This window comes from Anoplophora glabripennis, unplaced genomic scaffold (genome assembly GCF_000390285.2).
Source record: "Anoplophora glabripennis isolate ALB-LARVAE unplaced genomic scaffold, Agla_2.0 scaffold2, whole genome shotgun sequence".
Lineage (NCBI taxonomy): Eukaryota > Metazoa > Arthropoda > Insecta > Coleoptera > Cerambycidae > Anoplophora > Anoplophora glabripennis.
The window spans coordinates 1,936,785-1,997,732 of record NW_019416325.1 but is presented as its reverse complement, the minus strand read 5'-3'; the positions used below and the strand labels follow the sequence as shown (position 1 = coordinate 1,997,732).

Below are 60,948 nucleotides of genomic sequence, written 5' to 3'. Positions count from 1 at the left end.
CCCACCCCACTATGTGACCTTGCCTTTGAATTTGTAAACATCTAATCTTCATTGCGCTATCCGTGGACAGTAGAAAGTTGATAAAAATCCATCAAAAATCGATCTAGTATGGTGTCAAGGTCGGTGGATAGTGCAGAGAATCCGGATACGGAGGTGGCCTAGATTTCTCTATAGTGTGGTTCTGTATTAGTTGTTCCTGAGCCGTGACAACACTAGAGAGGCAGACGGAAGATCTCTTATACGAGTGCCATGATTCCAAACATAGGCGTAGATTAAAGAAGCAGAAATAAGTTTGATGATGCCCAACAATACAAAACAAAAAAAATAATAGTACTCACAGCAATAAAAGTAAATTTTAATTCCAATATAAATTACTTCTATGCAGCTTATTTTGTCATTTATTATGTATTTTGGGCTTGAAGGGTCATACTTAATCATTAATAAAGGATGTCACTTATTTCACATTTTGCAACCATGTGTATTCAACATGATTTTTTTGATATTAATTAAAGCGTATTTTATTACTTGTTGGGTCGTAACTGAGGAATATATTATTTGCAGGTGCGCCACTGGTTGCGATTAATTTGTTCAACACACGCTAGTAACCAAGAATAATTGAATGGCAAACGCGAATAGCGTACGTCTTTTTGAAACGTAAGCCTACTAAATATTTTAAGAGCAATGTTAATCATCTGTCATTAATTCTCCATTGTTACAAGCCGGTTTCATTTTTGATTACCCTAAAAACTAACAAATCACTTTAACTGAGGCTTGTTTTAATAGTTTCACTTTAACTGCCAATGCGATTTTAGATCGCCGGTGAAAAAAATCATTTAATATTCAGCTGAAATCGTTCGACCGATGAAGAAATTTAAAATAATATCTTGATTAAATGTATAAACAGAACTTTTTTTCCAGTAACCTGTTCTAGTAATGCCAGGGATATTATTTATTAAATTTTATTAAAAAATAGTGCCCATCGATTTTCCAGTTTTCAGTTCACATTGTTTACCAATCTATTAAAATGGAACATGTTCTCAATTTGTCTTGAAGTCGCCCGTTAAAGTGAAACCTTTAAATAAAACCAGTTCAAAGCACAGATTGAATGCAGTGGTATTGATTGAGTTTGACTAGATAATAATGTTTGGATGTCGCTTTCGCGACGTTTCATAATTGGAGATAGGATATATTATGGGTTCTCGAGATTTGCCCGCGTGTGTTATGTCTTCTGCTTTGTGGTGATTTTGTACCCTTTTTCAGATATCGTCCATAGACCATCGGGGATTTAAGAAAATATCCGCGAATGTGTCGAAGTGAAAGAGCACCGGGAAACTATCAGGATGTCACGGAAGATGGCTATTAAAACATCAGAGTAGTTACTTCCTTAAGGAAAGTGGGGCACTGGGTAAGTTGATATTTTCCATTTTTTTCAATAGCTATCGCCACTAACGTATCTTAAGTCGCCGGTAGTTTAAAGTATATAGAGAATATTCTGAGAGTTTTTATGGAATTGCATTTTCTCTTCAATATCTAGATTATTGTAATTTTTGACATAGGTTATGAACTATATTAATTAAGCATTAACTTTGCACACATTTTGAGAGTTTCGGGCTTCTATGCTGACCACTGCTTCAGTAACGCCAGGAAAGCTTTTACGCTTACGTAATTGACTTTAAACAAATCCGTCACCAGCACCAACTTTGGTAATATAATTACTCATGCCCTAAGGGCATAGTTTCCTTTAATTCTAAACTAGTTTTTGATCTTTATACATTTTTTAACTCAATACTTGTGAGAGGCCATAGCTTTTTACAACTCACCGCAGTTCATTTCTTCGTAATTCTTCATTAATTACAGATATCGTATGTGGTGTTTAACAACTTCTGGGAACAGATATGCCAGTACAATAAAATTAAGTCCGCTTTTTTATGTGGGCCCCATTGTTAACGCCGACAAAAAATGATTAACTTTCCCTTTATATGTAGTAATTTTGAGCGTCTGTGGTCTGTGGGCTACTTTGTTAATCGTATACACATCTCCATGAGTAATTTCATGGTTTAATGTTCGGCGGCCTGTGACCAGGGGCGTAACAATGGATCACAAACAAGGAAAATGATTGTGTTCGTATGACATTTTCAATAATATGTTATTTGCTTGCGATGAGTATCAGTTAATATATGACGACACAGAAGATTTAAAAAAATATATATTCACTTTATATCTTCAAAAATTTGGATACATCATGAAATACAGTTTTTACTCATCATGCTGTAGCGGCAAAATTTAAAATTAATAATAAGCTTAATAAATTGATTTTAAATTGGTAATAACGATGTAAACGTGTAATATTTTTAAGCAATATGTATTTGGTGCTTTACCCATATGAATTTCTCACGAACGATAATGTCTGGAACAGTGAGACTTTTGTACATTATAAAGAGAAAGTTTTTAAGACCCTTCAATGCCAGAGATAGAGATACGCTTCGGTTGATGTACTTAGAACTCTGCGGCGTCTGTGAAACAGTCTTATTCTAATCACTTTATTAAATTCTACAGTAAATAGATTTGAAAGCTTAGAAAGTAACGAGGAAATTCTTTCTATTTTTATACCAAAATTACATACTGTTGAAAAGAAAACAAGTTACTTATGTAAAATTAATTAAGATATATTATTTTATCATATAAGATTAATTCAAGTAATTCAACGTTTCATAATTGCCGGTGAAAGAAATGACAGATGAAAGTAAGACATCGTTTTCTTGTGCGAAATTAAGGCCAAATTAGTTGCTACTAATTTTAGACATAAATTTTTCGTCTCGTTCTAAAAATAGACTTAATTGGAGTGGTTTTACTGATGTTTCGAATGTAAATCTATAAATTTCTTAGTAAATGTTTAAAATGTAACGATCTAGGTGACTAATGGGTTTTAACTAATGCGTGCTGGTATGTAGGAAGTTGCATGCGTATGAAAAATGATTGTTATTTGTTGTATTCTCGATATCGATAGGTAACTAGCATGCCGAATATTTTTTGTCAAACAACAGGTAAACCTTTAAACATCGGAGGGCAAAGGTATTTTCGCATAAATTTTATTTAAAAATTCTCGGTGCATGGTAATATGTGGAATGGATTTATTTTATCAAAGGAAACATTTTAAAAGCTGTTTTTGTTTAAAAATATTACCGTTTGATGTTCTGTAACAGCGCAATATTTGTTTGCATCAAAGGAATCATTCAAATTACATCTGAAATTGCTCTAACCATTATAGAAAGTATTTTATATATCTGTGTTAATTTATTTTAAATTGAGGTTAATATTACTACAATTGATCTATCTTCAACATATATAGATAAGTAATTATGTTGCTTATGCCTAAAATGTGGCTATAATTTACAAGGCGTGGCAGATTTAAAACCCATTAGTGAATTGTACATTTGAATGAATAATGTAAACGTATAAAAACGTGCTAAATAAAAATTAAGTTAAAATTTGTTTGATATTATTATTATACAGGGTGTTAATTATTTGAAGATACAGGGTGTTAAATTTTTGTAAAAAATGCTATTTCGTAAATATCTTAAATATCCTTTACCCAATTTTGTTGTAATTTGGTAGTGTTATTTATAGTGTTAATTTAACCCTAACTCGATTAGATTTATTAAGTCCAGTGGCGTCCCGAGCGGTACCTTAACGAATATTTTTATGATTATTTCCTATCTTTTCCCCATGTTTCTTGTTTTGTCCAGGGATTTGCAATTAAGTGGATTTTTTTTCTCCAAAAATTAATCGGTACGAAAAAAAATAAAGAGACAAAAAAGTTGTATTTTTAGTTGCTTAATCCGAAAAAAATTACAAAAAAGTCAGTAGCTTACATTTTTTTGTCAAAAATATTCGTTAAGGTACCGCTCGGGACGCCACTGGACTTAATAAACCTATTCAAGTTACAGTTAAATTAGCCCCTTAATACTACAAACAACACTGCCAAATTACAACAAAATTGGGTAAAGGGTATTTAAGATATTTAGGAAACAGCATTTACAAAAGCTTAACACCCTGTATCTTCAAAACGAGGAATCTGCGGACCAATGTTTATATGAACTTTTTGTCTTAAAATCGATCAAATAATCGTCTGTTGAATTTATTGTAGATACTTAATTAACACCCTGTATATTTCGGACATTCTGTATATTACCTACAAAACAGACTGAACTGGAATACGGGTGAGGCAGATAATAGACTTACCACACAGATAATAAAGTACAGCTTGATCGATGGGATATACATAATAACATTGTTCGTCATACGAAAATTTCTTTGTGAAAGTATGATCGTAAAGGATCCGTATGACTCATAACAGTAACGAATTCGCGTAGGAAAATCCACATTTCTATTTCATTGAACTTGGTGACATTCCTTCGCCATTATTGTAATTTTCTGTGTCAAAAAATAAATGGAAAGTGTTTTAAAATTATAAATTAAGAAGTAGTATCCGTCATCAGAAAAGGAAAGCTTAAATAATAGAACAGTATTTTCTCCTATGTTTTCGGTGTATTCATTTAGATTTTTCTTTAAATTCTTTATTTAATTAAGTATTTGTGGGATCTATAGGATTTTGTACTTTCAGCATAATTATAACCGAATATTGCTTCCACTTATTGAGTTTTCCGCATAAAGTTATAGTCGGTGATTGAACGAATGCAGGTAGCGTTACGAAACGGTTTAAAATACCAAATTATGCGGGTTAGAAAAGCATCACTTTCTCGACATTTTATTGAGGATACGTAAAAATCGTACACACCGACATTTAATTAGGTATTTGTAATCAAACCGAAGTTTATTGTCGATACACGTACATATATCATCATAGGTGGGTTGAGGCGAATATAAATTTTACAAGATGTCGTGACCTACTATTTTATTATTCTGTTCTGTCACTTTCTCCGCGTATTGTACTTGTAGTGGGCTAACTGAGCATATGCAGGTAAAAACATGACCCACACTTGAATATGCGATTGAACATTGTGTTAGTAGGCCTATTTTTCACTAGTATACGGATACGAGGGGCACACTGGAAAGGATTTAATTGAGAGAAATAAAATATTTTACGGCCAATTAAATTATTTATTTGGAGAATGCAATATTTCTTTAGAGTTAATAAGGCATATATTTGAATGAAAGTAGTAAATATTAATTTACAGTCAAGTTGATTTAAAATATTTTCAAAATGTTTCAAAACAAGCATAAATTTTCCGTTCCGAGATATGAACTATTTTTTTTATTATTCCTGAAACAGCGGTCATAAATAAAATTCCTCCACATAACAGTTTATAAATTTGTAGTATTATTGTTATAAATTCCATAGGACTCCATTTGGAATATATTTAACCCATTCCACCATTTATAATTTGTATAAAATTCCTCACTGGAATTAATTTAATTTTTTTTATTATTTCCTGGGATAGCGATTATAAATAAAATTGTTCCACATAGAAATTCAGCTTTATTAAAATTACGTACGTTTCGGAAATTTTCTTCCATCTTCATATTTTATTAGAAATCTTGTTTCTTACGCTGCTTTTCTTGTACTTAATTTTTTCATATTGTAGTAGTTAAGTAGTTTCTTATTCCATATTCCATCTTATAAATCCATAGGAGTCCTATGGATTTATACGTAACAATTAACAATATGGCACATAGTGTAGTGAAAGTATAATTCCGTCTTTCAATAAAGACGTCATCATTCCTCCACTACAATTTCTCTGAGGAATTCCAATGATTAAGAAAAAAGTAATTTATTTAATAAATATCCTGTTTATATAACTTTTATACAGAATTTGCTTATGGAAAGGATTCATATTTTAAAACATGAATTATTATCGCCGTTATTGCCGTTTCGGTTATTTTATTACATACTCAAAAACAACTCGTGTTGTAGCCGAGGTATGACTAAGCCGAAGGTATAACCGCGGTAAAGTGTTTTTAATAAACAAAAACATAATCGAATTTGTAGTGTGAATAAAAGGGAAAAAGAATGTTCCATTATACTTAACGACTGGTAAAACTTTCTCTTTAGGAGGAAGCCTAAGTGGGTCATAGCTTGACACTGAATACGCTGTTAAGAGCGAGCGGACCTATAACACCAATCGCGGTGCCAAAATGTGGTTCAGGCGTTTGAATCGTATTTTCCTACCGTCGCCGTCGCAATGGGAAATTATTTTCTCACTTACAAAGAACGTTTTTTAAATTTTAATTTAAAAACCTTACTGTTTATTTACTAAATTACGATTTTGTTTTGAATGAAGACTATTATATGTATTTAGGTAAATATTTTTCATTCGTGTGTGGTGCTGATACAAATTCTGTCGTTATAAATTCAAAATTTAATATATAAAACGCATCCCAATTTTATGATTTGCCAGAAACGTTTATCCTCAAATAAGTGTATAATTAAAATTACTAGTGAAGTTAAATTAATAATTTTGCTCTGCTGCAATAAATGCGTTTGGATGGCCGTCCGTATATTTTAATGCGACAATACAAAACGCTTTTAGTTTAACAGTTTAAAATTTCATGCGGAGTGTCTAGAATATATAGTTATACTTTTTAAGAACACTATATTTATTTATAATAAATCAACAGCGTTAGATTATGCAAATAAATTAATTAACATGAAAAATAATTTGGTGTTCGTTCGTAGTTTCTATTTAGCGATTTATTTGTTTTTGTATTGTCTAACAGTTTTAAGAACCCGCACAACCAGTTATTAATAGTCTTAATAAAGATGTCGTAACAAATAGGCAAGTTTCCAGTGCGTATATCTCGAATGTAGGTATCTTAAACTAGTACTAATTATAGTTTCGTGGAACATCATTGTCATACAATGCGAACGGCCACTAAAACAATGTAAAACAATAGAATAGATGTATGTATTATAGTCCTAGATAAAAAACAATACATGCTGATGATATGACTACGCATAATAAGCGTAACTTTTAGATCTTAGTATAAAGTAATTCTCGTATCTTGCAGTAAATATTTTAAGGGAATGTTACTTTTAAATAACGATTTTTTTTTCTCACACATATCTTCGGTTGAGTATCTTGATTCTAGTCAGAAGAGGCACTTTTACCCACAAATCAACAGGAAATAGTATGTTATGTTTTCATCGTAAAACTGTATTTTATTTAAACGTTCGAATTTACAACCTGATTGACCCCGATCAGGATTTTAGTTATGATTTATGCCCGATCCTATTTTCTGTAGTGTCAGTTAAGTAGTTCTCTCGTTAAACAACTATTTAAAAATAAAATAACCTGTTGTCTTTTATTTGATTTTCATTTCTGACGTGATGGGTAGAACTAATAAAATTGCCACAGTTCGTACTGTGTAAGTCTAATAGTTGTCGTAGGAGTGTATTTTAAGGTACGTGCCTTATTATATTTCATATTCGATATAGCACTTTCTCGTATCCGGGTGCAACGATATGGGCGCACGATTTCAGTTAGTGAAAGCTATGAGCAAACCTGTGACGCAAATTTTTACATATATGTGACAATACCTAATGTATCTCAATACGTAATATCTCTGCAGTTTATCATCGCAGTGTCCGTGTTTGTGTTCGTTTCTTGAATTTAAATTAACTTGATATCGAATCCGGATCTGTAAATTAATGTTGTGTAGTTTTGCGTTATAAAATTATCTCCAGGCGCTTGAAAAGGCTGTTTGGTGCCGCAGAAAAATTTTTAATTTAGTACGGTCGAATTATTAGTCATCAAGGAGTTTTTCAGATTTAGTTGAAAGTGTAGCATTTATGTGCCAAAGTCATAAACACTAATCGATCACTAAATAATTATTCTCTAGGGAAGAGTTTCGTGTCATCAGCAATAAAAAAAACATGTCTCTCCTTCACCTCAAACTCTGATTACAGAAATCGCAAAAATCATTGTTTGTTATTTAAAAAAATGTTTAAACATTCTATAAGTTGTTTTTCCTTAGAATCGTGCGTTTTTTTAAATATTTTCGAAAAAATGCCATTGAAGTTCGTCATTACTAATGCAACGCTCTGCATACATTTTGTATTATATTTACAGTGTAGATAAATTTGTTTTTATTACTTATTACATTTAAAACACCCTGTATATATATATATATGCATTAAGACACAATTCTCTATTTTTTTACAGAATTCAGGAAGACGCCGAAATGGAGGAGACAACCATCTGACAACAACACAAAAATGTCAAGAGATGAAGGAAACCTGTATTTTTCAAGTGTGAGCGCAACTTTTGTATTAATTATATTATAATGCAATAAATTTTATTACTTACGAAATACTGTAAAAATTGCTTATTTTTAATAAAATTATTTTTATCTTATTACCGAGTTTTATTTAAAAAAAATCGATTGTATTCATTTCCTACTAAAACAAAAATGACTTGTTAAATTTTCCAATAATGAAAAGTAGGGTGAATTTTATGTTAAAAAAATTTGTCGGAAAAGGAAGGAGTTCGTTCTAAAAAACTGACGAAAACTGTAGAAAAGATTCATCACTTCTGCTTAAAATTGAATTGAAAAAATGGAGCAAAAAACCCATTTTCGTGAGGGGTTCAAAAATGTCGTCAGATTTTTTTCTAAAATTTTATTGGAAACATAATTTATTTATGTTTAATTGAATTTGGTCTGGAAATTGGTCTGGAAAAGGAGGGGGAATTTTTTGCTCCAAAAAAGTACATCGACAAAAAATTTAACAAAAAATTCCCCTCATTTTGCTTAAAATTTAACTAAAATTCGTCCATCACATTTTTTGTTAAAAATCGACAAAAAATGGAGCAAAAAATCCCCTTTGTTTCGGGCCCCGAACAAAAAATCGGCAATAATTGGAGCAAAAAACCCATTTTCGTGAGGGGTTCAAAAATAACGTCTGTTTTTTTCTAAAATTTTATTGGAAACATAATTTATTTAAAGTTTAATTGAATTTGATCTGGAAATTGGTCTGGAAAAGGAGGGGGAATTTTTTGCTCCAAAAAAATACCCCTCTCGGTCCAGCCTGGACCGAGAGGGGAGTACATCGACAAAAAATTCCCCTCATTTTGCTTAAAATTTAACTAAAATTCGTCCAGCACATTTTTTGTTAAAAATCGACAAAAAATGGAGCAAAAAATCCCCTTTGTTTCGGGCCCCGAACAAAAAATCGGCAAAAAATGGAGCAAAAAACCCATTTTCGTGAGGGGTTCAAAATAACGTCAGTTTTTTTATAAAATTTTATTGGAAACATAATTTATTTAAAGTTTAATTGAATTTGATCTGGAAATTGGTCTGGAAAAGGAGGGGAAATTTTTTGCTCCAAAAAAATACCCCTCTCGGTCCCTGCTGGACCGAGAGGTAGTACATCGACAAAAAATTTAACAAACAATTACCCTCATTTTGCTTAAAATTTAACTAAAATTCGTCCATCACATATTTTGTTGAAAAACGACAAGAAATGGAGCAAAAAATCCCCTTTGTTTCGGGCCCCGAACAAAAAATCGGCAAAAAATGGAGCAAAAAATGGAGCAAAAAACCCATTTTCGTGAGGGTCAGTTTTTTTCTTAAAAATCTATTTTCGTTAGAGACAAAAATCAAAATTGTTGACTCTTGTTGTTTGCTTGTTTGACTCTTTATGGGATGCATTTTTCTGTGTCTATGTTTGATGTGAGCAAAAACAAAAATATACTCCTAGCCCCAGACAATATAATATAACGTCTAGGTACTAGGAACATACATCTTCGAATGTTGCTCTTTCGATTCAGTCCTCCATAGAACTCCACCTGAAAAAAGAAATTGAAATCTTAAGGTGATATAGGAAAATATTTTACTTTTAAAATTAACCCACTAGAAATTAATTTAAGAGGGTAGAACTGGCCTAGAATCTATAGAAATTAGGAGGGTTGAATCGTAAGCATAAAATTCAAATTTTACATTAGATTCTTTTCGGAACAGCGGTTTTCGTGTCACGAGAAAAAATTCTAAAAAACAGAACATGTATCTTCTTCCCCTTAAGCTTTAGCTAATAACTGACTTTAGAAATGAGTTTAGGAGTGTTGAATTAGTCTAGGAAAACAGTTTCAGAATATTCCGGGAAAAAAATTATTTAGGTACAAAATGTTCCTGAGCCCATCAAAATTTCCAAAAATTCTCAAAGTATGAGAGTTCCTAAAATCTAAATGAAAACATCGAAACCCACGTACTTCGACCCGCTAAAATCGCTGCCGATATATTTGTCACGAGAAAAAATTCTGAAAAAATAAAACATGTACCTCCTTCCCCTTTAGCTTTAGCTAATAACTGATTTTAAAAATGAATTTAGGAGGGTTGAATTAGTCTAGGAAAACTGTTTCAGATTATTCCGAGAAAAAAAATTACTTAGGTACAAAATTTTCCTGGGCTGGGCTTTTCCTGAGCCCATTAAAATTTCCAAAAATTCTCAAAATATGCGAGTTCCTAAAATCTAAATGAAAACATCGAACCCCACGTACTTCGACCCGCTACAATCGCTGGCGATATCGGTTTTCCTCTAAGTTCTATAGTTACGCAGAAAATGACAGAAAAATATAAAAACGATAGAATTTCTACGCCATGTCTTTAAGTGGCATATAGGACTAAATTATTACTCTTTAGGGACCCTGATCATAGTAAATCGCGTGCATAAAATTCAAATTTGACATCAGATTGCTTCTCGGAACAGCGGTTTTTGTGTCACGAGAAAAAAATTCGGAAAAAATAAAATATGTATCTCCTTCCCCTTCAGCTTTAGCTGATAACTGATTTTAGAAATGAATTTAGGAGGGTTGAATTAGTCTAGGAAAACTGTTTCAGATTATTCCGAGAAAAAAATTATTTCGGTACAAAATTTTCCTGGGCTATAGCCCATTAAAATTTCCAAAAATTCTCAAAATATGCGAGTTCCTAAAATCTAAATGAAAACATCGAAACCCACGTACTTCGACCCGCTAAAATCGCTGGCGATATCGGTTTTTCTCTAAGTTCTATAGTTACGCAGAAAATGACAGAAAAATATAAAAACAGCGGTTTTTGTCACGAGAAAAAATTCTGAAAAAATAAAACATGTACCTCTTTCCCCTTCAGCTTTAGCGGATAACTGATTTTAGAAATGAATTTAGGAGGGTTGAATTAGTCTAGGAAAACTGTTTCAGATTATTTCGAGAAAAAAAATTATTTAGGTACAAAATTTTCCTGAGCAAATTAAAATTTCCAAAAATTCTGAAAGTATGAGAGTTCCTAAAATCTAAATGAAAACATCGTAACCCACGTACTTCGACCCGCTAAAATCGCTGGCGATATCGGTTTTTCTCTAAGTTCTATAGTTACGCAGAAAATGACAGAAAAATATAAAAACGGTAGAATTTCTACGCCATGACTATAAGTTGCATATAGGACTAAACTATTACTCTTTAGGGACCCTGATCGTAGTAAATCGAGTGCATAAAATTCAAATTTGACATCAGATTACTTCTCGGAACAGCGGTTTTTGTGTCACGAGAAAAAATTCTGAAAAATAAAACATGTATCTCCTTCCCCTTCAGCTTTAGCTGATAACTGATTTTAGAAATGAATTTAGGAGGGTTGAATTAGTCTAGGAAAACTGTTTCAGATTATTCCGAGAAAAAAAATTACTTAGGTACAAAATTTTCCTGGGCTGGGCTTTTCCTGAGCCCATTAAAATTTCCAAAAATTCTCAAAATATGCGAGTTCCTAAAATCTAAATGAAAACATCGAAAAACCCACGTACTTCGACCCGCTACAATCGCTGGCGATATCGGTTTTTCTCTAAGTTCTATAGTTACGCAGAAAATGACAGAAAAATATAAAAACAGCGGTTTTTGTCACGAGAAAAAATTCTGAAAAAATAAAACATGTACCTCCTTCCCCTTTAGCTTTAGCTAATAACTGATTTTAAAAATGAATTTAGGAGGGTTGAATTAGTCTAGGAAAACTGTTTCAGATTATTCCGAGAAAAAAAATTATTTCATTACAAAATTTTCCTGGGCTATAATGGTTAAGTTTAGGACCCATGTCCAAGGTTTTTTTTGTTTATTTTAATGTATTATATCGTCTGTTAAGGCAGTCAAACTTCTAACACCCTGTATATTGTATATTGTATATTGTTACAAGATTGTAACCAAGATGTAAAACTATTTGAGTAAATCGGAGGCGCATAATTCCAAGTTCGACACAAGATTGCCTAGAAGAGACCATTTTAGTGCCAGGTGAATAAAATACATATCGTTTATATTTTACTCGAAGAAAAGCCGTAAAATTTAACTCCTCACAGTAAGAACAGAACATATGATTAAAATGATTAATTAAACAACACGAATCGGTGATTTTAGGTTACTTTCTAATTGTAAGTCCCGTGCTTTGCAAATGTTATCGAATTGTTAAATACCCATACACAATAATGAGCGTAAATAACTAGACGTACGCACAAATTAGGCCAATGATTTAATCTAACAAGAAAATATACGAATCGAATTAGAAAATGTAAACGTCACATCAGTAATGAACTCGATGAATCTTAATATAAATATATTGGACTAACATTTCGGGAAATTTTAATTACAATTACGTGAACCTTTACACTCAAACGCAGATATTATCTTTAAACTTTTTACAAAGTATACAATGGAAACCTTAACAAATTTTTTCGTCAACCTTGTTACATGCGTATTTGAACAATGTTCTAAAAATCCAACTTTCTTTTAGCACCGTGATTAATGTATCAACAATAAGCGCTGCTAAAAATAAAGCCTACATATATTTGCATAAAATTTCACAGAGGTGTGAATCTCTCAAATAATATGAGAGGTCACCTAATTCTTTTTAAAAATATGCAATTAATATGCGATTAATGCGGGTCAAATAAAGCGTTTTACTTTTACCCCAACCCATAAAATTGATAATTTTCATTAAAATATGTACGACATTACTGACGCATATTACGAATTTTGAGCCCGAGATAAAACATTACCTTTTGCTTACTCCAAATACTTCTGAGTCAGCTACCAAACATCTAAGGGAAATTAAACGCGCTTTAATGCAGAACACGTCTATGAATGGATTTTGTATGGTACATAGATTTTGCCCTACTATGTACGTTAATCGGTGTCATATAATCAAACATACAGTAAACAACATTAATACCATCGGCATTCACGTACGAGCGTGAACTGCTGATTAATTTATTGTAAACAATTTAAATTGTTCACACGCACCAACGATTTAACCATTTCCAATCTGCCTAATTTCATTACTGGTGGCCAATATCTAAACTAAAAAAAAAACATAAACATGCTCTACAGAGCGGGGGAGAGCTCTCGATTAGAAAGAGGGCGACGCACGGTCGGCCTTAGTTTCGCGTAATAATTCTTGGTTGATAGTTGACAAAAATTAACATTTTTCTTATAATAGGCAAAATGTAAGGTGCTTGAAATTGTTACACACGGACCAACAGTAGGCGTAGCTAAAACTTTTGTTTGGAGAAGCTCTATCTAAATAAAAAAAAATATATAGGAGTGCTCGCCCATGACTTTAGACCAGAGGTTACCAATTTGAATGGACATATTTCGTTCTAAAAATATACAGTTTTCTTTATTTCAAAAATTATTGTGTGTAACACAATTGAGCACCTTACGGTTGACAAAAATTAACAAAGTCTAAGGTATGGACTGAATTATATATATAGGTATATATTTTTTATCAAGATATATTTTATATCGCTACACGGTAATTTAGTGTTGCCAACATTATTTTTAACGATTCAATTCAACCCAAAGATGGTTAACTCACGCTCTATTTGGTATAATAATGAAATATATTATTTTAAGTACATTCATTCATTCTCCTTTTAATTTCAAATTAAAAAGTCTGTAATTAAATTCATATAAATGTTTATTTATGATCTATAACAGTTTTATTTCCCAGATTTGTACGCTAGCGAAGGCAAAATTTTCTTTACATTTGTTATTGTTTATAATTATACACGTATTAAAGATTAAAATTATTAATTTTCAAACAGAACTCATACTTGTGTAAACATATGTTTTTTGACTAATCAACATAATATGTATATTTCCGCAAATTCAATGCGAATGATTCTGTAGTTCGTGAAAATTAAAAAAAAACAAAGTACTCAGATAAAACCTTGAGAAATTTGAATCTGCCGACTGTTTTTTACTTTATCTTCGAATTTTGGCTCTTTCGTCTAGGAAATCTTTCATGGCGTATTCTACGATGAAAATAATCAAGTCTTGCACTATACAAATTTTTTAAAGGACGCTTCCCTACGGAGATACAGTGTTAAAAGTTTTAAATATTTATATTATTTTTCCTGTAACTTATTCCAAAATATACTCCAGTGGCGTAAATATTTGGGGAGTAGGGAACCTTTTTTGAAAAAAAATCGTACGCCACTGGTTTTTTAAATAATTTTAAATGTTTTGAGAATGAACAATCAATTTGTGGCAAAAGTATTCTTGTAAAGTATTCGCAAAATTTACTGGTCTTTAGATAATTGAGAAATCAAATAAGAAGATACTTAGGTACCTACGTTGCTATTTACCATTTTCTATTGTTTGCTAAATGTGTAACAATAAATTCAATAACTAATATTTTTGAGAGATTTCAAGACACTACAAATCACAACAAATGGGATGCAATTCATTGTAAGCGTCTTATCAAAAATTTCTATAGGGCAAAAATTGGTTATTTTTATCGGTAGAATACGCCATTAAAGTTTGGCTAAACTCATTTACACCTTGTATAATATGTATGTTTGCGTAAAAGATTATTGGATGAAAATAGAGCAAGTCCTATTTTTCATTCAAAATTGCTCCTTGTCGGCAACTTGCTATATTACGCGATCATATACAGGGTGTCCCGGATGAAAGTTGTAGGACATCAAGAAACCATTACGGTGGCGTCTTTCAAGGTTACACCAAAGTTATTTTGAAAATGTTAAATGGAACACACAATTTTTTATAATAGATAGGGCGCTAAATTTTACGTGCAGTCAGATTTTTTTTTATCATTGAAGGTCACTTAAAGGTCAAACTAATTTTTCTCTGAATAACTCGACAAAAGTGTTCCAAGTAAAATTTGTAGGATTTTGATTGATAAGTTAGAAGGTGACCTTGGATTTGACCTTCACCACAAGTAGCAAGGTCAAACCATGGTCATCTCGATATTGTTAAACAGAACACATACTATATTTTTTATACCAGCAACCGATACAGTGCCGAATTTTATGTCGGAAACCTTGATAATTTCTTTTTTCTAAAATGTCCTTGTATGTCACTTGAAGGTCACACTCAGTTTTTAAATATCATACAACAAAAAATAATGGATAAGCAAAAGAGTTTGATATAATCAACTAAAACGACTATTGGAATGAAATGTAACATTTTGTCAGGTTAATAATCAAATTTCCTGCAACAGGAAAAGTTTTCTGACTCATGTTCGAAAGTAAAATTCGGCACTCTAACGATTACTGGTATAGAAATAGGGTGTTCCATGTAATATTTTCAAACAAATCTGGGTTTGACCTTGAAACTTAATGTCAAGGTCATATCCAATGTCATACTGATTTCTTCATTTTTATGTCATTTCTGAACAGTTCGGGACACCCTGTATATTCAGGACTAATTTAAATTTAAAGAAACCATAGCTTAAACATATTTTAAAAATGAATTGAGGAGGGTGGAATTAGTCTAGGGGAATTATTTAAGATTTTGCCCGGATAAAAATGTATTTTGTGAAAAATTTTCATGTAATCGGTTTGGTACAAAAATTCATATACCTAAGCTAAGCTTTCCACAGCAAATCGCATTAATTGTTTAAAATAGAATTGATACCCTTATTTTTGAAGTTCTGTATTTCTCGAAACGCCTGCACGAATAAAGTTCCTTGTAAAAGAAAGTTCCGTAAATCAATTGTCCTAACACCTCCGTCCCCAACGAGCTATGCAAATCGAAAAATTCCAAACGCCATCGCAAACCCGATAATCGAAAGTTAATATTAGGGTGACTAGCCAGATATCGTCCATCTATTGTGCAACGGAAAACAACAATGCGTCAACCGAAAGAAAGTGAATCAAATGCGTCCAAAATCCGGATTTCGTGCACAATACCAAAGTTATAGGATCCGGCTGTTGAGTCTTCGGAAAGCTTAAAACATTGTTCCACTAGTAACTCTTCTTACAGAGTGGGGTTAACTTTCACGTCAATATAAAACCAACGGAACATTTTAAAGTGTATTACTTTTCGTTCAAGCCTGCACGCCAGCGTGTTTTACACATACAAACAGGATTATTTTCGGGTACCTCTGGATGCCGATGTGTCAGTGTTGAGTGATAGTGCATTTTAAGGATTATTTACGAATTTATCCTGTGCGTGGACATTATTTGGATTATTATCTAGTAAGTAAGGTTATTTGCAAGAGAAAAAAAATCGTTGCGAAAAGCATAGTGTTAGTGTACAAAAAAAACATCACTTACGTTTGGCGGGAACGCAACTGCCAGCTCGTGCCGTTTAAACGGGTATTAGGATGTAATTACCAAAACACAGTTGTGACCGGTTAGTTTCGTGAATTAGTGCAGTTATTAACAAAAAAAAAAAACAACGGTGTATCATTCACTTTAATAACGGAGCGCGTTTAACAAACATTAAAATCGGGAAATAAGGATACCTACCGGCTATATCATCTCTGTGTATAAGATATAATATTGAGCACACAGTAGAATTGAAAGCAAGGCAGTGTGTCAATGGGCTTTCTTGCGCAGGCGCTCGCCGCGTACGGCATAAATACTACAGGTGCTAATTGGCTGATACACACCTTACTTAGTAGTAGCCTGAAGGTACTCATCTAATTCGCTTCGTTTATTATGTAAATAGAATTATTTTTAACTCGGCGGGACAAAAATAAATGTAACGGGATCCACAAAAAATACACTAATTTATTGCATTCATAAATCGACCTTGTTTCGAATAGATTTATCATTTACTTAATAATAATAATGAATCAAAATTTTACCTATGTTCCGAACAGTATTTGTTTCGTTTAATTCTAAAATCATTATATTACATAGTTTTTAACAATTTTGCATATTTTCGCTTCACTTTTGAATCATGTAATTAACATCTTGTTACAAGTTACAAAGCAACAGAACAGGTTAAACAGAAACCATATATGTGGAACAAAAAATGAGCATGCACTAACTGTGATACTTTAGTGAATCGACATATTTTTTATTTATTCATTTATGCGTTAAATGAATGGTTATATAGTACTATAGCCAGTGACCAAAAAAAAAAATGTTTCTATTACCAGTTCATCTGTTTCATAATACCGTTTTATGTGAACTAATTTCTGCTAAAAATAATCTACACTTAATTAGCAAACAATTTATGATGATTTTTGTTGACCGAGTACATCGTACAATTATAAATAATTACATCGTTTTCGAAAGTATAGTAAAAATATTTGAATTTCTAGAACGAAAATATTAAAGAACTAAAAAATTATTATTTGTTTTGGAAACGCTTCCCGTTGATAACTGAGTACATCGTACAGTTATAAATAATTATTTGGTTTTCGAAAGTATAGTAAAAATATTTGAATTTCTAGAACAAACGAAAACATTATTATTTTTTTTTTTTTGGAAACGTCTCCCGATGATAAATAAGTACAAATGTTAGAAATAGATACTGAAATTTTATGAACTGATATTAAATATTGTTCACTTTTAGAAAGACAATGAATGACGTAAAATTATTAATTGTTCCGACTTATTAAAGATTAATTGTAATGCTTACTTTTTGTCTTCTAAATTTCAAAACGGCGCACATGTCATTGTTTCAAGAAAGTTACATTAAATTAGTCAGGGTTTGCTGGTCTGTTCAACTCTCTACCAAAAAACAATGGGAAAAGAGAAAACCCTACCGCTTCAATTAAATCAACAATAGAATTAAGATTCAGACAAAAAATCGTAACCAGGCATGCAACCAGTTCAAGACGGTCACTGAAACATGAAAAATTAACGCGTTTCAGTAAATGTTCCTGAACCAAGGTCGTCGCAGTTCAATTTATACCAGATGTACGAATACCAAAATATACAGGGCGCGTGCCCTAAGTTTCGTTACGTTATAAATAAACGTATATAAAAGTATGTAAAATATTGGAAAAAGATTGTTGCCTTTAATTTAAATATTTGTGGTATGACACTTTTTGGCACAGTTCTAAGATGTAATTTTTTTACAAAATTAAGAGAGATAAAATGTTTCATGGTTCAAAGGACCATAACATTGTTTTTTAAAGACTATGAGAGACACATACCTAATATTTAAAATTATGGCAAAATTATTTCCCCTGAATTTGGATGTACAGCAAAATTTTCAACAAAATTCAGACCTATAACAAAGTTTTTAAAGAAATTGAGATTTGTCAAAATTTTCGACAAAATTTGCATTTGAAATCAGAACTATAGCAAAACTTTCAATTATATTCATAGCTACCGCAAAATTTTCAACTGAATTCAGAACTGTGGTAAAATTTTCAACAAAGTTCAGAATTACAGTAAAATATTCAACTGAAATCGGAACTGTAGCGAAATTATCAACTGAATTTAGAACTGCAGCAAAAATTGATCGAAATTCGGAACTGGAGTGAAAATTTCGACTAAGCAAGGGTATTTGGAACTTGGCCAATTTGGACGTTTGGGTATTACCACCCCGTATACACGTATGAATAGTAATTATCGGTATCCCCAGAGCTAGGAAGCGTGTAACCAAAAACCATAAACGGACGTTCGGATAAACTTTTATTAAAGCAGACAGTAATAGTGTTAGATCACTTGTTCCACTTTCTAAGACTATAGGAATGTCGGTCGTTGATGAAAAATAGATAAGGCTTTGCTCCAGTACTTAGGCATTTACATTTCTCTTATTATCGGTCCAATTGATAACGCAAACCCAGGGGCAAAGTAGGCCTGTTGGTGAAGACATCAAAGTCATACGTATTCCCACGAAAACATCCTAGTCGACTTGTTTATTTCTTGGAGATATGAAAGCGTTTTTTTTTTTATAGCTTAATACGGTCAAACTGACTTTTTAACGATGTCGGCATAAATAATTGTCCATTATCATTAGAAATCGGGCAACAGATGTATCTGCTACAGTCAGCTGACCGCTACCGGGAAAATTACAGCGAAACGGTTTAAAGTATATTATTAAGGAGGAAAGCTGCATTCCCATTACAAAATTTTTAATTAAATTATTAGTTTCAACTTACAATTACACACTTAGCACATTAAACAACTGAAACGTTGTATACGGTGGACTTGAAAACGTATTCTATTTGGAATTAAACACATAACAATGGTCTGCTCCTAATATCCCAGCTTTAATTACAAAAAAATGGTAAAGAAAAAGTTGTGATTACAAGAATAACATGTTTCAAATTATGCCGAGCATTGCAAAAAAACCGGTTGACTGACACACCGAGTATAATTTTATATCGTAGCTTGCCAATTAAAAATCTAACCGCGCCCGGTAGTACGTATTTTCGCGCCCGCCCTGTAAATCGGTACACATTTACTAGATAGATGAATTGGAGATGCACTGACGATGCAGGACGCTGAACTGTGCTTACGGAGTGTGTTAGTGGGTCAGACTCTGTCAGGTGCAGAGAGGCGCGGTATTACTGGCTACATCTGCCTTACCTTAACTCAATGTCAAGGTGCTTTCATTATTTTCGTTACAGAAACGATACACTGGCACAACAAACATCATGACAAGGTCACTCAGGCTCAGCATTGTCGGCATTTGGGCGGTTTTGCTGTTAGGGGTAAGCCATTCACCTTCTCTCAAACCTTTTCTATATTTTGCCGCCACATCAGTTCGAATATCTTCGAGTCCACATTGGGCTGCTAATTGCGATCAAAATTGTGAACTTTTGAACAGCGGCGATTGATGAAAATTGAAGTGGCAGTACTTATGAAGCATGGGACCCACATCATTTTTAAGATGATTTTATAACGCGCTGGGACAGGTTTCATCATGAAAAAAAAAAAAAAAAATTGCGAAAGAAGATCTTAAAATAAGGGTTATCCAATCTGGGTTCTTGAAAAACGTTGCACATGTTATGTTTTTTTTTCGCAATCAACCAATAAGTACAATCAGGCGTTTTTTATTTTTCCTAAGATATAAAGTATGGATTTTGAAAAATGGTATACTCGTGACGAATTAAAATTTAAAAAGGTATATCTATCATTAAATTTAATTTTTTAAAAAATAAAAAAACGTGAAATCATTTTTGACATCTCAAGCGGGCAACCCCTCTATGTGATCCCCTAAAGTACAGAATGGGCCCCATGCCATTATCAAAATACGGCCACCTCAATTTTCACCAGTCATATTTGTATAATTTTTTAAATTAAAAATAATTTGGTGATTTACTGACTTAAACTCAAAGGTAGTATCTGTCCACGTCAGTGTTCTAATTAGATTTGTGTCTATTTATACTGCCATTCTGATTCTACAGGGTGTTTTGGATAAAGGTACCACAAATTCATGGACCGATTTTAAAATTTTTTTATGTACGATTCAAAGCGTTGAAGATAATTTTTATACATTTATTTTCAAAGAACATGCATTGAAATGTCGTTAGTTAATATTTAGTTCTTGGTCATCTGTTAGAGGTCGCTAGTGGCACTTTATGACAACTTTTTTGAGGTTACGTTTTTTACGATGTTTGGCGTATATTATAAGCGAATTCTTTCGTGATTTTCAGATTTTTACAGAAAATCAGAGCAGCTGGATAAAATTTAAACAATTATGGTGAAGTTTTAAATTCAGCCAATTAGTTGCACTGATTTATATTATATTCTAAAAATCACTATTGTCGAAATTTTTGAAAACGCATTGCTTCTAAGCTAAACGCAACTGACTCAACCAGCTTCTATTCGTAAATATACGGGGTGTCCGGAAATTAATAGGTCATTCTTCTTGGATGAAAATAAGCTGATTCATATCAAGTTACCTTAGGGCAATTTTGCTTGAATTCTTGTATGGCCTGTCCATTTTCAGACACCCTGTATATTAGAGAAGAAGATTTTTGACACAGTCAATTGCATTTTTCTCAAAAAACAATAAACCTAAAATAATATATCATGAAATCAGGCAATGTCGTAACTAGCGACCCCTATCAGATGATAAAAACACTGGCATATTAATATAAAATATATTAAAAAAAAGTTGATTTCAAAGAATTATCTCAAAAACAAAATCGTCTTATTTTTTTGTCCTGATTTATGGAGCCTTTTTCAAAAACACCCCGTACGTCGACTAAAACTAACCGTCTTTCCCCAGGAAATAAACTGCGATGCGCCCCTGTCGGACTCTGCGTCTCTGCCCCTAGAACATAGGGCTGTGTACGGTCCTCCGCTCTCGGGTCCTGGGTACGCACCCGCGGGTCTTCTCCAGGGAGGCGGTGGAGGATCCTCAGATGACCCGTGGCCCCTGGCCACCCCTGACATGCCCCAAATAAAGCACTTGCAGGTGCAGTGCGAAAAGACCCACATGCGGGTCAACATCGAATTCGATCGACCCTTCTACGGGATGATATTCTCCAAGGGATTCTACAGCGATCCGCACTGTGTACATCTGAAGCCTGGGACGGGGCACTTGAGTGCTACTTTCGAAATTTTCCTCAACAGCTGCGGCATGTCGTCGTCTGCCAATCACAACGCCGCAGCGTACGGAGCCCCCACGCCTAGCGGTAGTTACGTCGAAAACACCATCATCATCCAATACGATCCCTACGTTCAAGAAGTTTGGGATCAAGCCAGGAAGCTTCGGTGCACCTGGTACGACTTCTACGAAAAGGCTGTTACGTTCAGGCCGTTCCAGGTTGACATGCTGCACGCAGTCACTGCCAACTTCCTGGGAGACAATTTGCAATGCTGGATGCAGATACAAGTCGGTAAAGGACCTTGGGCTTCGGAGGTATCTGGAATCGTCAAGATCGGACAAACCATGACTATGGTCTTAGCCATCAAGGACGACGAGAATAAATTCGACATGTTGGTGCGTAACTGCGTGGCACATGACGGCAAGAGGGCTCCTATCCAACTGGTGGACCAGTACGGATGCGTGGTGCGACCCAAGATCATGAGCAAGTTCCAGAAGATCAAGAACTTCGGACCCTCGGCTTCGGTGGTGTCATTCGCGTACTTCCAAGCCTTCAAGTTCCCCGATTCCATGAATGTCCACTTCCAGTGCGTCATCCAAGTATGCAGGTACAACTGTCCCGAACCCAAATGTGGTGGTCACCTCGGTTTGACCAGCGAATACGGAGCCCCCCCACTAGGAAACGCTCTTGGCAGTGGGGACTTCGGCCACGGTAACTTAAACGCGGAATACGGACCACCACCTTCCAGCGAGTACGGTCTACCTCCGGCGTTCCCGGATCCTAGACATCCTTCCGGTCCTACCGGAGCTTACTCTGAGAACAACGCCGATGTGGTACCAGCTCCGCAAGCCCAAACCTCTTCGTCTTCCACGTCTAATCCCCCTAACCTCTCATCGCCAGCCCCGCAGGTTTCAGCGCAGACCAGCAACGAAATCCACTTACCCCCTCCTCCACCACCAGGGCATCACGGAATCTACAACACCGTGAAGAGGAAGAGTAGCATAGCTGATGAGTTTGAAGGGAACTTGGCTACGTTAGGTGGCCGACCTAGGTCGGTGGAGAATCTACCAGCTGAGCTACAAGGAGCAAGGAAGAGGCGTAGCCCCGAGGTCATGAACGTTGTGGTAAGCCACGTGTACAAGCGCGAAGCCCAAGAAATGACCGACGTAAACACCAGTCGAACCATCCAAGTAGTTGCCCCAGGTGACGTAAACTTCGCCCTGAACTCTGCGCAAAACAACGAAACAGTAGTGATCCAGTCGGCGTCCTCGCAGGATCCCGAGACGATCTGCATGTCGGTCCCTAGCTTCGTGGCTGGGCTAGTGATGCTCCTCTTGGTACTGATCGTGGCCAGTTTGGTAGCAGCATTCCTATTCGTCCGAGTGCGTGCTATTGACAGAAAAGGGATCGGCCAAACATTCGTCGGCGCCCGAGGTTACGACAATTCGGAATTTGTGAAAGTGGCAAACTGACAATGGAAACGCTCTTGGTGGGTGCATTCCGATGGGTTCCAAAGATGTTCAGGTTAAGCAAGTGATTTGCGCGAGTGATCTTCCGGCCCGGAGGCCGGTTCTTTCTCTCATCTTTCCGATTCGAGTTCTATTCCTAGTCCTTTTCAGTACCCCACTTCACCAGCCACTCGACTAACTCATTTCTATTGGATTCGTGCTCGCAATCGGTACTGGCTGTACCATTGCCAGCATGACTCCCTAACCTTATTTATTTAGTAAGTTATTTTTTTATTATTAATTAGTTTTTTTTATTATTTATATGTAAAGAGATTAAGTGTAACTCGCACTTCCCATGTACTACTTGAGAGTATGCTTGTTTGAAAAACATTGGTTATTTATTTTTTTGTGTTCATTCCGCTCTGGTGCAGAGCATTACAATCCACTGCGCCGTAATGTCATCGAGGATGCAACTCCTAGTCTCGTAGTTAGGGTGTATTTCATATGTAAATAAGCGTGTATGAGAATACTCATAATCAAATCACAGGACATCTGTTGACCGGCGAAACAAACAGTTCCGATCTGCCGGTATCTGTTTCTCGAATTAATTTACAGTATTACTTCGTACTTATTTATTTACCTGTAATGTAACACAGATAATACCTCTGTTAGCTTTCTGAATTCAATCATTGTAATCTAAATTAATTTTCACGAATTGGAAAATTAACAATATTTTATAATAAAAAAATTTATAAATTAATTCCTGTAAGTTTTAATGTCCCATATAAAAGGACAATTCTGAGCACGAACAATGGCAACTGGTACAAGCTACTGTCTATTGTTAACTAATGAGGGCAAACTCTTATTGTCTGTAAACCTTCACCACATTAAAAACCTTAAATGAGACGGTCTACTCTTACAATCCTTTTTCGCTCATTACCAACGTACAAAGCTGAAACTAATGACGGTTTACGTTTCTGATTATACCGCTAGTTTTCTGCATACTCTTCATAAAATTAAATTAAACTGCACAGACAACATATTTATTTACATTTCACCAAGTCTATTAATTTTTACGGACCTTTCGAACATCTTTCCGATACTTTCTTTCTTTTTTACTTTTCTATCTACAAAAAAATGATAAAAGTATTTACACGATATTCTACCTTTTCACCTCTCTTTCCAGTACCAGTATACTGGTTCTTGGTTTATTTTCACTTACCTCCCCAATAGATAAGTCAAGATTGCCATGGAATCTGTATATATTTCATTTAGTTTTTCTTTTATCTATTTCTTACAGAGATTACAACACTATTTCCTAAAACTATGGTCTTCGCCATTTTTTTGTAGATAGGAAGTCAAAAAGGTACACTTACCAACGAAATTTTAGGTATTTTGAGACGAGTTATAAAAAAAATATATTTATTTTTTTACATTAAATCCACAATCAACACAAGAATAATTATTTTCGAACATTTACGAGCCCTGTCAGTTAATTTCGCATCTCTAATTCATCCCCGTGAAACGCCACATCGGAATACAGTTTAATATAAAATCAAGGGTATAGCAATTTAAATCAGTGAGAGCCGAATACAATCCGGCGCAATATTTTCAATTACAACCCCTCTATTGTCTATTACGATCTGGCCCTGTGCATCGACACCCTCTGTGTAAACCTGAAATATCGATAGAGCGCCCTTTGGGTATCTGCCTTTAAAACTGGGAGGGGGTGGTAATTTTTTTTGTTGACTGTTCCCGATATTGAATTTGACACTGAAACACGGGTGAGCACATCGATTATAAAACCAGAAGCATATTTCCTTTCAAAAAATCGGTGAGTGAAAGCAAAAATGAACAAAATGCTCAATATTGAGTGAAAATGTACTCAATAATTTCACTCAATAGATTCACTCCGTACCTTTATTGCTTTCACTCACACCGATTTCTTTACAGTGGAATGACATTTAAATTAAAATTTAGAGAGAATATAAACCAACTTTGGGTAAAAAATTACTCAATAATAGTTAAATTTAGAGAAAGTCAACTCTTAATTAGTTTTACATACTCGGAACAGGGTAAAAAATCACATACTTGATAACAGAAACTCAGATTTGAGTAAAATTAGCTCACTTTGCAATAGTTTCACTCATATAATTTGAGTTGTACTCATACCAATCGAGTGAATATTTCACTCAATCGGGTGTGGACAGAAATTGAGTAAATTTGAGTGAAAAAGAGTGATTTTTTTTACAGTGTATCTATACGAGGTACAGTTGCGCAAACAGCGTAGTTTCGCAAAACGCCGATCGAAAGATGAGTAAAAACTAGGACTTGGACCGCTCAAAGCGAGTAAAATAGGTAAACAACAGGATACAACATAAATTCATCGGTTTAATTGCTTTGGGAAAAGAAAGTTTCTGCCACTGTGCTCGATGCCGGATAAGACCGTTGACATAAAGCGCTCGTAGATAATCTGAAGTAAAAGTATACGACGAACTGTTCTACATTCTTTTTACTTTCTCCTGTCCCTAAGTCGTTTACCTTCCAAAAACAATTCAATTGTGTTATGGTGAGTACGTACGCTCTTTTGGAAAACAATCAATTATGCTTGAAAAATGTAACGCAAACAATAAGAAACAATTTCTAATGTTTAAATAAATTTCATCATTTTCAAAGAAAAAAAAAATAAATAAAAATCCTTGACATACATTTGCTTTCTGATCTAAGAGGAAAACACTTCTAGTGGAGCCAGATCTGGAAAGTAGGATGGTCGATCTTTAAGGACACTGCGTTTATCGACGTGTGACATCGCGTATAAAAATATTCCGCAGATGTTTTAGAATAGAAGTTAATTGTATACGGGGGATTTTATTCAATAAAAATCTATTGCTGGCAGCAATTAAATCGCTTTGTGTACGGGCGGCCGGAGCGGGGCGCGGGTAAATATTCATTAAAAGGACAAAAGAGGATGATAACTCCGAAATCCGAAATGCGTCGGATATTATTTGCGGTGCTACACTCTCAGGTTCAGGGCATGTATTTGTGGGTTTACAGTACAAAAAGCAATGGGTTTGCGCCTCGTTGTCTGTGTGGAAATCGTCGCTATGGTGACAAAACCATCACTAACACCGCAGTAGCCGATCCATGTCATTAGAATATGATATTGTTGTCACCGCCGTTGTAATGAGCTCTACGCCAGGATGTGTGGCACCAGCGGCGGGCGTCAAAGGGTTGGCGGGAAGGACCACTGCGTCTTTCGGACGGCGGATTCAATTCAAAATGGAACAGTGTTCAATTTCGATTTGATAATCGGAGTTACAGTGAGTGTAAATCAAAACACAATTCACTCACAAAATATTGTGAGTATATTTAAACTAAAACTGATAAGTTTCACTACGTATAACGACAATTATAAAGATACTCCTCTATCTCCCTCAGTCCTTGCCAGTTTGCCCGACAAGTCTGAAATTGCAAAAGTTAAAACATTTATTAAATGCTGTACCTATAATGTAAGAAAAATTTGACTTATTTTCACTCAATTTCACTCAATAATGCTCACACTGGATTGAGTGAAATTTTCCTATATTAGTATGAGTACAACTAAAATTTTATAAGTGAAACTATCAGTTTTAATTCAAATATCAAAAATTTGTAAAATTATCTTCAATAACTAAAAATGTACTCAATAATTTCACTCAATGTATACACTCAGGACCTTGTTACATCATACATCATAGGATGAATCAACAAAAAATTAAATAGGTAAGTATATGGCGTCTAATTATTTTCACTGTACTCAAATCTGAGTAAAAATTAACTCAATAATAGTGAAATAGTGAAAATGAAACAACCACTCGCTGGGAAGTCACAGAAACTAGGATTTCAGTAAAATTAATCGATTCTGTTTTAAAACACTGGTAAAACTATTAAAAACTATTAATAGTATCACTCATAAAATAGCTATAGTACTCATACTGACAGAGTGAAAATTTCACTCAATCCGGTGTGGGCAGGAATTGATGAGTGTGATGTGAGTGAAATTTCACTCATTTTTTTTTGCAGTGTTTAATACATATCAAAGCGCAATATGCAACTCCAGCCACGTACTAATTTCATTCAATTTACAAATAAGAAAAACAAATTCTGTTAACTGTGAATGTAAAATGTACATGTAGAAAAATGTCTCATAAAACAAAAACGCAAAGTATACACATAATTTTTAACAGTAACTAAAAAATTGTTCTGAAATGCAGGTAAGTCCCATAAAAATTATCTCAAAACACCGCAGTACAGTCCAAAAATATAGTGAAAAAAATACTATGTAATTTAAAACAACAAAATAAAAGAACCAGTTATTTTCTTGAAGTAGTTCCGTATTACACGCCTCTGCGATGTTCTGTTGGCACAGACAATTTCTCACCTAGAAGAATATTAGAGGAGATTTACGGTTGCCTTGTGTATACGCATTGCTATACACTTAGGAGGATTTGAGGGTTTTAAACGTATATTCCAAGGATATGTTCATTTATATTTTAAACTCCTGCATTTTTATACCAGAAAACAAATGTTTGTGAAAATTGGAATTCTAATTGTAGTAGCTACGATACTGTAATTTGTTTTAATAAAAAAAAACAGAATCGTCAAATATTGTCGGGCCTAAAAAATTCGATAAAATGGCGAAGGCGCCACGAACAGTCGGCAAATTTTTATTTGACGTTTTTGGTTGCAAAATCCCTTAATAATAACATTGTAACAATGATTGAACGGTAACGCAATACACGTGGTTTATGTACAGGGTATTCGGAGATTAATTATTAACCCCTGAAGAACGATTTATTTGAACAAACTAAAAATACGTAAAAATGTTTTGTAAAAAATTACTATATTACTGTGATTCTCCATATTGAGCCAAAATAACGGTAGATTCTACATTTTACATCAAGCTGTGTAGTTGTTGTAGAAAGTGGAACCCCTATATTGTTCAAATATTTTTCATTTTACCACATTTTTTTGTTTTTATTTAAAAAAATATTGGAATAGATCCGGCCGAGTTCTTTGTTGAATCGGTGTCTTTTACGCCTTTATTATGTGCTTTAGTTTTGTCACATACTAACGCAGTAACTATTTAAATAAAATAAATATGCATAATAATTTGTGGTGTATAATTTTTTCATTGTCCAAAGATAATTCTTATGAAATTTTTAAATACCTACATTCAAAAGTATATTTTAAAAATGTTCAACGTTAACGTAAACAAATTCGACATTGCAAAAGTTAAAATATTTGCTATACCTACACTGTAAGAAAAATTGAACTTATTTTCACTCAATTTCAATCAATAATGTTTACACTCGATTGAGTAAAATTTTCCTCTATTAGTATGAGTCCAACTAAAATTTTATGAGTAAAACTATCAGTTTTAATTCAAATATCAAAAATGTGTAAAATTATCTTCAATGTTCAATATTGACCGAAAATGTACTCAATAATTTCACTCAATGGATCCACTTAGGACCTTTTTGCTTTCAATCAGACCTATTTATTTACAGTGTCCACTAGTTTCGTTCAAAATTTTTTTGAATTCGTGTTTTTTTGCTTATTGACTCTTTTATTTAACAAGTGCCTATTTCAAGAAAATTTGTTAAGATACAACTGTTGCAATAATACATTTGAATATAAGTAAAATTCTACTTAAATAACTTCATTGCATTTGTTACGTCGCAAGCAAATAATTTCACTGAATGCTGAAAATTAAATTTGTTACTACGGCATCGGATGAATAAAAAAAAATTAAATAGGTAAGTATATGGCGTCTAATTAATTTCACTGTACTCAAATATGAATAAAAATTAACTCAATAATAGTGAAATAGAACGAAATTGAAACAGCCACTCGCTGAGAAGTCACAGAAACTCGGATTTCAGTCAAATTAATCGATTCTGTCGTATACGCATTGCTATCCACTCAGGAGGATTTCAGGGTTTTAAATGTATATTCAGGATATGTTTATTTATATTTTAAACTCCTGCATTTTTATACCATGAAACAAATGTTTGTGTTTGTGAAAATTGGAATTTTAATTGTAGTAGCTACGATACTATAATTTGTTTTAATTAAAAAAAAAACAGAATCATCAAATATTGTCGGCCTAGAAAAATTCGATAAAATGGCGAAGGCGCCACGAACAGTCGTCAAATTTTTATTTCACGTTTTTGGTTGCAAAACCCTTAATAATCACATTATAATAATGAATGAACGGTAAGGCAATACACGTAATTTATGTACAGGGTGTTCGGAGATTAATTATTAACCCCTGAATGACGATTTATTCGAACGAATTAAAAATACGTAAAAATGTTTTGTAAAAAATTACTTCGCTTTCCTGATCCAGGTAAATCTTTTATACTTCCGGTTTTTTCAAACTTTTTAGATACTTTACTTATTGTAGCTCGACTAATTATTTGGTCTGGATACTTATGGTGAAATAAGTCACACACTTCCTGTTGACTACGGATTTTATTTCGGCATCTAATCATAATTTCAATTCTCTGGTTTTCGCTTAAACAGACAACCATTTTTCAAAATAATTTAACAACGAATGAATTGGAACTAAAATAATTCACGTTATACTTAAGATACTCTGGAGAATTTTAGGTGTTTATCGATGTGTTTTGTTTGAAAAAAAAAAGCTTTAAAGTAAGTAGAAAAAGATTAATAAAGAGTAGGTACATTTTTTAAAGTACAGAAGAGACTATGATTGTTTGAAATAGTCGTCAGTACGAAATAAAAGACATTTTTTTACATTTTTTTGGCAAAATTTAATGTTTAAAAAGGGGCTTACGAATAATTCAATATGTAATACCAATTACTACAGCCCTGAGAGTTGCACATAAGTGACTCAAATATAAAAATAAGTTGGTATCCATGGAAAAACATTTTAGGTTAGGATAATTATGAAAAATCAATGGCCCTTGACTTTATACCGCCTCTCCAGGAGCCCTAATTCATCTCCCGCTTTGGAAAAGTATTCAGATATTAATCTAAATTTAGGAAACATGTCACAATAGCTTTTGGGAAGCTCTAAAGACAAAATTACAATAACGGGAAAGACGGGGATTTATAAGATTAGGTGCGAGGAAGTGGGACAGAAAAGAAGATCAATATTAACTAGATTCAAAGAGGCTGTGGTTCACTTATATCGAAGAAAATATATTTGCGGCTGAATTTGATTTTCATTCATTCATACACCAGACGTTTCACGTCCAGAACTACTTCAACAGCACGTGACTGAACAAGTAACTTCCTACCGAGTAATTTTTCTTAACACTAATATTTACACAGTTCCCAATTTATTTTTTGCCGCAACCTCTAGCTGATTGGTATTCAAGTCCGTTAATTTAATCAACGTCTTAATTAAAAGTAAATATTCTTTAAATTGAATGTGTTGGATATCCACCGCAATAAGAATTAAGAAGTTGGGCTTAGCGGTGGCAGATTTCACTCGACAAAAAGGTTCTATTAAACAAAATGGCACAATAAAGGCCGAATAACGACTCGTGTCGCGCCAAAGTATGTGTGGTGCGGCGTAGCGGGCCTTTACAGGTAAATCCTCGAATGGACTAAAGGATATATAGAATTAACTTCCCCCGAAAACGGCTGAAATAAAACTACTACAAGTTATAGGTGTACCGTGTGGACCAAATTCGAAAGCTTAATAAAATTTTGCGATTTTATTTTAAGTGGTTTTTGGTTGGTTTAAATCGAGTTACCTTCTTTAAAATTCTACATGCCTTAAAAAATTTGTTATAAATCAGGTGTACGGCTTTTTTGGGTACACTCTAAAAAAATCGGTGTGAGTGAAAGCAATAAAGGTAGCGAGTGAATCCTTGAGAAATTATTGAGTACATTTTCACTCAATATTGAGCATTTTGATAATTTTACTTATTTGTGATAATATTTGTACTAAAACTGAGTACTTTCACTCAAATATAGGTACCCGTTAAATAATTTCTCTAGATAAACTCTAAGTGAAAGCTGAGTGAATCCTTTGAGTGAAATTATTGAGTATATTTTCACTCAATATTGAGCATTTTGATAATTTTACCGATTTGTGATAATATTTGAACTAACTGAGTACTTTCACTCAAAGATAGGTACCGTTAAATAATTTCTCTAGATAAACTCTAAGTGAAAGCTGAGTGAATCCTTTGAGTGAAATTATTGAGTATATTTTCACTCAATAATTTTGATAATATTGAGTGAAATTGAGTGAAAATAAGTCCAATTTCTTTTCTTTAAATATCTGTAACGCACAATATAGGTTATGGCAATCTATCCGTCCGTCCAATTCCTTTAATCGAGATCTAAACTATTGCCTCTAAAACAGATCTGTGTAGAAACCACTGTGGCAGCTTAGTAGTTTATGACTTTAAACAATGACATTTAAATTAACATTTAAAGAGAATATAAACCAAGTCTGAGTAAAAATTACTCAATAGTAGTTAAATTTAGAGAAAAAGTCAATTCTTAATTGGTTTTACATGCTCAGAATAGAGTCAAAAGTCACTCACTTAATAGTTAGCACAAACTCGGATTTGAGTAAAATTCGCTCTCTTCTGTTGCAATAGTTTCACTCATAAAATTTTACTCATACTAATAGAGTGAATATTTCACTCAACCGGGTGTGGACAAAAATTGATATATTAGGTAAAATTGAGTGAATTTTTTTTACAGTGTATCCAAAAGTTTGGTGGTAGAGATTTTTAGAATACTTAAATGGCTCTTTATAGATAGTGCAAAACGACATCTGGCTAAAACATCTTATATACAGGCTTTCCCAGAAATAAGTGCCAACACTAAGAAAAATTGAATTCATTTTCACTCAATTACACTCAATAATGTATCAATTTCCGTCCACCCGATTGAGAGAAATTTTCCTCTATTAGTATGAGTAGGTACAGCTAAAATTTTATGATTGAAGCTATGAGTTTTAGTTTAAATATTATAAAAAATTTGTAAAATTATAAAAATGTCCAATATTGACTGAAAATGTACTCAATAATTTCACTCAATGAATTCAATCAGCTTTCACTAAGACCGATTTATTTACAGTGAACATATGAAACATGCATTTCAGTCAATCAAAAGCAACAACTTTTATTTAATATTTTTCCTTGAAACTCTCTCAATTTAGAACCTTATTTTAATGGAATACCGGACAAACACGCGTTTTCAAAATTTTGCCACTTACTTATGACACACTCCGTATACAATGCCATTATATTTATGCATGCGTAATTGGATTATAATGGAGTCTTATAAAACAAGAGTACAAGTTGTACATTTTAAACTAAAGTGGTAAAAAATTACCAGATAATAGCGGCAATCCATTATCAAGACGAGGTCGAAGTTTTAGAGCTTATGGATACTCACTAGTTGTCATTTAATGGCATGCATACGTTGCATTTCAGTGGAATTGACACAATGTATCATTAATAAAGTTTACCTTCAATGCAAGTCCAATATTCGTATTTGACGTTTACAAATAAAAACGCCACTTCACAGGTAGATGATTACTGGAAGCAATCAACCAAGAGATTTAAATGAATTGGCCCCAGTCATATTTCGCTGCTGTTAATGAGACATTCCGCTATCGATTTAAAGTCAGGAAGACCTGAGATATGCGGATTTTTAGGTAGATATTCGCAGTTGCACGATATAACATTCCGTTCACACACTGTCAGAAAATTTGTACTTATTTTTACTCAATTTCACTCAATAATGTATCAATTTCTGTCCACACCCGATTGAGTGAAATTTTCACTCTATTAGTATGAGTAAAACTTAAATTTTATGAGTAAAATTGTTAGATTTAGTGAAAATATTATTAAATATTGACTGAAAAATGTACTCAACAATTTCACTCACAGGATTCACTCAGCTTTCACTCAGACCGATTTATTTACAGTGCAGTTACATCTGAACAAATCTAAACAGGACTTGTTAAAACGAAACTTATCTGGCCGTATTTTATTCCTTTTTCGAGTCTTAATATTCCGCCTTCTATTATAAATTATTATTTTTATTTTACATCTACTTTCTGCGTTGAATTTGTTTTACGGTAAGTTTGTTTTGACTTCGAAGTTTGGTAATAGAATGAAAATAAAGTACCTCTCCTTGAAACTAATAAAGTAGATTTCGGGAAACTTTGAAATTGAATACCTTAAAAATAACACGAGTTATATCTAGACGAGATTTAAAGACCTTTTCTTAAAATCCGTCTGGGATAAAGTAGTCCAACAGTGTCATCGAACTTGTCCGGGATAATTTCGTTAAAAAAAGTTAAGTTTACATCTATTTAACTGTTAAAATTGTTACTAACACAAAAATACTAAAACGTTTAACACAATTTTTGTCAAAAATGGCGAAGGCGCCAATGCCAACGCACTTCTTGTTTATAACCTAACTAGAATTGTTTCTAGTACTATTGGTTGCTTAGAGATTGGTTGACGATGTATAGTAATGTTCACAGATGCCGTATATCTACGATTGAAACATAACTTCCGCAATTTGCAGGTTTTTTTTTTAAATACTGGGGATAATTTAATAGTTTCAGAAGTATTTAAAAATATTCAAAGAAACATCCTGTGTTCTTTTAGACAAACCATTTCTGTAAATGGTTTAAGTACTTTTGACGTGAAAAATATTACGGACCTACATTTTTTTTTAGCAAGCAAGTTTATCCGTAATAAATTCCCACAAGATACGTATGCTCTAATGAAGTGTACTACTACCATTAAATTTTATGATAAGTGTATTTTAACATCAATATGTCAGTTACTGCCCTGAAAAAGTTGGATAAATGTTATCGTTTACTTTTACTCCTTCAAATGGAAATATATTATGAGTTATAAATGAAGATAGAAGTTCGCAAAAGAAATGCATTACAACGTATTTCGGAAATAATGAGAATAAATGGTCCCTGTTACGCTAAAACGCAAACCGACTCGTTTTTTTTTTAATTCGGTGGGTGAGTAGTACGAACCATTTCTTTACCCCATATTTTCCATGACATATTGTTAGTTATTGGGGGAGGTATCATGGACGGGCCCTATAGGGCACGGCAATCCCGTGGTAGTTTTTGACGTTATAAAAGTGTGTTGCAACCATCAAAAACGCACCACAAACACAAAAATTGTTAACAATAAATATACTGGGTGAGTGACATTTACTACACCAAATTTTGTCATTTGCAAGGAAAATTAAAGCCTGTATCTTGACGAAATTTGACTGTAGATGGCTGTATTTTTTAAAACAACGTGTTAAATGTAAGGCTTCCTTTGACAAACATACAGGGTGTCCCAAAAAGACCCTGGCGACCTTGGATTCGACATTGACTTAAGTTTCAAGGTCAAACCAAGGTCAACCTGATAATATTAAATGGAACACCCTTTTTATGTCGGGACACGAAATTTTTATATAGTCAGAAAAATGTCCTTGCAGTGATTTAGAGGTCAAACTAATTCTCTAAATATATAGAGAAAAATGGTTCAATTGAAATTTGTAGAATTTTGATTAACAAATCGGACGGTGACCTTGAAATTGACCCCACAAGTTGCAAGGTCAAATTTTATGTCTCAATGAATGGTGAAGCCGAATTTTGTTACCCGTATCACTTGAATCCATAATTTGTTCATCAAAGCAGACTGAAATTCAAGGAGAAATTGAAAATTTATAATACACAGGGTGTTCGATTGAAAAGAAATTGATTAGTTACAACACTAATCAATTTCTTTGAAACATTTTTGGTGTTACTGATTTTATGTAGGATGTAACCAGGGGTTCTCAAAAGGCTTTAATTTTGATTATTATTATTTTTATGCACCGTTTTGCCGCTTCAGCGATTTTGGTAGCACCCTGTATATTGCAGATGAGTAGTACGAAAAGTATGCGACACAGTAACAACGCGTTAACAAGGGAGCGTTATTACGATACAACGTTGCTAACGGGCTTAGTTTTAGCTTTAGATTTGCGGGATATATGCATTTGTTAATGCATAAACTATGTACAAGGGTGGGACATATCTAATCGAATAAAGTTCAAACTTATTAACGGGACGTATGCGATTGGTGCCGCGCCACTCAGGGTCTAATAGCGACCGAGTAGGTGTATTCCAACTTTCTCAAATTTAATTGCAATTATAATTGGATCACTACTAATACGGCTCGTAAAACTGTTACGGTGGGATCCGGGCAAAATTACGTCCCATCCCGATGACGTATAATATTTAAAAGTAATAGCAAACCGATAATCATATAGCATTGCTCTGTCTCTTTGAACCTTAAATACTTTTAATTCAGTTATATACTTTTTACTGTACTTTCGAAATAGTAACGCTTTATTGCAACATTTCTTGTTAAAAAGCAAGTAATTATAATTAATTGCAGTTTCCAATTATAAATAAAATACTTGTTTAATTTAAAATAAAAATACAATAATTTGGGAGGATTATTATCATCGTCCAGGGACAAATTTAACAAAAAACATAAAAAATATAATTTTTCCAGTAAAAAGCAAAGTAAAATATGAACCAGAAATTCAACTCGTACATTGACTACTGATAACTTATATTCTAAATGCTGTGTATGCACGACAGAATTTTTTAATACAGTTTTAAAAAAATTTATCGTGACATCAGCGCATTCGCCATATATTTAAAAATATTTGATTTGGCCAATTTTTTTTTCTATCTCGTTATCAAGTTAATTACAATATTTTTGCTATAAAAATATTCTTTTCAAAGCCGTCACTTATTAAATATGTACACACATATCCTTACAATGAACCGTCCCCATTCATTTATCACATTTTTACTAACGTTTCGAAAGACGCGCATTAATAACCATTTCTGAAAGGGAAATAAACAGATCAATTAACGTTCTCGTCTGCATTTATGGGTTTTGCGACTTCCAGTTCTGAATAGGAATGCCGTCTGGGGTCGAAATTTCCCTTAGCCAACTTTATAACCGACAGGAAAAAAAAACATAAGGGAATTTTATTGGATACATTTATTTCCCTTTGCGGAAAAGATTAGAATCATAAACATCGCGGATAGAGTGAACTCCACGTCTGGATTGGACTGGATGGGACAAACAGAACCGTTCACTCAGAAGGAAAATATTTACTGAAGGCAAGTTACTAGACAAACATAAAGGTTCTGAAAGGGTATCGAGGATGCTATAATTAGTAAATCAATCTTTCCTTCCTGTTCCTTTTTCAACTGCAGTAGCGTCGAGGTTCTTTTTGTACATTTTTGCCAGTTTCACGCGCTCAGTATAGGCTCAGTTTTTGACGTTTGACCTACCCTCTTACCGTGGCAAGCAATCCAGCAGTGAATTCTGTGACGCAAATTAATGTTTATTGCGGGTACGTTCGAATGTCTTGGCTTTAAAAATAGAACGGAACGGTTCAAGCCCCCTACATATCCTAATTACAGGTTTCTAACGAATGTTTGAGGGAATCCTCAGTCACGGCTAGTCCGGACGACGACAATAAATAAACGATATTAATAATGAATGGATTATCAATACAATAATAATAAAACAGTCGAAACCAATTGAGAATTGAGAATTCGATCCCTCTAGACGTACAATTGCATCATTAAACGGTATTTATTTCGATTAAATCATTGTCACTGAAGACGAAAACTATTTCAAGACGCTATTCAGAATTTAATTAATAAGATAAGGACTGTTACAGGATAACATTTTAAATCTACTGTTACTATGAAATCTAAAATATATTAATATTAAGAGAACAGTGTATTTAAAAATATATAGTCAGACTGTTGTGAGCGAAAACATTAATGAGTATATTTTCACTTAATGATGCGCATTTCGACAATTTCACTTATATTTTTTGCGTCAGTACAAGGTCATCTGTGTGGACAAGTTTGCAAGATCCTGGTGAAGATTGTGTTTAATGAAGTGATTTGTTTACAATAATAAATTGGACAATTAAGTCTAATAAAACCAAAAAACCAAATCTGAGGAAAATGTTCTTGATTATTCTTACATGCTCAAAATAGAGTAAAAAGTTACTCAACGGATAGTCAGCAGAAACTCACATCCGAGTAAAATTACTCACATCTGCCGCAATAGTACTCGCAAATTTCAGGTGTACTCATACTAATAGAGTGAATATCTCACTCAATCGAGTGTGAGCAGAAACTGATACATTATTCAGTGCAATTTGAGTGAAATATCACTCAATTCTTTTACAGTATTTACATGCTCAGAATAGAGTAAAGAATCACTCAATGGATAGTTAGCAGAAACTCACATCCGAGTAAAATTACTCAATAGTTTCCCTCACAAAATTTCAGATATACTCATACTAATAGAATGAAAATTTTACTCACTCGGGTATGAACAAGAACTAACACATTATTTAGTGAAATTTGAGTGAAATTTCACTCAATTATTGTGTGTACACAAGCATTCACAATAAAAAATAACACAGAGTAAATTCGTGAGTGAAATTATTTTGGTGTTGAATTTTAAGTAAACTTAAGATTTTAGCAAAACCAAAATATGTTTACTTAGTTTTAATCAATAATTGACATTAAGTAGGTATATGCCGATATTACTCAAGGAACAGTGTTTAACTATGATCTGAATTTAACAAAAAATTGTGTAGATTTTGAGTGAAAATTTACTCATTTTTTACAGTGTGGTGTATTAATATGACACACACTGTTTAGCAAGCTAACTCACAAGTTATTCTATATTAATAAGATTTATTTAGCTAATAAGTAACTAAGTGAACATTACTCAACGAATTGTGCTATTATTTCAACACAATTGAGTGTGGACAATTTTTTACAATGTGCTGCACAAATATGACCCATGCAGTTTAGCAAGCTAACTCAAAAGTTATTCCATGTTACTCCAATAAGATTTATTTAGCTAACAAGTGAGCATTACTCAACAAATTGTGTTATTATTTCAACACAATTGAGTGTTGATTTTGAGTGACAATTTACTCATTCTTTTGTAGTGTGGTGTGCCAATATAACACGCACAGTTTAACAAGCTAACTCGAAAGTTATTCAATGTTGTTTAAGATTTACTTAACTAATAAATAGTTGAGTGAATATTACTCATCTAATAGTGTTATTATTTTAACACAATTGGGTGTGGACTGCTTTTAACTAAATATTGTGTTTATTTCAAGTGAAAATTCATTCTTAATTTACTATAGCCGATCAATTGTTTTAACGGGTAACTCATATGGCTGTAATTCATTTTTTCGGTAGTTTGAGGCGTCGGGGGGGTCAGAGACTGAAAGAGCAACAATTATAGAAAACGGAGCAATGATAAATGTTTTTTTCAATGCAACGATAAAGTAAATAAATCGTGAGTGCGCGCCAAAGATCGGAGTAGATCGACTGTGTTTGGATCCTGTTTATAAGGTCCTGCAATGTAGCGTGGCGTCCGTTTCAGTTAGTGGCGGCTCAGGCCGCGTTTGAACACCATGTGGGGGAGAGTTCTGCTCCTGACGGTTATCGCGATGCTGGAAACACGCGCACACCTAAATTTTTTTATTACCGAAGACGAAGTCCTCAAACTTCTAGGTAGGACCTTGTTTGTGTTTGATGTTTGTAACCCTCTGTCGTTTGTCCAGTTGCCATGTTATGTGTTAATAAATAATAGCGTTAATGGATACGAAATGATTGCGGAAAACGGTTGGATAATATATTTTCGTTAGCTTTCAAACTTCCAACTAGATAAAGACATTAGAATACAGGAATTCCTCAAAGAATCTATAATTTATGACGTCTAAACTTTTTTGTTATTTAGAAACATACATGAAATCGATGAATATCATTTTTTTTTTGAAAATGTAAATGAATTTTTTACTACTGTTTTGAATTGTCAATTGCAAATATAAAAAAACTTACAAAGGAGTTATTGTGTAAATGAGTGAAAATTCAAAGTATATCAAATTAATCAACATTTTTGTGCTCAGTTATTGGTGCAAAATAAAGAAAACAGTACTGTGCCTTTATTTTGCACCGACTTTGTTTCGAATTTTTTTTTGTATTTTCCGTTATTTTTAAATTGTTTATGTCTACCGTACTGCATGTTTTCGTTTTTTCCTTATTTTTTTGGGTATTTTGCCACTTGTGAAAAAAATCAAAAATAAATGGAATAACTCCATATCGGTTTTGCCTGAGCAAAAATATAACACTGAAAAAAGCACACAAATAGAAAAAATACGTCACTATGTACCTTTGCACACTTTAAAAAGTTGCTAACGTTTCGAAAATTTATCCATTTTCGTCTTCTGAACATACAATGACTTTTCATGTAAAATTGTCAAAAATAATTAAATATTTAACGAAACGTTAGCAATTTTTTAAAGCGCGTGCGAAATTTTTGGTTACGCAAAAATATTTTTTATTTCATTAATTTTTTAAATTCTCCAGAGGCGGCAAAATGTCCAATAAATAAAGGAAAATGGTTACCGAAATTTGTACCGTTGTCGCGTTTAAATTAAAAACGGCCGCCCGAAAAGAATTTCTATTAACCGTGAGTGACAATGGAAATAATTGTTTTGGGTGGCGAGAGGATTGGGAATTTTTTTATACGGCAAAGTGGAGAACTAACCGAAAGTTGATGAACGAACGAATGTATCTATTTACGGGCATAAACCGTAGAAAGAGGATAGAAAACAACTCATTAAAACGGAGCAAGTGGCAATCTCCCTCAACTGGCCCTCTGGGGGTTAAATTGGTACGAATTGCTTTTAACTGGAATATCTTAGGCTTTGTAAGTTCCATCGCCACTAGCTATAATTAACAACTGCTAAAAGGATATGTTTGTCAAAGCGAGGGAATTTTTCTAATTACAGACGGATTTCGTGCAGCTCAGATGCAGATTAACTTTACCCCATAAAAACTAAAATGTAAGAAAATTCCACACTCACACACTCAATTGCGTTGAAATAATATAACTATTCGGTGAGTGTTGTTCACTCAGCTATTTGTTAACTCAATAAATCTCAATAACTGAATAACTTGTGAGCTACACACAACACAAGATCGATACATTTTGTTGGGTTTCGCCATAAGTTTATTTAAATTTAAGCCGGTAATCAATAAATAATAATTGAAATAAATGAAATTCCATAAAGTTACTTTAACTGGAATGTTAGTGACATTTAGTCAATTTATTGGTTGTTTACACCATTTTTATAAACATTAAACTAGTGAACAAATTACAGTTTTTGCTATTTTTCAAAAATAAAGTACACGGTAAAAAATAACATAATATCAACTCACAGTTATTTGTGAGTGAAATTATTTTAGTGTTGAATTTTGAGTGAACTTAAATTATAACATAGAAATGAGCTTATCAACACAATTTTTAGTTAGAACTAAAATACGTGAGAACGAGAACAGTCACTCAATTTGTTGTTAATTTTACGCATTTTAGTCCAGTAGCAGGACGCCCAAAACATGCTCAAAATTTGTTCACAAATCGGCTACAAATATGTTGAAACAATAAAATGCACAAGCGCCACATGAGGAAAAATGTTTTTAACAATAACGTCAATATTTGGTGAGTATTATTCACTCAGCTATTTGTTAACTAAATAAATCTCAAACCTATAACTGAATAACACACAACACAGTGTCGATACATTTTGTTGAGACTTTCACTAAATGTTTTTTTTTTTACTTTAAACCAATAATCAACAAATAATATTCGAAAAGAATGAAATTCTATAAAGTTACTTTAACTGGCATGTTAGTGACATTTAGTCACTATATTTTGTTGGTTGCTTACAACATTTTTATAAACTTTAGTAAACTAGTAAACAAATTAGTTTTTGCTATGTTTTCAAAAATAAAGTACAGTGTAAAAAATAGCACAATATCAACTCACAGTTATTTAAGAGTGAAATTATTTTAGTGTTGAATTTTGAGTGAACCCAAATTTTAACATAGAATGAGTTTATCAACACAATTTTTAGTTAGAACTAAAATATGTGAGAAAAAGAACATACTGTCACTCAATTTAAAGCTATTTGTTAACTAAATAAATCTCAAATCTATAACTGAATAACTTGTGAGTTACACACAACACAGTATCGATACATTTTGTCGAGACTTTCACTAAATGTTTTTTTACTTTAAACCAATAATCAACAAATAATATTTGAAAAGAATGAAATTCTATAAAGTTACTTTAACTGGCATGTTAGTGACATTTAGTCACTATATTTGGTTGGTTGCTTACAACATTTTTATAAACTTTAGTAAACTAGTAAACAAATTAGTTTTTGCTATTTTTTCAAAAATAAAGTACACTGTAAAAAATAGCACAATATCAACTCACAGTTATTTAAGAGTGAAATTATTTTAGTGTTGAATTTTGAGTGAACCCAAATTTTAACATAGAATGAGTTTATCAACACAATTTTTAGTTAGAACTAAAATATGTGAGAACAAGAACATACTGTCACTCAATTTAAATAACTGAATAACTTGTGAGTTACACGCAACACAATATGGACACATTTTGTTGAGACTTTCGTATTTCACCTCTCTTTCTAGATCCGTGAATAGAATTTAAAAACTTAAATATACACGCTGAAATCTAAGTTTTTCGGGCAGGACATTTAACGATTCTAAATTCCGCTTAGGGTAAGGGCGCGTCGCCAAGATCGCCCTGTACACAATCGGCCATTAATCATCCATGGGACAAAAAAACAATCGAGCGCGGGTCTGCCCGTGACAAGAACAATTTGCAACACACGGTTGCAGACGGTTATTTTTCCGGAATAAATACTTAATAATTTAATTAAAGGAAGTTCATTACTTGCCCGCGTTCACTAGATTAAATATTAATTTACACGTAATGAGTTCCGTTTCTGAACAAACTCGCGTTCTCGAATATTCACTATAAAGTTGTTCTCGCCAGGAATTTGATAGTCTCCGGAAATTTTTAGCGAGCTTCTTTGTACCGGCTGTTATTTCTTAGTAAGGAGATTTTACCCCTTGTATTATGAACGACGGCTACAAACTTGTAATACTCCATACGCGGTTGTTATTTCAAGAATCTACACTTTATTGATTCGGAAAAGATGGAAATATAACCGTGTAAACGGAGGAAAAATCAACAACATCCCTATTCTTTATTGCTTTCACTCACACCGATTTTTTTACAGTGCTTAGCAGTTTATGACTTTAATACAATGATATTTAAATTAAAAGTTAAAGAGATTATAATAAAAGTCTGAGTAAAAAATTACTCAATAACGGCTAAATTTTGAGGAAAAGTCTTAACTGGTTTTACATACTTAGAATTGAATCAAAATAGGTAGCAGTAACCCGGAATCGAGTAAAATTCACTCACTTCTGTTGAAATAGTTTCACAAAACTGTTGGTTCATTTACGGAAATGGTTTTTCTAAAAGATCTAGTTGTAGCCTTTGCCAAGAGCGATAATGGGACAGCAAGAATACAGGACGTTTCTTTGAATATTTTTAAGAACTTCTGAAACTATTCAATTATCCCCAGTATTTAAAAAAAAACTGTAAATTTCGAAAATCATGTTTCAATCGTAGATATACGGTATCTGTGGACATTACTATACATCGTTAATGAATCTTTAAGCAACCAATAGTATTAGAAACAATTCTAGTTAGGTTATAAACAAAAAATGCTTTGGCATTGGCGCATTCGCCATTTTTAACAAAAATTGTTATGTTAAACGTTTCAGTACTTGTGTGTTAGTAACAATTTTAACAATTAAATAGGTGTAAATTGAACTTTTTTGTTAACGAAATTAATCCGGACAAGTTCGATGACACTGTTGGACTACTTTATCCCAGACGGATTTTAGAAAAGGTCTTTAAATCGCGTCTAGATAACTCGTGTTATTTTTAAGGTATTCAATTTCAAAGTTCCCCGAAATCTCCATTATTAGTTTCAAGGAGAGGTACTTTATTTTCATTCTATTATGTCAAAACAAACTTACCGTAAAACAAATTTAACGCAGAAAGTAGATGTAAAATAAAAATAATAATTTATAATAGAAGGCGGATTCTTAAGGCTCGAAAAAGGAATAAAATACGGCCAGATGAGTTGCGTTTTACCAAGTCCTGTTTAGATTTATTCAGATGTAACTGCACTGTAAATAAATGGATGTGAGTGAAAGCTGAGTGAATCCACTGAGTGAATTGTTGAGTACATTTTCGGTCAATGTTGGACAATTTGATAATTTTACACATTTTTGATATTTGAACTAAAACTGATAGTTTCACTCATACAATTTTAGTTATACTCTATTATACTAATAGAGTGAATATTTCACTCAATCGGATGTGGACTGAAATTGATATATTATTGGGTAAAATTGAGTAAAAAATTGTTTTACAGTTTACTAGACTTGCATTCTTGCATTGGAAATCTTGTAAGGTTCTTATTATATCGCTAAGATAGCAGTACCAAGAACAGCTAATAGTAGCGGCAAATCACCTAAGAGTAAATTTATGTCCAATGGAATAATTTTTTTTTGCCCCACCATAGGTCAATACGGCCCTGGACACTTCCAACAATTTTTACAAAACAAGTACTTTAGTTGTGTTTATCTACATTTATTCTATAATTATTATTTTCAAAAATCAACCAATTAAATTTTAAATTTCGAAGTCTCAGTTTAAAATATAAATAAGATACTCATCAAAAGCATTTAGACAAAGTAATTGCTTGTGTAATTAATTACAATTATAAGTAATTACGCTGATTTATCAAAAATACAATACTCATAAACAACAAACGGCTTTTATAAATAACATATCTTTTTTGTATAGCCAAGTTTCTGGTATCGAATTTTGAATTTGTTTGAATTAGCTTAAGCGTTGTGAGCGTTATTAAGCGAATATTTAGAATATTAAAATGAAAAAATAACTGGAATATCGCCGCTCAAGTACACCATTACGATGCGATATTACTTGTGTAAACATCCAAGACTGGTGTATTCATCCCGGTTGTATACAATTTATGAGTTGGATGAAAAATGTATGAAAAGTAAACATCTTTTCGGCTGATAAAACAATAAAAAAAACCTCCCCGGAGGAATCTCTTATATTTTCCGCGATACTCGCTCCTCAAAGCGCCAACCTTACGAGTTATTTTTTATACATTCAGCCATAAACCGTTGCCGTTATACTTCATAAGTACATCTGTAACGCTCGCTGCTCTATCTAGCCGTCCGGACTTTCTCTGTTTTACGTCGACTTCATGATGAAATACCGCCGCCGCCGACTCCCGCGCTCATTGTCGATTTATTAAGGGGCATCTCTTATTTACAAGGGCTTAAAAATAAAGTGCATTCTACCTACAACTGCCTCCCGGTACTCAAAATGTTATGAGGGAACTTTCCTATAGGACACCGGCACACCGGCGGTATTTGGCCTGAACCCGGAAAAGCTTGGAAAATGTACTGATAAAAACGAAAATATACTTTGTTGCTTTTTTTTTCTTAATTATCTTTAAATCAAGTAAGACAATGAGAGAACAAGTAAATCCATCTAAACTATAAAAATGTTGAAATACAATTGTAAACTTGCAGAAGAGAAGAGATATTGATTCTACACTGTAAGAAAAATTCTACTTATTTTCACTCAATTTCACTCAATTTCTGTCCACACCTGATTGAGTGAAATTTTCCTTTATGAGTAAAACTAAAGTTTTATGAGTGAAACTATCAGTTCTAGTTGAAATAATATCAAAAAATGTGTAAAATTTTAAAAATGCCCAATATTGAGTGAAAATGTACTCAGTAATTTCACTCAGTGGATTCACTCAGTACCTATTTGCTTTTGCTCAGAGCGATTTATTTACAGCGTAGCTTGTTTAGATTTTCTAAACCCTTTTCAAAAGACATTCACTAAAAATTTAATTAAAAACCAAGTCTGAGTAAAATATGACTCAATAGTTAAATTTAAATCATTTAAAAAAAAAAATTCAACTCTAAATTGGTTTTATATACTCAGATAGAGTCAAAAGTTCCTCAATTGATAGTTAGCAGTAACTCTGATTTTAGTAATACTTACTCATTTCTGGTGCAATAGCTTCACTCAGTTGTATTCATATTAATAGAGTGAAAATTTCACTCAATCGGGTGCGGACAGAAATTGATATATTATTGAGTGAAATTGAGTGAAAATAAGTCAAATTTTTCTTACAGGATATACTTACTTAAACATCTGTAACGCACAATATACACTGTAAAAAAAATTTCACTGAAACTTCACTCAATTTTACTCAATAATGTATCAATAACTGGGAAAAATTTAGTGAAATTTAAGTGAAATTTTTTACAGTGTAAATTTTATCTGTCACAAGATATCATACAATGATATTGTAAATAGTTTTAATCATTAAAGCCAAATTAAAAATACAAAAATTTAAGTTTCAACATTTGTTAACGTTAGCAATAAAAAAAATAATAATGCAAAAAAGTTTAACATTCAAAAAAGCAAATTCTGATTAATTAGTAATTTAATTATTTACGGTATTTGTACTTAACGGAAAAAAATACTCATTTGTTAGTGCTATGCACTTTTTATTTTTTCAAAATAAAATATATCGGGAATCCTCGTTTTATTCTGTGAATTATGAATTTAAATACAAAATATGAATTATTACATATTAAATTTTACATATAATATAATACGTAGTTTTACATAAATTCATGTGAGTGTAGATATAAATAATTTACGGATTAGAAATTTTCTAAAAAATGGCGAAGTCGCCGGTTGCAAAACAAAGCCATTTTTTGATAATATTTATGCGTTAATTTTGATATTTCCTTTTAAACAACATACAGTTTATTACCTCCACCATTTTTTAAAATCTAGGTATGCAAAATAAATTATATCTAATGTCACAGACAAGAGTCCTAACAGATAATTTTGCAGAAAACAACTACTCCATGGGCTACAACCCCTGACAATTACGTAAAGTTTATGAAATTTTGTAAAACATCAGGATAATTTACAATATTTTGGAAATAACAAATTCACACGGATTTAAGTCAGGTGAACGTAAAGGCCAGTGAAAAATAATCTTTTGACAACATTGGTGCCCTCTAGCGCTAGACGAAGCAACTAAGAGGTACATTTAGTTAAATCTGTTTATTTTGATGCAATCTTGCCCCAATTCATCCGACCTTGTATCCCTTAAGATAACCTAGATCTCAGTGGTGCGGCTCGCAAAACGGACACCATTTCAGAACTGTGGCGAAAAACATTAATCGACTTACATTTGACACACACCGTACAGACGTAGAATTCTAAGTGCAGCAGTTTTACCGTCACGAATTAAAGCTATTTAGCGCAGGAACCTGCCCCAGAACCTTCTAAGCCGATACAGGCGCGAATTCCAACAATTTTATCACCGCGCTCGGCGCTGTGCATATTGTATGCGTGTATGTGGGCCCTATCAAACGTAGAACATGCCACATAATGATATCACATTTCACAACTATTACCGGCACAGAGTTTTATTACCTTATGAGGTGTAACGCCGCGGTCCGACCCCCATAAAACTTTTACACCGCTGCCGAGCAACAAAAATGAGAAATACTTTGAACAGTGTATCAAACCGGCGGGATATATAAATAAAGTAAAGTCGCCGGGGAACCGTTAAGTCCCTTTGCTAGTTTTATCGTCGGGATAGACTTTAAGCTCTCAAAAATGCGCTACCTGTTACTCCCGGAAAGTGCAACAAAATCATAATTACCAGCGTGCGAAATATCGAGTCACAGAATCGAAAACACACTTTACAATTTTTAATTCGAGTCCAAAGTATTTCAAAGACAGTCAAACTTGTTTTCCCACTTCCCAGTCTCTGTGAAGCGATAGGAAACAGTTTTTTCGTTGTTCGGCTGTCCTGTCCTGGCTGAGACCGGCCAGCTGAGACCCGCCGCCGCCGGCTAAGGTCTGTTCTCCTGGCGATCGTTCTTTTCTGGAGCATCTAACGGGCGCATTAAAAGTTTATTAACAAAAAATCAACCACTCCAAGTAATTTTAAATAAAAAAATTACTTGTATTCTCGAAGAAGCGTTCCTGTTTAATTATTGTACTAATATTGCAGAAAATAACATCAAAGAACGTTTCCACATTTAGGGCTGCTCCATCAAGTAGGCTCATTGCTAAAAGTTTCGTTGTTTATATACAATTTTTTTCTATTCATATTTATTAATTCCATTCACGGGGAGGCCAAATTTGTTCGAATGAACTTAATACCTTTACAAGAGAGTAAAAAAACAATTTTTATTTTTAATAAAAGGCGATGAAATTTGTATTATCTCCGTAAGGTACATTTGTCTCGCCGATAACATCGAATTCCTGTATCGGTAAGAATTACAAGTGTTTTAAAGCGGGAAGGAGCGGCTTCAAAGCACAAGGGGGGCGACTCGAAAATGAAAAGTAAACGAAGTATTATTCGGAAATTATTCCTCAAGGGCAAAAGTCGAACATAAATATGCTGCAGACAAATCCACCCTTAGTCCAGACATCCGTTACACCGCCAGTGGATATTTGAAAACACGATAAAGCCCATTAGACTGGGTGTATTGATTTACAATCGACAAACAACGCGGAGCTACTTTGTCCTAAAAATCCCTTCTAAGATATTATTAAAAATTGTATTACTTTTCAAGGGGGCGACGCCGCTTTTACCTACGGGCTACAAACTAGAGCAATGCCACATTTTACAACGTTTCGTTAAAGCTAAAGTGCGTTGAAAATGTCGCGTACAAGCGATTTCCTCCGTTTACGCCCCAATTTTTCATTGAAATCTGTCAATAAATTACAACCAAGCTGGGAATTGCAGGTAAATAAGTCATAAACTAAATAATCGATCAGAACCGATTACAGGTTTTATTTAATAACAATAATGGCGGTCCTATTATTCTAGAAAATCAATGGAGAACTGTTCTTATACTACATACGGAATGACATGTTGGTCGAGCTTATATTTTATTCACGCTCTGTATGCTGCCTTACTTCCATCTAACAATACGTTCTGAACTATACTTAATACCACGTTTACTTTGTTCTGTCTGTCACTACAACCAGGGATTAACTGACGGTAATTTTTAAAAAATTATGACAAATAACCGCTACACATTTATTAGAAGAAAAAACGAATAAGCAAAGCAACCTTGTTTCGAAGTATTTGTTGGTAAATACGTAAATTTTACCCCATTTATCTAATAGCCTAAAAAAATTTCATATGCATATTACTCCTTCCCATCCCTCGAGTTTTCTGAGAATGTCATTTATCAAAAATAAATAATAAAGTGGAACAGAATTCTTTTATATCCATACCCAGACCGTGAAGGAAATATGTCACATCTAACGTTTTCACTTATCAGACAGACGTATTGGAATTCGAACTGATTTTGTAGCAGCGCAAGGTGAAGCTCGCTTTTTTCCGTCAAAAATATGCCGATATTTTCCACCAAACATGTTTTCTATTAACTATAAAAGTGTTCAGACCCAATTCACAATTCAAGAAGCCACTAAATCATTCCAATTTGTCCTACAAAGTTGACTGATATAAATTTATTTACAATTACATTTTATACTGTCAAATTACAATAACAGTTGAAGCCAAGATTTTATTCACAAACACTGCAGAATAATAATTAAAAAGTTTTGTTGAGATATGTACCCCACAAACTAATGTAATTTCACATTTTACATTATAATAGTAAATTTTACACATTTTTGTTTAAGAAAATTAATTCAGTTGTAATATACTGAAATGTAATTTTCTATAATTTTAAATTATATTGTAAAATTACAACAATACTTAGACATTCACTGATATAAATTTATTTAAAATTACAATTTTATACTGTCAAATTACAATAACAGTTGAAGGTCGAAGATATAATTCACAAACACTGCAGAATACTTAAAAAGTTTTGTTGAGACATGTACCCCACAAAATAATGTAATTTTACATTTTACATTATAATAATAGTAAATTTTAAACATTTTTGTTTAATAAAATTAATTCAGTTGTAATACTTTGAAATGCAATTTTCTATAATTTTACATTCTATTGTAAAATTACAACAATACTTAGAGATTTGACTGATATAAATTTATTTAAAATTACATTTTTATACTGTCAAATTACAATAACAGTTGAGGGTCCAAGATTTTATTCACAAACACTGCAGAATACTTAAAAAGATTTGTTGAAACATGCACCCCACAAAATAATGTAATTTCACAATTTACATTACAATAATAGTAAATTTTAAACATTTTTAGTTAAAAAAAAGAATTCAGTTGTAATACATTGAAATGTAATTTGCTATAATTTTACATTATATTGTAAAATTACAACAATACTTAGAGATTTACGTTTTAACTATATACGCCGTTAAATATACATAGATTGTTGATATACGCGTCATAGAAATAATTATGTAATTTTACACATTGCGCTATTATACAGAAATTGAATTATCATTCAAATTTGTTCTAGAAAGTTGACTGATATGTATTTTACTGTGATTTAAAATTACATTTTTGAATTGTCAAATTACAGTAATAGTTTAAAGCCCAAGTTTTATTTTATAAGAACTGCAAAATACAGTAAAAGGTTTATTGAGAAGGGTACTGTATTGAGTTACGTAATTTTACATTTTACATTGTAATATTACAATAACCGTAAGTTTTAAATTTAAGCATTTTTGTTAAGTGTCAGGATACGAATGTAATTTTACGTGACCCTACAATTTTACATTGTAAAATTACAGTAATAGTTAAAGATATGCACTGTAAAACATACAGCAATGTATGCAGAAATTGTTATGTAATTTTACATATCGATACTGTACCAACGTGAGGTCCACCAGACATGTATTTTATTAGCAATTTTTGTAATTTTACAATATATTGTATTAACAGTAACTTTAAGTTTAAATATTTTTGTTCAGAAGATTGAATTCAGTTTATCTTAGAGTTGGAACATACTAATACGAAATTTTCTGTAATTTAATTATTATTGTAATTTAATGTAATTGTATTGTAATTTAATATTATTGTTACTAACATTTTCTGTAATTTAACATTACATTGTAAAATTACAGTGATAGGTAAAGATTAACGTTTTAATTATACACACATCAAAATACGTAGTTTTATTGTAGAAAATGTTATGTAGTGTAACGTATCGCATTATTAGAGTAAAAATATAACAGTTTGAGTTTATGATAGGAAAATTGATGAGCCTCAGTTTTTCTTGCTCCGCAACGCTGCCTCATTGAGTTGGAGGTTCGAGTGGAACTTAAGCGCGTTTATTAATTGCCTTAAAGTTGCCTGATAGGCCAATAAATATCGATTCATAAGGGATCCATCCTGGAGGAATGGCGCTAATACCAGTAACTGCGGGAGCTTTAAAGATGTTAAATTTAGAGTTCATGCAGGCACTATGTCTAGGTTAAAACGATATAAGTCGTAAATTTGTAACCGTGGCGCAGTTCCGAGGTTCGGTAAATCCTCGAGGCCAAACTTTTAATAATTTAAAATGGGAGGTTTTTGTCTCCGGGTGCCCAGGTGTTTCCCCACATAACTTCGTAATAATTCCGTAATTACCTTACAAATAATACCGAAAAATAAATCACCCGCAGCTGCCGCCGTAAGCCCAGTAATTGATTTGTTTACTTTAAATTTATTTTCATATATTTAAGGCAAAAATAAACACGGCGTTGTAATCCACTTTAAAGTTTGTTTTCTTTTTGCGGGGGAGTGAAGAGCCCGGCTAGCTGGGCCCAGAAGTTTGCTTTTTTACTCTCGGCTCCTTATTCCCTACACTTATTAGACATTCTGTATTTTTATCCCGGCAGCGGAACTCCGATAAGGCCCATAATACAGGCTCGGAGAATATCGCACGATTGGCGCCATTACTTCAACTCGGTAGACCAACAATAATACGAAAATAATACCTACAATACCAGTACTACATTGAGAAAACTATTTGAAAACTAACAAAAATAAAAATGTTGCATTGTTTAAAAGTTAATATTACTTTATCGTAATAAGTACATTATTACATTTTTGCGATTTAAACTGACTGTAGTACGTGTACTGTGTAAACTGTGTAAGTAGTAGGATATTGAGAAACCATATACTGGTTGGATTTGACCTTGACCTTCAGTTTCAAGGTCATGCCAAGGTCAAATAGAAAATGATAGGTTATACTAGCAATGGATAGAGTGCTAAATTTTAAGTCCGAATATGAGGTCAAACAGTTGTTCCTGTATGGCCTTGCAGGTCATTTGAAGGTCAAACTCATATTTCTTTCAATAACTCGCTCGCAAAAATGTTCCAAACTAATTTTTTTGGATTTTGAATGACAAATTAGATGGTGACCTATTCATACTGATAGTTTTGGCTGAAAAATTAAATTCTATTACTTTTATATCCAGTATTTTTTGTGAGAGTTTGACCTTCAAATGACCCACAAGGTCATCCTGGAAAATTGTTCGGGATTCCGACATAAAATTTGGAAATTCGTCATTTAAAATTCTATAAATTTTATTTAAAACATTCGAAAAATGAGTTTGACCTACAAATGACCTTTAAGGACAAACATAACTAATTTGACCCCATGCTCAGACGTATCAGAAGTAAAAAGTATGATGCTTCAAATAAAATTTTCACGTTGACCTTGGCTTCACCTTGAAACTTAAAATCAAGGTCAAATAGCCTTTTTAGGATACACTGTATATTGTACTTAAATTTTCCACGTTGTTGTAGTTTTTTCTGAATGAATATGAATAATTAACAAATGAAGACTATGTAAGATACAATTTGGCCAAACGGAATATCAATTTTGTTATTTTCAACGAAGTCGCTATTTGCCTATCAACATTTTTTTAAAATCTTTAAATTTATAAAGAAATATATCTATTACATTATTATTGGAAATATTCTTTAAACATTTACCACAGATTTTCAGCAGACTCGGCATTACGATGTGCTGTCATTTATTACTGAAATATATTTTCAGTGAATACGATATGACACGACAATAACGTATCCACTATATACGTTTTTCTGGTCTAAATCGATCTCGATCTTTGTCGTGTTTCCTTGTTCAACAGACGATATCCGTATTCGTTTCCAGCACTAATGAATACATAATTTCACTTATCCACGAACAAATTGTAAATAGATAAGTATACGTCAAGATTGTTTACCTGAAATATTAACATATAATTTTGGCTTCAATTTAAATTTCAGATAAGCTGTTGTTGAACTTCCCCGAGATACGTATTCGTCTAATGGTTGCATTAATAAATTAATCGATTTTAAAACAGATTTGCTTAAATTGAGAAAAAAGTTACATATAATGGTTAAATTTTAATTTCATTTGAATTTAATTAGATAACACTGTTAGTCCCTCAAAGTAATACAACTTTAACGAAAAACAGGTTACCCATATTGTACTATTATTTTGTGAGATTGGACGGCTAAACGGAACTGGACTTGTAGTTTTAAAGTCAATTCCGCAACCCTAACGGTATATTTGAGTCGGGGGCAATTCCGAAGCCATATAAAATCATTTTTATGGGACAAAATAAAACTGAGATGTTTAAACCAATATTTGTTTTGGTCTAATAAACGTTGTCTTCGTCGGGTTTCTACCTCCGTGTTTCCTCTGATTCCTGCGGTATTTCAATAAAACTGAATCAATTTATGCACTGAGATGTCTATTTGCACGTTTGGAGGTAATTTCGCTCACGATTTGAGTAATGAATATGAATTTGTTGTCCAGACTTTTGCCATGTTGAATCAACCGCAATTTTCACGTTTAGTTAACACTTGCAGAATACGTAATGTTTCACACTGCGAAACATGATACATACTAAACATATTTTTACAACATTTATATTTAAATCACTAAATTCGAAATACCAAAAAATGTACTTCTTATGTCTTAAGAATTGTATTTCAGTATTAAAGTGCGAAAATAAATTCGAAAGTTGTGTAAAATTTTGAGAATTTTACTACAGTTTTGAATCAAAGAAATTTTTAGAAACATTAAAACTTTTGAAATGTTAGTCACTAAATTTTAAAAACAGAAAACATTAAACACGTATTTTAGTTTCACAGCTTGGCTATAAATTCAGAAGATCGGTAAAATTTGAGTTACTACAATTTTGAGTGGAAATTAATAGAAATATTACTTAACGTTGAAATACGTATTAAAAAAATTACGTTCTAAGTATCATAAAAATTGTATTTAAGTTTCATTCGGTTCAAAGTCAAGCAAAATATAAATTCAGTGATGACAGACAAAATTTTGAGTTCAGTGATTTTACTACAGTTTTGAATATTTGAACGTGGGAAATTTATAGAAATATTGTTCAAAAATATAAAAACAAATATCTCAATTTAACATTATAAATATAAAACACTAAAACAAATATATTTCAGTTTCGTAGTTCAATAATAATGAGTTCAAAAGATCCGTAAAATTTTGAGAACTTTTCGCCACAGTTTTGAATAAAAGAAATTTAATTTCCTTAACAAATCTGGTGAAAACAAGCAAAATATAAGTTCAGTGATGACAGACAAAATTTTGAATCAGTGATTTTACTACAGTTTACATGTTTAAAAGTAGGAAATTTATAGAAATATTGTTCAAAAAATATAAAAACAAATACTTCAATTTAACTTTATAAATATAAAACGCCAAAACAAATATATTTTAGTTTCATAGTTCGATAACGAGTTTAGCTCCGTAAAATTTTGATAACTTTTCGCCATACTTTTGAATAAAAAAAATTTAATTTCTTTAACAAATCTGCTGAAAACATAATGTCAAGTAAAATATAAGTTCAGTGATGACAGAAAAAATTTTGAATTCAGTGATTTTGCTACAGTTTACATTATAAATATAAAACGTCAAAACAAATACATTTCAGTTTCATGGTTCGATAACGAGCTCAGGAGCTGTATAAAATTTTGAGAACTTTTCGCCACAGTTTTGAATGAAAGAAATTTCATTTCCATTGTCGAATTTGCGAAAATAAAGGCTTCTAATTTGCTCGGGAGGCCGTAAAGCTTCTCTCTCGTCGTTCCAAAATACAAATACAATAGAGATCGTTAAAATTAGGGACGCCACAATGGGTTTGAGTTTTATATTTGATTATTTATTTCTTCCAAAACACAAACAGCAGGTATCTCCTGGAATCAGCGACCTGAATATGATTAATTACGAAACCTCCAGTGTACAGGTGCATACAGTTGTATATAATTTCTCTTTATTCCAGGGATCAACGCAGAATTGTTCTACGTACATAAAGGAGTTGTAAATACCTACGCTCTCAACTTTGTCGTCATGATTCCATCTCACATTAATGAAATCCAATTTTCCTGGCAGAGCCTGATGAATTACTCCGTAAGTACCCATTTGTTGTAAACTAATCGACAACTTTGCGACGCAAATAGAGAAACGCGAAACGATCCAATACACTCAAAATGTACTACTTTCTTGTGCACCACATCAAAAGAAATTACAGGAAACGCTCGATATTTTCAAATTTTAACGTAACCTTTCAAAACATTTATAAATGTTAGTTATTAATTATAATATTTCTTAATTGACCAATGGCGTAAGGATGCTGTGAGGACTCTGTAAGGGATAATACAACGTCCAGCAGACCGAATAGCCGTTATTAGCTGAAGTTACATTTTAACATGCGTCTAACTTCTGTTCCCCGCAACTTTGTTTTAAATAAAATTTTCGCGTTTCACACATAACTCACGAGAGGTTTTGTGAAAGGTCGTTCTATATACGTACAACGGACGTTTGCCCGCAAAGTCCATTCTGTTTCACAAAACTGTTATTAAAACGGCATTGCAACTAAACACGCCTCTAATTACGGCACCACGAAATTAAAACAACTAACATTATTTTCTATTCTCGAATAAGGTTCGGTGTGTTACGTTCGCCGAATAAAACAAAGGAAGCAGCTGTGAATGGGCTTAAGGTGAGGTGGCCCTGGACTGAAATTTTCTTATTCTCCGTGTCACGTCTCATTTCTCTTTAAGAGTTCACGTTATTTCGTCGGCTTTTCATCCTTATATTGCATTTAGGGCATTATAACGTATTTACATGAATCTGTACTCGACTTCCGGCGTTCAGGAACTATACGGCGTCGCATAATTTAGAGNTAAAGAATTGTTATAAAACAATATATGAATAATGTGAAAATATATATACAGGGTGTTCGGATAACATTCATATGAAGTTTTTTTCTTAAATTGGACCCAAGAATAACCTCCTGTATACATACATACATATATATATATACATATATACATATATATACATATATATACATGTATATATACAGGGTCTCCCAAAAAGACATAAAAGAACGCAATATTTTTAAAATAATGAAGGAAATATGGTCGGAATACTTCATCCCTAAAAAGCTGGCCCCTTCTCATGTACGAGCTGCTCATATTAAAGTTTTGAAATTTGTAGGCGATCCTAAAACGTAACGCCCTGTACGAAATGGACAAGGTTTTAATCAATTTAATCCACCCCCAAATGGCATAAGCGGTTTTAATTAATCTGATAACCTGGTAATTTTATGCATGTGCGATTATTAATTAGAACAGATTTATTATTCGTGGCGGCAAGATCATCCGACGCGTTGTATCACAGACAAAGTACCATGCACAGCAAGATTATACATAATACAACGTTTTCTGCGCTTAATAGGATTCTTGTTTCCCGCTCCGTGTATCAGTTTCTGACAATTTATTAATTAACTAAATCATTAGAGAGAAAGATGGGTTAAATATGGTAGAGCTTCGCCCGATCTAGGCATACAGAGGATACGGCTCATGCAATGTATATTCCGCGACGGAAAATTAAGTAACTTATACAGACGGAAAATTAATTTTCGAATTTTTCGAAATTTAACGCAGTTTCCAATTCTGTCGGGCACATTTTCGGGTAAGTCTACACGGAGTCATAAAATAATTATATTGAAGTTAACATGATTTAAAAGTCTATTTCCGCTCTGTGTGTTCCTACCAAGGAAACTCGGATATTCCAATCTGTGGAATATATTATAATTTTTAATAAGTTCCATAGAAATCCATATCTCTGACTGCGAGAAACCCAAATAAAAGACAGGGAAGAACGTGATCTTACTATTGGAAATAGCGGATATATATTTCCCTTGCATTCCGAAATATTCTTTGTTTGAATTAAAATAGAAGTCATATAAATTTAGCAGGTGGGTAAACAACATTGGAGGAAGGATATGGAAATACATAATTTAGAAGGAAAAATTGTAATGATGTTATACAGGGTGTCCCAAAAGGGTTTCAAGGTCAAATCCAAGACCAACTTGAAAATGGAACAATCCTATTTTCTATGTCCATAATCGATAAAACGTTAAATTTTATGTCCTTACAGGTCATTTAGAGGTCATAATTATTGTTCTCTGAATAACTCGATAAAAATATTTCAACCATTTGTAGGATTTTCATTGACAAATCAGATGGTGACCTTCAAATTGACATGACAGTTGATTAGATATCAGGGCCACTGATCATCAAATTTCAATTATCAACCTAACAATTTCAAAATTGTTATCAAGATCATATTAATAGTTTTTGAATACGTCTATTAAATTCTATTACTTTCATATCAATTACTTTTTGTGCAAAATGAATTTAACCTTCAAATCACCTGCAAGGGTATAGCCTGGAAAAGTCGTTTGATCTCAAATTCCGACGTAAAACTAGCTGCTGTATCGGTTCCTGGCATAAAAAATAGCGCATTGCATTTGATATTAAGTTGACCTTACTTTGACCTTGCAACTTGTAGTGAAGGTCAAGTCCAAGGTCACTATCTAATTTGTCATTCAAAATCTTTTGCTTAAAATATTTATGTCAAATTATTCACAGAAAAAAGGGAATGACCTCCAAAGGACCTTCAAAAGGTCAAACCAACGTTACCAGAATATTAGTCTCTTGATGTGCTACAACTTTTTTTTATCTCAATCTTGAGAAGTTATCAGGGGGGTGGTGGGTCTTTTAGGGACACCCTGTATAACAAAATTAAGGATAAAAACCAGAAACGAAATAAATTTAATGAAAAAACTGAATACGTGAGGTGTCATGGAGAAGGTTTTAGGTACTAAAACTGTATTATTTATGCTACGAGTGTATGAATTGCAATTCCCGGCACTTGAGCGAGAACTAAAATAAACACACAACGCAATACCATTCATTCATATTAAACTGCAATAAAAATAAAAGCAACACTATCTTGAAGCCCAGAGGTTTTCAAAAACGGGATCTAGGTCGGGCTGTTATGCGCAATAAAATCCTTAAAAGTGTTGTGAATGTCCTCCACTGAATATAACAAGTTTTCAGGGAAGTGAACAAAGAATGGCGCTCGCTTGGCACCGAAGTACAAGTAAAATTAAATTAATTTCTGAAACCACGTCTGCAACGCCTACAAACGTGTTGCATACATGATATACGTACATAAAAAGCCGGGTAACTTCCACGAAATAGCGAAATATCACACTCCGAGTCAATGAAAGTGACAGCCAGGCAGACAATTTGTAGAAAAATATTCAAATATAAATACAGTTCCAAAAAGTTCCGCACCAAACTGAATCTAAAAGTGATCGTCACTGTTATACAGGGTGTAAGAAGTCTGACTGCCATTACCCCAGCATGAGATAGAGGAATCATAAATGAACAAAAAAGTTGTTCGAATCCAATATTCGCGCACTCGCTGGAAAACACCACAAGAAAAGGAAATATTGGTACGCAAAAAACACTCATACACGGTCCGATTCCAGATACCAACTGAATTGCGTAAAGCTGGACAGCTTAGTATCTCGTGTTATCCGCCGCGCCGTTGTCACATTGCTCGATATGAATTTTATCGAATTTCAAATTTATTACAACGCTAATTAGTTTTTAGAATTTAGCATAAATTAGTTCAGAAAAGTGATAAACATTGTATTTTATGGTATTCTACGCACGCAGTTCTAACCTTCTAACACCCTGTACATTGCTCGACAGCCGTTGTGCTCTTTTCAATTGTCTGGCCTTCTAATTAACTTCAAAACATCCAATATTTATTATATTATTTTTATAACCAGCGCATTCGCCATATTTTTAATTACTATGCATCATTTAATAATATGTACGTTGTACAGATGAATGTATAGACAATAAAACTACCTTTATGTTTTGATCATTAGTAAAATTACAGTACAGCCTCGATAATCCGAACGGAAGATTACAAAAGCGTTCGGATTATCAAACGTTGTTCGTATAAGTCAGATTCCAGTAATTTAACGCTCTTAACTTTAATTCTCACTTATTTCACTCCAACGGTAGTAGTGGAACATTATAATGGCATCATTGCTCTATAAGGCATTTTATTAATGTAAAACCATTCGAAAGAAAGGTAAAAAGTGACAATGGAAATTGCAAGAAAACTTACAATATTCCGAGATACTACATATCAGTTCTGTTTTGGTTTGATAACTGGCGTTTAATATTCCATCAAACGCATTACTATTTTTATTGTAACTTGTATTGTGAAGATGTGGTTAAAATAATCCTGCAGGGCTGCGAGCAGCGATTCGGCTGAGATATGAATATGCATAGGCGTAAAAGCATTGTGAGACTGTAATTGTATTAAATCGAATGTGAAATGTCGCCAGAGTGTGTTTTATAAAGTACGTTCTGCTTGCGCAAATTGTGGGCGCCCGTTGAAAATTTGCGGCAATGTTAGAGTGGAATAATGTATTCCCGCAAATGTATTCAAATTCGTGTAAAATTATGGAAAATGAACCAAGAAAAACAAGTGATAAAATTGATTTAAGACGTTTTTATGACAGACGGAATAAATAGTTGTCTTTCGCATAATGGAAGTTGGCAAGAGTTTAGAGGGAGTTTCATAATATTACACTCTTCTTATTCGGGGTGATTGAAAAGCCAGAAAAAAAACTGCGTCACAGTCGGGCGAAACTGGACCGGATCCAAATTTTAGAGTCTTTCCCGATGAACACTATACATTATAAAAATGTCATTTTTCCACATGAGTACATTTATAAATATTCTGTCATTCCCAACAAATATTTTAATCCAGTTTCCAAACTAACTCGTTTTAAATATTTATTTCCTGAAACAAGGTATCATTGGTTTCATGGAAATGTATTCGAAAGTTCGTTTATTTATATATCAATACTAATGAGAATATATTAACTCACTAATTTTTGAAAAGGACAAAGCAATATAAAACACAAAAACTGTAAAACAATCAAGGATTGGCAAGGCGATATCTGTTTATTAACTTAAGCAAATGAGTTATATTTAAAACAAATAAATCATTAGTTATTATAAATCGTAAACAAATATATCGTTAATTTATATAATTTTGAAACGTTAACTGCAATTTATTAATCGGAACCAAGTTATGTTGAATTAAATAAATATTTTTTTGTAACAAAAAACAAATTCGTAACTATTATCATTTTCATTTTGTAAATTTTAATTAATAACTAATAAATTTGGTTATTACAAATCGTAATCAAATAAATCATATATTTATAACGAATAAAATAAACCAGTACTGACAAAATATATGTACTCAAATAAATTAATAATTTTATAGTTTTTCTCAGTTAATTAAAGGAAAAATTAGTAACAAATATTTTAATCTAGTTTTAAATGTTTGTTCACTGAAAAAAAGGCAATAATGGTTTTATGGAAATGTATTCTAAAGCCAATTTAGTTTCAGATCAATACTATATGACAGTATATCAAGTCACTAATTTTTGAAATGGACAAAGCAATATAAAACACAAAATACTGTAAAACAATCAAGGATTGGCAAGGTAATACCTGTTTATTAACTATAAGCAAATTAATTATATTAAAACAAACAAATTATTAGTTATTATAAATCGTAAACAAATATATCGTTAAATTATATCAGTTTTGAAACGTTAACTGCAATTTATTAAACGGAAGCAAGTTATGTTGAAAAAAATAAATATTTTAATGTAACAAAAAACAAATTCGTAGCTATTAACATTTTCATTTTGTAAATTTTAATAACTAATAAATTTGGTTATTACAAATCGTAATCAAATAAATCATATATTTATAACGATTAAAATAAACCAATAATTGTATAGTTTTTCTCAGTTAATTAAAAGAAAAAGATCTAGTAACAAATATTTTAATCTAGTTTTAAATGTTTGTTCACTGAAAAAAAGGCAATAATGGTTTTATGGAAATGTATTCCAAAGTCAATTAGTTTCAGATCAATATTATATGACAGTACATTAAGTCATTAATCTCGGAAATTGATAAAGCAACGTAAAAAAAATAATAACTGCAAAACCATCAATGACAACTGTAAGTTAATGAATTATGCTGAACTAAATAAATAGTTTACTGTAACAAAGAGCAGTTTATAAGTAATGAAGTTCTGAATTAAATTTTTTAATATACGTAACTAATAAATTTGGTTGCTATAAATTGCAACCAAATAAATCTTGGATTATATTGAAACGATAACTTGAAATACGAATTATGAAATAAATACGTACTTTATTACAACAAAAAGCAAATTTTTAGTAAAGTCTTTC

The 60,948-nt window shown here is 32.7% G+C and overlaps 2 protein-coding genes and 1 long non-coding RNA gene across 3 annotated transcripts in view; all 3 read left to right on the top strand.

The window, feature by feature from the left end:
• The first annotated feature begins 586 nt into the window (after positions 1-586).
• LOC108916883 lies at positions 587-8,312 on the top strand. The gene is made up of 3 exons (XR_001964788.1): positions 587-654; positions 1,261-1,405; positions 8,184-8,312. It is a non-coding gene; the product is annotated as an uncharacterized LOC108916883 (long non-coding RNA).
• An 8,030-nt stretch (positions 8,313-16,342) lies between these two features.
• On the top strand, positions 16,343-23,873 carry LOC108916668. Its single transcript, XM_018722972.1, has 3 exons — positions 16,343-16,471; positions 19,813-19,896; positions 21,420-23,873. The coding sequence occupies exons 2-3, from the start codon at positions 19,840-19,842 to the stop codon at positions 23,211-23,213; spliced, it is 1,851 nt and encodes a 616-aa protein (XP_018578488.1). The 5' UTR covers positions 16,343-16,471; positions 19,813-19,839; the 3' UTR covers positions 23,214-23,873.
• Positions 23,874-54,423: 30,550 nt separating this feature from the next.
• Positions 54,424-60,948, top strand: part of LOC108916123 (tyrosine-protein kinase Dnt-like) — a 58,369-nt gene continuing 51,844 nt past the window's right edge. Inside the window, exons 1-2 of the mRNA XM_018722326.1 lie at positions 54,424-54,427; positions 54,571-54,698. Of these exons, the coding sequence (XP_018577842.1) occupies positions 54,424-54,427; positions 54,571-54,698 (132 nt within the window). The remainder of the gene's footprint in view (positions 54,428-54,570; positions 54,699-60,948) is intronic.

Excerpts from the sequence above, each read along its gene's own strand:
- LOC108916668 (XM_018722972.1), top strand. The coding sequence starts at position 19,840 with ATGACAAGGTCACTCAGGCTCAGCATTGTCGGCATTTGGGCGGTTTTG. Across the intron at positions 19,897-21,419 it reads GGGCGGTTTTGCTGTTAGGG|GAAATAAACTGCGATGCGCC; the intron begins GTAAGCCATTCA and ends GTCTTTCCCCAG.